The sequence below is a fragment of the Triticum aestivum genome, chromosome 4A, assembly GCF_018294505.1.
Source record: "Triticum aestivum cultivar Chinese Spring chromosome 4A, IWGSC CS RefSeq v2.1, whole genome shotgun sequence".
NCBI lineage: Eukaryota > Viridiplantae > Streptophyta > Magnoliopsida > Poales > Poaceae > Triticum > Triticum aestivum.
The window spans coordinates 182,176,641-182,248,729 of NC_057803.1; positions in this window are offsets into that span (position 1 = coordinate 182,176,641).

Genomic DNA, 72,089 nt, shown 5'->3' on the forward strand with positions numbered 1-72,089 from the left:
TGAAGATTTCTGTATAGGATGTCTCCCCATTGTTGCATGATGGCATTCTTCTCAGCATATTCCTTGGTCACAAACCTGTACTTGAACCACTATTCTGCCCAATATCGTCGATTCGTGTCTTGCGCTGATTGTAATCCTCTTCTGGATCTGTCTTGTACAGCTCTGAGAGGTCATCGGGCAGATCTCTTGATGTTTCACCTCGATGCTTTCTGCCACCCTTCCTTACTGATTTCTCTGCAGCCATGAACTTTAAACTGAATGGCTTCAACACGTTCAAGGGCTTTCGCTTGCTGGACAAACAGGAACTGGCTTCGGGAGAATTTATATGATGCTGTAAGAATTCTGCAAATGAATGCAGACTATGAGAACCAAGGGATTCTCCCACGGACATGTACCTGTGACAGCATTAAGGTGCGAGGGAAGGGGAAGATGTCATATGCATTCTCAGAAGATTTTGAAGATAAATCAGTTTAGAAGACATTGAACTCATCGTGCGAAGACATTCACTCATAGATAAGGAGTTGGTTCCAGATTTGTACGAATCCATGGATCAGTACAAGTGAGGAATCTAACTACTTTGTGAAGCATAAGTGAACATACTAGGCATATTATGAGATGCAGTATGAAATAGATCCAACATGTGTGAACAGAAACTGCTTGTGGTAGAAAGTGACGAATCTATAGGATCAAAGGGGCCGTAAAAAGGAAGTGTTATTTATCACACGAAGAACTGCTAGACGCAGTGGAAGAGGAGGTCGAGCAGTTCGATTGTCCGTGCCCTAACTTGGCAATGGAGAACACCCACGGCGACGGCGGAGAAGACGATGTTCGCGGCCGGCATGAAGACGGCGTCGGAGAGGTCGCGGCAGCTAAGCGCTTCGTCGCCGGCGTCGTCGAGGGCTAGTGGTGGCGCTAGGGTTTGTGCGAGAGTGGAAGAAAGGATAATGAATGTGGTGAGGCGTGTATTTATAGGGACAGGGACGGCACAATGTTATTACATAGGTGCCCCTGGCGATTCACATCTGAAGGACACATGGCCATCATGCAACATATCGGAGGTTGTTCCACGTTCCCACGCATGCCTGGATTGTCGGGTGGTCGTTCCCACTTCTCCGTGTTTCAGGTGAAGGAATTAGCATTGAAAGCGGACTTAATGTTTGTCTCTGTATCTTCTGCTGACAAGTACGTAGAGAAGACATTCGACAATTTCAAGAGAATGCATATGATTTGGAGAGATAGAGTTTGAGATAGAAAGCATAGAGAGGTTAGGGTCCGATCACATTCACTTAGTTCAAAAGATTCAACAAGAAGACATAGCTATAAGTGAATGCTGTAGAGGACAGAACACTAGTATATGTATATATATATATATGTGTGTGTGTGAGAAAGACAATCAAACCAACATAGTGAAGATAATCATGAAGACAAGTTGAGAATGAAGACAAACAAAATGTGAAGACATAGCAAATGTAACGCCATGGGTAAAACACTTCAAACAGAAGAATTTGGTGGTGGCGTTACCCACCGTATAGGAAGTATTAGACCCAGACACGGTGCACAATTATAGTGGCGCTCCGAAGTCAAATTCCACATTAATGTATTCAGACTTAGAATGTATGTCTTCATTGATTGAAGATATACTTTACTTCGTGTGTTGCACATCTAAGTCATCAATATGCATAAGTGTTAGGATGTGTGCCTGATCACAGGACATTTGAGGATTCCAAGATATTTAGCTCACATCGGAACTTGCAAAATCTCTTCTCATCCAAGGGCTTGGTGAAGATATCTGCCAATTGCTCTTCAGTGTTGACATGTATGATATCAATATCTTCCTTCACAAATGATCTGTGAGAAAGTGATGACGAATTTCAATGTGCTTTGTCTTCGAGTGCTGAACTGGGTTGTTGGCGATCTTGATGGCGCTTTCGTTGTCGCAGTAGAGTGGCACTTGCTTCAGATGAATGCCATAGTCTTTGAGTGTTTGCTTCATCCACAGAAGCTGAGCGCAGCAAGATCTAGCAGCAATGTATTTAGATTCAGCAGTGGAGAGAGATACACAGTTCTGCTTCTTTGAAGACCAACATACAAGTGATCATCCCAGAAAATGACATGTGCTTGATGTAGACTTGCGATCCACCTTGTCACCAGCATAATCAGCATCCGAGAATCCAACCAGATCAAACTCTGAGCCCTTTGGATACCATAATCCTAGTGTTGGGGTGTAAGCCAAATATCGAAGAATTCGCTTCACAGCTAAGTGATGCGATTCCTTTGGTGCCGCTTGGAATCGAGCACACATGCAAACACTAAGCATAATATCTGGCCTAGATGCACATAGATAAAGTAAAGAACCAATCATTGAGTGGTATACCTTTTGATCGAACTCTTTACCATTGTTGTCGGGACCCAGATGATGTTTGGCTAGCATTGGCGTCGTGAAGCCTTTGCAGTCTTGCATACCAAATTTCTTCAGGCAATCTTTGAGGTACTTCTCTTGAGATATGAAGATGCCGTTGCATTGCTGACGTATTTGAAGACCAAGGAGGAACTTCAGCTCACCCATCATGGACATCTGATATTGCTCTTGCATCTTATATCCAAACTCTTCACTATATTTTTGATTGGTGCAGCTGAAGATAATATCATCCACATATATTTGGCACACGGACAGTTCACCATCATATGTCTTCATGAAGAGAGTGGGGTCGAGGGAACCAGATTTGAAGCCTTTGGTCTTCAGGAAGTATTTGAGTGTGTCATACCAAGCCCGAGGGGCTTGTTTGAGGCCATACAGTGCCTTGTTGAGCTTGTACACAATGTCAGGATGTTTTGGATCTTCAAAGCCAGGCGGTTGTGCAACATACACTTCTTCTTCAATCTTGCCATTGTGAAAAGCGCTCTTGACATCCATTTGATATAGAATTATGTTATGATGATTTGCATAGGACAGCAATATGCGTATGGCTTCAAGTCTAGCCACAGGAGCAAATGTTTCATCGAAGTCAATCCCTTCAACTTGAGTGTATCCTTGAGCAATGAGACGAGCTTTGTTTCTGACAACTTGACCATGCTCATCTTGCTTGTTGCGATATATCCATTTGGTGCCTATTATATTGTGCTTGTGAGGATCAGGACGCTTAACCAGTTCCCATACATTATTCAGCTCAAACTGTTGAAGCTCTTCTTGCAAAGCTTGAATCCATTCAGGTTCCATGAAGGCTTCTTCAACTTTCTTGGGTTCAGATATTGAGACGAATGCGAAGAGCCCACAGAAATTTGCTAGCTGTGTTGCCCTTGAACGAGTGAGTGGACCTGGTGCATTGATGCTATCAATTATTCTCTCAATCTGTACTTCATTTGCAACACGAGGATGTACAGGACGAAGATTTTGCTCTTGCGGATCATTGTCATCGTTAGAGGGATTGTCTTCAGGCTGATCAGGTGCGGAGATGATAAGTTCCTCTTCAGGCTGAGCTTCAGACGGTATGATTTCTCCAGTTCCCATAAGTTTGATTGATTCACTGGATGGAACTTCATCTAGCACATTTGGCAGGTGCTCTCTTTGTGAGTGGTTCGTCTCATCAAACCGCACATCCACTGTTTCAACCACTTTATAGTGAAAAAGGTTAAAGACTCTGTAGGAGTGCGAATCCTTTCCATTTCCAAGCATAAAACCCTCATGAGCTTTTGGTGCAAATTTTGAAGTGTGATGTGGATCCTTGATCCAGCACCTGGCGCCAAATACTCTGAAGTAAGTGATGTTTGGCTTCTTGCCAGTAAGGAGCTCATAGGATGTCTTGTTCAGAAGCTTGTGAAGATAAACACGGTTGATGATATGGCATGCAGTATCAATGGCTTCAGGCCAAAACTTTCTTGGAGTCTTGTATTCATCAAGCCATTCTGCTGTGGTGTGTACGGAGCTGAGAATTCATGTGTGATGCCTAAGGTATCAAGATATGTATCTAGGCCAGTGTTCCTGAATTCAGTGCCATTGTCACTTCTGATGTGCTTTATCTTGGCGCCATAGTTGTTCATTGCTCGACTGGCGAAGTGTCTGAAGACATCCTGCACTTCAGTCTTGTAGAGGATTATATGCACCCAAGTATATCTTGAATAATCATCAACAATGACAAAGCCATAGAGACAAGCAGTAGTAGTAAGAGTTGAGTAATGAGTGGGACCGAAAAGATCCATGTGGAGTAGTTCGAAGGGTTGAGTCGTTGTCATGATTGTCTTCGAGGGATGCTTGGCCCTCGTCATCTTTCCTGCTTCACATGCACCGCATAAGTGATCTTTCTTGAACTTAATGCCCTCGATGCCTATGACATGCTTCTTCCTTGCAAGGGTGTGGAGGTTCCTCATGCCAGCATGCCCTAGCCTTCGATGCCAGAGCCAGCATTCAGAAGCTTTTGCTAGAAGACATATTGCAAGTTGTGGTCCTGTGGAGAAATCTACCACGTACAAATCATCTTTTCGATACCCTTCAAACACTAGAGACTTGTCAGATTCCATTAGTACAAGGCAACGACATTTTCCAAACATCACAATCATGTTTAAATCACAAAGCATTGATACAGACATTAAGTTGAAACCAAGGGATTCAACAAGCATGACTTTATCCATGTGTTGATCCTTTGAGATTGCAACTCTACCTAGACCCAATACCTTGCTTTTACCAGTTTCAGCAAATGTGATGTGACTTTTGTCAGATGGACGTAAAGTTGAGTCCATGAGAAGGCTTTGCTTGCGAGTCATGTGATTTGTACACCCACCATCAATAATCCATTCTGAAGCAGCTGGTGTCGTACCCTACAGTGCAGTTAGGGGATAGGCTTCACGAAGAGAATTGTGAAGCAAAAACATTTGACGAACCAGTGGATTATTAAAGCTTAGATCGAGATTAGGACTGATAGGGCAAGTAGCAAGCGATTCAGGAACAAAGTACATAATAAGACCATTTGGGCATTTGATCTTGCGCTCTACAAGATGTTTAAGGTCCCCAGCAATAGTGTGAGACAATTTTGGTTTTCGGCTGGAGACCTTTCCCTGCAAAAGAGAGTTAAGCTTTCTTAGCCACCCATGTCTTCAAGGGTGGCTTCGAAGCAATGAGTCTAGGTGCAGCATCTGAGAACTTTGGCTGTGGAGCCCTAGCAAAAAGTCTTGCAGGTGTACAATAGTACTCATAAGAATAAGCAGAATAGTTCTTGGTCTTATGAACATGGCGATTTGATGAAACACTCTCATATTCACAGGCCGGAGTATGGTTTCCCTGCAAAACATTTGCGTTACTGCGACTCAGGTGAGTCCTCTGTCTGTATGAAGCCTTTGGACCGTATGAAGCCTGTGGTCTGGGGTTTGTCTTCTTCACCTGTGGTGTCATGATGACATTCACAGGAAGATTCTCCAAACACCTTTTCGGCACCCAGATCTTCTTCATAGGCGGTCCATTCCTGCAGTTAGTACCAATATACCTGGCAAACACTTCACCATTCTGATTCTTAAAAAGTTTATAGTTTGCATCAAAGGATTCATCAATAACAATGGGATTAGCACAAGTGAAGCCAGATAGGGTGGATGGATCCGCTGAAGGTTCCTTTGCAGCAACCCATGTGGTTTTGGGGTACTGCTCAGGTTTCCAGTAAGAGCCATCAGCATTCATTTTCCTTTCAAACCCAACACCCTCTTTCCTAGGGTTTCGGTTCAGGATCTGCCTTTTGAGGACATCACATAGTGTCTGATGCCCTTTGAGACTTTTGTACATCCCTGTTTCAAGCAGTGTCTTCAACCTAGCATTCTCATCAGCAATAGCAGTGGTATCCTCAGTAGAGGGGTTAGTTACCACATCAACAGTTGAAGATATTGCAATAGTAGCAGCAGTAGAAAATTCAGCAACAGAAGTAGCATTATCACGCTCAATGCATTTAAGACATGGTGGTTCAAATCCTTCCTAAGCTGAACTGATCTGTTCGGCGCGAAGTGACTCATTTTCCTTTTGAAGATCTTCATGAGCCGCTCTCAATTTCTCAAGATCTTGTATCCTTTGAAGATAATCATAGGAAAGCCTTTCATGAGTTGTTGAGAGCGTTTCATGACGACTTTCAAGTTCCTCATACTTAACATGAAGATTTTTTATGTCTTCAATTAAGGACTGAGATCGAGATTTCAGCGTCTAACAGATCATCGCTTTTGTCTAACAGTTTTTGAATGTGTTCCATAGCTTTCTGTTGTTCAGTTGCAAATTTAGCAAGTGTTTTGTAGCTGGGTTTGGAACCACAATCAGAGTCATCGTCACTAGATGTTTGATAGTGAGTAGTGCGTGTGTTTACCTTGGCACCGCGTGCCATGAAGCAGTAGGAAGGAGCGGAGTAGTCCTTGTCATTTGCATCGGTGTCGGTGATGAAGTCATTGTCTTCAGTGTTGAAGATGGACTTGGCAACGTATGCTGTAGCCAGACTCGCAACACTAGAATCGGACTCCTCCTCAGACTCCACCTCCACCTCCTCAGAAGCGGACTCCTCCTCAGAATCCATTTCCTTGCCAACAAACGCACGTGCCTTGCCAGATGAGCTCTTCTTGTGTGATGAAGACTTGGAGGAAGACTTGGAAGAAGACTTTGAGTCTTTCTTCTTCTTCTTGTCGTCAGAGTCATACTCCTTGCTCTTCTTCTTCTTCTTGTTCTCATTGTCCCACTGTGGACACTCAGAGATGTAGTGGCTAGGTTTCTTGCACTTGTGACATGTTCTCTTCTTGTAGTCATGAGCAGAAGCTTCATCATTCCTTGAGCTTGATCGTGAAGACTTTCTGAAGCCTTTCTTCTTGGTGAATTTTTGGAACTTCTTCACAAGCATAGCAAGCTCCTTTCCAATGTCTTCAGAATCATCAGAACTGCTGTCAGATTCTTCTTCAGATGAGGAGACAGCCTTTGCCTTCAAGGCACGAGTTCGCCCATAGTTGGGACCGTAGATGTCTCTTTTCTCAGAAAGCTGAAACTCGTGTGTGTTGAGCCTCTCAAGTATGTCAGACGGATCAAGTGTCTTGAAATCAAGACGTTCTTGAATCATCAGGGCTAGGTGTCAAATGAAATGTCAAGTGATCTCAGGAGTGTCTTGACGACTTCATGCTTGGTGATCTCAGTAGCGCCGAGGGCTTGAAGCTCTTTTGTGACGTTAGTGAGTCGATCAAACGTGAGCTGGACATTCTCATTGTTATTTCTCTTGAAGCGGTTGAAGAGGTTGCGAAGGACACTGATTCTCTGATCTCTCTGGGTTAAGACGCCTTCGTTGACCTTGGAAAGCTAGTCCCAGACTAGCTTAGATGTTTCCAAAGCACTCATGCGACCATACTGTCCTTTGGTCAGATGACCACAGATGATATTCTTTGCAGTAGAGTCCAGTTGAACGAACTTCTTGACATCAGTGGCAGTGACACCTTCTCCAGCCTTGGGAACGCCGTTCTTGACGACATACCATAGGTCGACATCAATGGCTTCAAGATGCATGCGCATCTTACTCTTCCAGTAGGGATATTCAGTTCCATCGAAGACGGGGCACGCAGCGGAGACTTTAATTATCCCTGTAGTCGACATAGCTAAAACTCCAGGTGGTTAAACCGAATCACACAGAACAAGGGAGTACCTTGCTTTGATACCAATTGAAAGTGCTAGTGATCGACTAGAGGGGGGTGAATAGGTGATTTTTATGGAAGTCTTCAATACATGTAAGTTTCGAAGACAAACGATAGAAATAAACCTATTACCATGCAGCGGAAGGTAGACTTGACTAGGCAAACCATAGTCAAGTATTCAATGAAGTGAAAGCACAATGACTAATAGCAGCTAGGCAGTAAGGATCAGGTAGGAAGATATTGTGAAGCCAATCAGAACAAGTAATCACTCAGTGAAGTCAAATGGTGAAGCAATCGTACAATGACTTCACAAGAACCAACAGTAAGTAATGGGAAGGGAAGGATGAAACCAGTGACTCGTTGAAGACAATGATTTGTTGGACCAGTTCCAGTTGCTGTGACAACTGTACGTCTGGTTGGGGAGGCTGAGATTCAACTCAGAAGACCTCGTCTTCACCTTATTCCCCTTGAGCTAAGGACACCCAGTCCTCGCCCAATCACTCTGGTAAGTCTTCAAGGTAGACTTCCAAACCTTCACAGACTTCGTTCACCGGCGATCCACAATGACTCTTGGATGCTCAGAACGCGACGCCTAATCGGCTGGAGGATTCACAGTCCTCAAGTGTAATAAGTCTTCAGATCACACAGACAAGAAGACTTAAGTGATGCCTAACACTCTTTGGCTCTGGGTGTTTAGGGCTTTATCCTCTCAAGGAATTCTCTCTCAAAGGCTTCGAGGTGGGTTGCTCTCAAACGACAAAAGTCGTGCTTTAACTCTGAGCAGCCAACCGTTTATGGTTGTAGGGGGTGGGCTATTTATAGCCACTAGGCAACCCGACCTGATTTGTCTGAAATGACCCTGGGTCACTAAGGAACTAACACGTGTTCCAACGGTCAGATTTCAAACACACACGACAACTTTACTTGGGCTACAAGCAAAGCTGACTTCTCCAACTCTGGACAAGATTCGCTCTCATAGTCTTCACTCGAAGACATAGGATTTTGGTTAAGCATCACTTCAGTCATTCCGACTGGTTCTCTTGGACCCCACTTAACAGTACGGTGGTTCCTATGACTCAACAAAGAAAAACACAGAACGACGAAACTGCTAAGTCTTCACACTCCATAGTCTTCACGCGATGTCTTCTCATGTCATAGTCTTCAATGTGAATGTATTCACATACCACCTTTGACTTCAATGTCTTCATACATTTTTAGGGGTCATCTCTGGTAGGAAAACCGAATCAATGAGGGACTTCTACCTGTGTTATCCTGCAATTCTCACAAACACATTAGTCCCTCAACTAGGTTTGTCGTCAATACTCCAAAACCAACTAGGGGTGGCACTAGATGCACTTACACCAACCAACATTGTATTGAAAGACTTGTAATATCTTCAATCTGCTTGCTCTACTGCTCTTCTTTAAGATGATACTCTTCTCTTGCGGTCGACTGGTCAGGTCGAGTTGTTCTCCCTTAGTATATTTTGAATCTGTTAGGTCAGGTCGACTTGTTCTTCTTTACTATATGTTGAAGCTATCATCTGTGAAGTGTCATCACTTCTGGAGCTCTCATATTTTGAGTAGTAGGCCAAATTATATTAATGCACACGACAAATTACAGCATGCATGGCATCTTCTAAAAGAATTGCAGAGATAGCACAAAGGGGTTACAGGGAGGCAGTATTGGATTAGAATCACTTCTGCATTACAAAGAAAATCTCACTTGTTTTTATGTTTTCATGCATGTCAGATATTGAACATTAACAAAATGAATATGAGAATGGGCGCACGAGAGGAATATTGCGGAACGATCCACTGGCTAACAAACTTGGCATGGTGGAGGATGGCCTATCTTATTCACCCATCAAGGTGCTTGCTCTAACTTTGCAAAGTTGTATTGGTCACACATATTTTGCATCTGACCTCTTGCATTACTTCTACTTTGTTACACCATTTGCTTAGTTTAAGCATCATATATGAGTATATGCCATATCTATCCATTTTCTGTACCTATTCCATGTGTCCTCACACTATGTTTTTCCAGTCAAATGTTGTTCTTTCGTAATAGATGTACAAAACGAAGAGGGTGAGTGCAGATCCTCAAGGAGTACAAACTAGGTATTTGGAAAAGGTAGTGATACATGTTAAATCCGATAGATCAGCATCCACAGAAAACACAGGACCAACTGTACCACACTTTACCCCTACTCCAGTGGCCAAGCCCCTATTAGAACTGCTGGGAGCCCAGCGTTAGGTACTGTCTATGATATCAATTCAAAATTTGAACTCCTAAATTTCTGCTTGTGCCTTACCTTCTCTCTTGTATGAAAACTAATTTCAGATGAATCTCCTTGCTCAAAGGATCATACAATCTCAAAACAATAATGGGCTCTGCATTGCTCTTGTCAGTACCTCTGTCCCTTTTGCCTTGTAACACTGTACTTAATTAATTGCTATTTGATTATGTATCATCAGTCTGCACCTGAGCTTCATTATCCTCTGTTTCTTCCAATATTATTTGATCTATATTTACTCTTTGCAAAATGTAGAATAATGGCAACGCTTATAAAGAATTTTCTTTGGGGAATTTATTGAATTATCCTTCCATCAACATGGAGAAGGGCTTTGTCCAGCCCCTGTTAACATGTAATGTAAGTTCATCCTTCTCAAGCCTTCAAACTTTGTTCTAGTATAGATTTGGATAGGCATCATTTCCTCCAATGTTGTTTGCTTTGCTGTTTACATCTGATTGGATGTTTGCAACAACTACTAGTTTCAAATTGTAGTTGTAAAAACATGTTCCTTATGCAAAATAGATCCATTTATTTGCTTATATAATTGCGAAACCTGTTACATGTCTCCTTGTTTCTCTTTCAGACTCGTATCTCTTATGCCAGGCAGAACTTTAGGGAAGATAGTGAGCCAAACCATCTTGAGGACAGCGAGATGACCCCAAGGTCCTGTCTTGATGAAGAGAGTGAGTTGAAGGTACTCACCAGCAGGTGTGAGACAACCTCTGTGCAGTTGCTGCCTCAATCAGTTCGACTTCTTCAGTCTCAACTTAAAGCGGAAAGGCTTGCTTCAGCTCAGCTCCGACTTGAAGTCAAAGATGCAATGAAGATGTCAAAGGACTGCTGTGCGCACCATCATGCCTTAAATCTAGTGTTGATGCATCTATCATTGACACAACTGAGGTCTACTCAGCTTCTTCAGTTGTTTGGGGGGGCCCGACCTGGCCAGGCCTAGTGCCTTCTGAAGTGCTCTCATTTTTTTATATTCTTTTGTCGGCACGTTTATTTGCACTGATGGTGCTTTGATGCCCAGTGGGTGTAATATGTGTGATAGCCGTGATAGCCTAGCGTAAGTTGCTTTCTTATTTATTTCCTTGTTGTCTTGTTTATTTGTTTGCTTGTAGTCATTGCAGTTCTTTTTCCGCGGTTTGCTAGTGGCTGCAATAACCTATTTTTTAAAACTAGGCCATAATAACCATGGGCTAATATTTACTGTAGTGACACTGGGCCTCCTACGGGCCGTAGAAACAGTGGCCCTTCTACGGGCCATAGAAATAGTGGGCCTTGTACGGGCCGTAGAAACAATGGGCCTTCTACGGGCCGTATCATCAATGGGCGTTATACGGGCAGTATGATCAATTGGCTAAACATGGGCCAATAACAGGCCGCATTATGGCCGTAAATGGGCTAGAGTTGGAATCGTCCGTTCATGGGCCGGCCATAATTGGCCATCATTAATAGGCCATATTTGATGACGCTATGAAAATGGCCCAACGTATTAACAGACCACAAACGGGCCGACTATAACCACAGGCTGAATTTGGCCCACAAGCAGAAAATGACAGTAATGGGCCGTAAGTAAACGAATGCTGGAAATGAGCGCAAGAATAAATGGGCTCTGAGAAGGCCGAAAGATAACATGGGCTGGAAACTGCCCAACAGAATAACGGTCCATTAATGGGTATAACGTGATACACTGTTCATTACGGGGCAGTTTCACCACGGGCCATTAATGGGTGTAAAGTGATACACTGTTCATTACGGGCCAGTTTCACCATGGGCCGTTAATAGGCCAAGAGTTACATAGGGCCATGGGCCATATATGGGCCAGAAGGGAAAACGGGCTGGAATCATATTGGGTGGCCCAGATGATGCTACTGGGCCTAATTCGAATAGGGCATAACGGGCCTTGGGTTAGCGGGCTGTAAATGGGCTATATGCCAACATGCCGTTAACAGGCTTTACATGGGCCGGCCCGCCACCTTTTGACCAAGTCGAACGGGCCGGCCTTTTCACAGGAATGGGTCTTTGTTGGGCCGTGCCACGTGTCGACGTATCATAGGCGCCTTCTGTCCAATGAGTGGATGACATCTGTCCCAACGATGAGCTGACACGTGTTTCCTCCAGCCAATGATGATTTTACATGTGGAAAATCCCCATTGGTCGGGGCTGTTAACGGGTTATCTGATCCAAAACCCGACCCGATAGCTTAATGACGTTCCGTTACGGTGGATGCCACGTGTCGGTCACCCTTGACAAAATCACTTCTGTGACGCGGGATTTATCGTCATGGAAGTGGACACTTCCGTGATGATAATTTTGGTAATGTCATGGAACACTTCTACGACATCACAGGTATGACTATCTTGATTCTGTCGTAAAATCATCATGGATGTACATGTATGACAGAAAATGCGACCTACTGTGACAAACACGTATCATCACGGAAGTGTATTTTTTTGTAGTGGGAGAATTAGGAAATGGACACGGAAGTAGTCTTTAGAATGCATTTACTACGTGATCAAACTCATCTTACCTGCTCATCGGACAAAATCCGAGTGCCCCTCAACATCGGCATCTCAAGGGCCATCAACTTGCAACTATGGCCATGCCATGCTGGAGAGACCCCCAAGGAAACATCCTCGTGCGTTGCATAGAACATCAAGATGCATTTGTATGAGTAGTTTATCTTGTGAGAGAAAAGGATGAACGAGGGAAGGCCTTATTTGCAAATGTGGAGAGGGGTGTAGGTTTCTTTTTGCAAAATTGCCATAGTTTTCTTCCTATCCATCAGATATAAATCAGACGGCCTATAAAAAAGCAGAGTTGGTGATGATGGTGTGCCTGCCATCTTGCAATATGGGCCGTCCGATCTATATCTAACAGATAGGAAGGAAACTATAACAATTTACCCGCACTCCTCTCCACATTTGCAGATAAGGCCTTCCTTTGTTCATCCTTTTCTCCCACAAGATCTTGATGTTCCGTGCAACGCACGGGCATCTTGCTAGTATAAGAGGGGTGTGGGTATTTTTTTTGCAAAATTGCCACAGTTTCCTTCCTATCCGTCAGATATAAATCGGACGGCCTATACTGCAGGATGGTAGGGACAGCATCATCAACAACTATGTTTTTTATAAGGGTAGAGTAGAGATACAGATAGAGACTACTACTACCAATGTGTTGGCTCGTGTGTTGCAATGGATCCAAAGTAGTAGAATAATACTTGTTCATGGTCTTGAAATATAAACATTCTAGTTTTGATATACATATATCAGTAAAAGTAAATCATGCTTCACTCAAAATATATTCCTCGGGCTGTTTTGATGGTTTGAAGATAACATGTGTTAAAAAATTTGGAGCTGTTTTTTAACATTTTGTAGCGTGGCACGGCATCCGGTGCACCTAATCGTCTAAAAAATTGAGTTTGGGTCGGTGGCACACCCTGCGGCAATATGCCCTTGTGGCCTTCTTCTATAACTAGCAAGATGCCTGTGCATTGCAGGGAACATCCAGATGCATTTTTTTACAAAACACCTGTTGTGATTGACCCTTGCAGGAGTAATCCCATGTGTAAAAACTAATGATATCTCGAGAATTTTGTCGGAAAAATGGTATCTTTGGAACAAGTTTTCTCTACCACTGCTCCTTGCAGCGAGCGGTATGCAATGCATGTGTCAGCAGACATGACAACTTGTCCATGGAAGTTGAACCACGACGACCATCACGTTTCTTGTTTCTACCACTGCCACACCCACACGCGATTCCCACGACGCCGCTCCAACCCGCGACACGACGTCCCCCGATGTGCACCTCATCCCTCTTGGCCCGACCGCTCCTCTGCAGTTGTGTGCATGACATGCGGGCGAGCTGAACTGTGGCGACCATCAACTTTCTATGACAGCCACACCCGATTGGACGCGGTTTGCCTGCTCCAATCCGTATTCCCGCACCATCGAATTTTCATCCAGCGGCTGTGACACATTTCGTCCCGGGCATCAATCCTCAGCTGGAGTACTTCTGTACTACTGGTAGTACCCGCCGGTGTGGCCATCTACGCCTCGTAACGCCTCGACGCCCAGCGGTGGCACCCTCGCCACGGCCACGCCACCACCGGCCGATTCATCTCGAATGAGTGAGTCGCGAACGACGCCACCGCCATGAGAATGACATGTGGGCCAGCCGCATTTAAGGTCAGCATGTTATTGACTCACAGGACGGTGCACTAAGCTACTGAAGCTCGGTCCCATCGGCCCCGAGAGGGAAATGTAACTCCTGCGACAGACCTTGTGGTGCTCCCGCAGTACGAGCTCGTGCCAAACCCGGATGAGATTTGGTAACCAACTAGTAAGCTACACGTGCATTGCACGCATGAGATTTGGTAACCAAAATCTCTACTCTCTACTCTGTATATCTATATTGAAAGTGCGTTATATCGACTAGAGGGGGGTGAATAGGCGATTTTTATGAAAGTCTTCAAAACGTGGAAGTTTTGAAGACAAACGATAGAGATAAACCTATTACCATGCAGCGGAAGGTAGACTACACTAGGCAAACCATAGTCATGTATTCAATGAAGTGAAAGCACAATGACTAATAGCACCAATGTAGTAAGGATCAGGTAGGAAGATATTATGAAGCCAAACAGAACACGTAGTCACTTAGTGAAGACAGAAGATAGTGCAATCATACAATGACTTCACAAGGACCAACAGTAAGTAAAGGGAAGGGAAGGATGAAACCAGTGACTCGTTGAAGATAATGATTTGTTGGACCAGTTCCAGTTGCTGTGACAACTGTATGTCTGGTTAGGGCGGCTAAGTATTTAAACCTGAGGACACACAGTCCCGGACACCCAGTCCTGAACACGCAGCTCAGGACACCCAGTCTTCACCGTATTCCCCTTGAGGTAAGGTCACACAGACCTCGCCCAATCACTCTGGTAAGTCTTCAAGGTAGACTCCCAAACCTTCACAGACTTCGTTCACCGGTGATCCACAATGACTCTTGGATGCTCAGAACGCGACGCCTAACCGGCTGGAGGATTCACAGTCCTCAAGTGTAATAAGTCTTCAGATCATACGGACAAGAAGACTTAAGTGATGCCTAACACTCTTTGGATCTGGGTGGTTAGGGCTTTATCCTCGCAAGGAAATCTCTCTCAAAGGCTTCGAGGTGGGTTGCTCTCAAACGACAAAAGCCGTACTCTAACTCTGAGTAGCCAACCGTTTATGGTTGTAGGGGGTGGGCTATTTATAGCCACTAGGCAACCCGACCTGATTTGTCTGAAATGACCCTGGGTCACTAAGGAACTGACACGTGTTCCAACGGTTAGATTTCAAACTCACACGGCAACTTTACTTGGGCTACAAGCAAAGCTGACTTGTCCGACTCTGGACAAGATTCGCTCTCATAGTCTTCACTCGAAGACATAGGTTTTGGTTAAGCATCACTTCAGTCATTCTGACTGGTTCTCTTGGACCCCACTTAACAGTACGGTGGTTCCTATGACTCAACAAAGAAGAAACTGAACTACGAAAGATCTAAGTCTTCGAGCTCCATAGGCTTCATGCGATGTCTTCTCTTGTCATAGTCTTCAATGAGAATATCTTCATAAACCTCCTTTGACATCAATGTCTTCATACATTTTTAGGGGTCATCTCTGGTAGGAAAACCGAATCAATGAGGGACTTCTACCTGTGTTATCCTGCAATTCTCACAAACACATTAGTCCCTCAACTAGGTTTGTCGTCAATACTCCAAAACCAACTAGGGGTGGCACTAGATGCACTTACAATCTCCCCCTTTTTGGTGATTGATGACAAACTAGTTGAAGTTTTCAACAGGGAATATAATATGTGAAATTGTAAGAGGATAGTGAATTGTCTTCATAAGCTGTGAGGGCTCCCCCTGAAGTTGTGCATATAAGTAATTTACTTTTGGAATGCAGATGCACATGGCAGGTTGTGCTTGGGGAGATCCTCTTCAACTTATGATGACAATCCACTATGCATGTGAAGGTATGTGAAGATAATGACATGCATAATGGAAAATGGACGTCTGCAAAATGATCTATGTGCGGAATTTATCGTCGCACATGCAGAATTTATCATCGCATCACAAAGTGGCAAATAAGTAGCAGATGACCATCGAGTTTAAGTGTTACAACTCAAAGAACCAAATGTATCAAAACGAGAGTTGTAAACACGAAGCAAAATATAAAGCAACCGCCCATATGGACCCGCTTGAAGACTATCAAACTCTTATGCTTCTCCCCCTTTTGTCAGTAAGGACCAAAAAGGTTTGAAGACAGAGAGCATCTACTCGTTCCCATGAAGAGTAGGTGAAGCAGCAGGGTCGTCGGTGGTCTTCGGCGGTGCAGAAGAACTTGGAGCAGTGTCGACGCGTGCTGAAGGAGGTGATGGTGAAGTAGCATCGTCTTCATCCTCGATCACTCTGGCATTCACAGTTGCAGCAGAGGAAGAGAACTCAGAGTCTTCAAGAGATGGAGTTCGTCGCAGCACTGCCCTTCGAGGAGGTGTGGAGTCAAACATGAATCATTCAGAGAAGCCATCCTCTTGAAGATCATCTTTAGAGCACATCAGCGTCAGCCCTTTCCATGTGCGTCAAGAGGTTTCATGGGCAACAAAGGCATTCTTGGTGGCAAGATTGCGAATGCGGTTGACATCCACCAAGAGGCTTTGCATTTGGCGCTTCAGCCAGTCATGATGCCTATCCTGTTTCTGATGAAGAGCCACCAGAAGCTCTCGGTCATTGAGAACACAAGTGCGCTTCTTGGGTCGTTCGGCAATTGTGCTATCGGTGGCTTCAGTAAGGGCAGGATGTGGTGCACGTGTAGTTCCAGCCAAAGGATACACACGAGTGACTGCTTCAACTCCTTCAATGTTTTGAGAAAAACTTTGATGCTCCGCATTCTGAAGACTTAGAGGTCCCTTGGCAGGCTCAGGATAAATGGCTTCAACAGACATATCCACATCAGGCAGAAAGATCCGATGATTGTGAGAAGATGGCTGATATGAGATAGCGGAGTGGAGTTTAATCAGCCGCATTATCCATGGAGCGTAGAACTTCAAGCCAAAAAATCAGAGCCTGATGCAGCAAGTTGGCGGATGAAGAAGTCCTGTGCATTGAAACATTTGCCATGAAGAATATAGAAGAACAAAGTATTCATTGCACCTTCTAGCTTGGCATGTGGAGAATCTCCTTTGATGGGCCAGAGAGTTCGCCTTATGATGTGATAAATAGTCCTTGGCAGATACTCAAGGTCTTCAGCAAGGAACTCCTTAGGATATGCAGCATCGTGTGGCAATGGCTTCATCATACTGAGCATCTGACTCATGTTTGGTTCAGGCTTCTGAAAGATGCTCTCCATAGCTTCACTGTGAAGCTGACAGCCAGGTTCGTAGAGATCGCCAGGAGTGGGCAGACTAGTGAGCTCAATGATATCAAAGGCTTTGGCTCCGTGATGAACATTTCCTGTCATCCACTCCAGGACCCAAGTCTTTGGATCTCTGTTGTACCTATGGATGTGAAGTGTGGCATAGAATTGGAGTAGCAACTCTTCATTCCAGTGCTCTTGGTCGGTGACAAACGGCAGCAATCCAACCTCTTTGAAGCAATCCAGAGCTTCTTCCAGACAAGGCAGACCAGCTATTGCTTCAATGTCAAGACTCTTATGTGGGAAGATGCGACCTTGATTGTATAGAATGCAGGAGTAATAACTTCACTGCAGATAGCTCCAGAACCGATCAGAAGATATTCTTTCCCTTGAGTAGGGGTTCCTGGAGCTATTGAAGAAAGTGTTGTCTGTTTTGAAGCCATTGACATTGAAGGATCCAGGTGCTGATGCAGGACCTGGAAACTTGGGCAATCTTGGGATTGGTTTTTGTACCTAAGGTCTATGCTCAACATCATAGTCAAACTGAGGACCAGCAGCAGGCGCAGGAATAGAAGCAGTAGCATCAGTGGCTTCGCTGACTTCTGGTGCTTGGGTTGGTGAAGGCTCCACATTGGCTTCAGCCATGACAGCGTCAGTGGCATCGGTGGCAGCCTCAAGATTCTCAACCTCCACTTGACGAGCTGGAGGGTCGGTCACAGTCACGTTCTCCTCGAGAACAGCTTCTTGGTGGGACGGGGAAGTAGCATCTTTTGGGGTTTCTTCTTCATCAGCTGATGCAGCCGGAATGTCTTCAGCAGTATTAGCTTCAGACTCAGAGACTGGAGGCCTTGGTCCTTTGTGAAGCCTGCGTAATGCTGGCGACGCTTGTGGAGTTGGAGTTGGCTGGGCCTCAAAGTCTTCTTCTTCTTGTGCTTGTGGGTGATCAGCCCATGATGCATCCTAAGCAATTGGCGTCAGAGGACGACCAATGCTGATGAGCTCGCTGTGCGTTAGCACAGGCGATGATACCTGTTGGTGCTCGAGCTGAGGAAGAACTGCATCATCTTCAACATGGTCATGGTGACCAATGTCTTTAGCAGCGATGGGATCAGCTGTTGGAAAGTCTTCAGCTTCATGAGCCTCTGTGAAAGCAGGCTCATGGACAGTCAGTTGACGCTCCTGATGTTCAGCGTCAGGTGAACCATGGAGATGGGTTCAACAACCAAGGGCTCTGTGGGAGCAGCCCGTTCCTTCTTGGTCTTCCGCTTCTTCTTGGAGGGAGCAGTAGCAGAGGCTTCAGGATGTTTCCTCTTTTTTGGCTTCTGCCTCAGCAGTCCTCGTCTTCTTCAGCTCTGAAGCGGTTGACCGGGCCTTTGGCTTCAAGCCAGTCATGCTAGTTGGGAAGACAATGGGATCTGCTTCCTGCCTTGGTGCGTTGGGTTCGGCCATAGAGGGCTTCTTCTTCTTCTTCTTTGCAGCCATCCTGGGGTCGATGCCAGGATGCCCAAGGGCCTTGTGCTTCTCAGCCTCATTGTAGGCTTGCACACATTTGTCAGCCAGGCTCTTCATGCGCTCACGAGAACCCTAAGCTTCTGCACGTTTCTTGAAAAGGCTTCTTTGAGCTCGTGTAGCATAATCTTGAAGTTTTTCACCTCTTGCACGCTGAGCTTGGCCATATGCTTCTTAAACTAAGCCTTTACATAGTCAATCTTTTGCTTCAGTTCAACAATGCGCTGGGCGATAGCTAATTCTGAAGCAATGGTGCCATGGAAGGCGACGCTGAGGCCAATGGGAAGTTGCAGATCTTCGAAGCTGAGATTGGGCGTGTCAGACCACTCATCAATGAAGTTGTGGATGATTGCCACGTCAAAGAGAGGCAGATCATTGAAGATTTCTGCTTCTTCTTTGCTCTTGATCAGTTGCTCAAGAGCGTCATCTGCAAGATCTTCATCACTGAACATATCAATGGCATCGTTGCGCAGAATAGCAGCAGCAGTCAGTTCTTGGCCGGTGTGTGGCAGAGGCATCTTGACCTTCTGGGACTTGGAGATGCATGACAAATCTTCAGACTGCACACTGTCTTCAGGAGGTGTAGTGGCCAGTGGCTTCGCCCGTGAGATTTTTGGTGCAGAGGCAGGCTTTGAAGCTTTTGGCTGCTTCAGTTTCTTTGGCTTCGACGCTGCAGGCGCTTCATCTGATTCAGCGTCATCTGCAGGCTCATTCACGGCAGTCCCTTGAACCACGATGTGGGTGATGAGACCTTCAAGGTTGTAGAAAGGACCGGTGACATTGGGTTCTGCATCGCGTGTGCCGTCAGCCCGGGGAGCAGAAGGACTAGGGTTGAAGTCTAGTCCCAATGACTTCTTGTTTTCCTTGGCCGATGCCTTTGCGTGCTGGAAGTTCCTCTTGAAGAGATTATCATCACGACACCATAGCAATGATGATGGGTCGGCATCTTCAGGCTGAGGTCCACGGACCATACACGGATAGAAACCCTGAGCAATAGCTTCAGCTTTGTTCTTGGGTAGAAGGCCTCGGAAGAGAATATCACCCCAAGGACTTTTGATAGCACTCTTCTCAGCATATTCCTTGGTCACGAATCTGTATTTGTACCACTGTTCTACCCAATATCTTTGAATCCACTGGATTCGGGTCTTGTGCTGATTATAATCCTCTTTAGGATCTGTCTTGTAAAGTTCTGAGAGGTCATCAGGCAAATCTCTTAATGTTCCCTCACGACGCTATCTGCCTCCCTTCCTTGCAGATTTCTCTGAAGCCATGAACTTTAAACTGAAAGGCTTCAATACGTTCAAAGGCTTCAAAGGCTTTCGCTTGCTGGACAAACAGGAACTGGCTTCGGGAGAATTTATATGATGTTGTAAGAATTCTGCAAATGAATGCAGACTATGAGAACCAAGGGATTCTCCCACGGACATGTACCTGTGACAGCATTAAGGTGCAAGGGAAGGGGAAGAGGTCATATGCATTCTCAGAAGATTTTGAAGATAAATCAGTTTAGAAGACATTGACCTCATCGTAAGAAGATATTCACTCATAGATAAGGAGTTGGTTCCAGATTTGTACGAATCCATGGATCAGTACAAGTGAGGAATCTAACTACTTTGTGAAGCATAAGTGAATATACTAGGCACATTATGAGATGCAGTATGAAAGAGATCCAACTTGTGTGAATAGAAACTACTTGTGGTAGAAAGTGACGAAGCTATCGGATCAAAGGGGCCGTAAAAAGGAAGTTTTATTTACCACACGAAGAACTGCTAGACGGAGTGGAAGAGGAGGCCGAGCAGTTCGATCGTCCGTGCCCTAACTTGGCGACGGAGGACACCTACGGCGACGGCGGAGAAGACGATGTCCGCAGTCGGCGTGAAGACGGCGTCGGAGAGGTTGCGGCAGCGAAGCGCTTCGTCGTCGGTGTCGTCGAGGGCTAGCAGTGGCGCTAGGGTTCGTGCGAGAGTGGAAGAAGAGATAATGACTGCGGTAAGGCATGTATTTATAGGTACAGGGGCGGCTCAGTGTTATTACACAGGTGCCCCTGGAGATTCACATCTGAGGAATACGTGGCCATCATGCAGCATGTCGGAGGTTGTTCCACGTCCCACGCATGCCTGGATTGTCGGGTGGTCGTTCCCACTTCTCCGGGTTTCAGGTGAAGGAATGAGCATTGAAAACGGACTTAATGTTTGTCTCTGTATCTTCCGTTGACAAGGACGTAGAGAAGACATTTGACAGTTTCAATAGAATGCATATGATTTGGAGAGATAGAGTTTGTGATAGAAAGCATAGAGAGGTTAGGGTCCGATCACATTCACTTAGTTCAAAAGATTCAACAAGAAGACATAGCTATAAGTGAATGTTGTAGAGGACAGAACACTAGTATATATATATATATATAATCAACATAGCGAAGATAATCATGAAGACATGTTGAGATTGAAGCCAAACCAAATGTGAAGACATAGCAAATGTAACGCCATGAGTGAAATACTTCAAACAGAACCTTTGGTGGTGGCATTACCCACCGTATAGGAAGTATTAGACCCAGACATGGCGCACAATTATCGTGGCGCTCCGAAGTCAAATTCCACATTAATGTATTCACACTTAGAATGTATGTCTTCATTGATTGAAGATATACTTTACTTCATGTGTTGCACATCTAAGTCATCAATATGCATAAGTGTTAGGATGTGTGCCTGATCATAGGACATTTGAGGATTCCAAGATATTTAGCTCACATCGTAACTTGCAAAATCTCTTCTCATCCAAGGGCTTGGTGAAGATATCAGCCAATTGCTCTTCAATGCTGACGTGTATGATATCAATGTCTTCCTTCACAACATGATCTTTGAGAAAGTGATGACGAATCTCAATGTGCTTTGTCTTCGAGTGCTGAACTGGGTTGTTGGCAATCTTGATGGCGCTTTCATTGTCGCAATAGAGTGGCACTTGCTTTAGATGAATGCCATAGTCTTTGAGTGTTTGCTTCATCCACAGAAGCCGAGCACAGCAAGATCCAGTAGCAATGTATTCAGATTTAGCAGTGGAGAGAGATAGACAGTTCTGCTTCTTTGAAGACCAACATACAAGTGATCGTCCCAGAGAATGACATGTGCCTGATGTAGACTTGTGATCCACCTTGTCACCAGCATAATCAGCATCCGAGAATCCAACCAGATCAAACTCTGAGCCCTTTGGATACCATAGTCCTAGAGTTGGGGTGTGAGCCAAATATCGAAGAATTCGCTTCATAGCTAAGTGATGCGACTCCTTTGGTGCCGCTTGGAATCAAGCACACATGCAAACACTAAGCATAATATCTGGCCTAGATGCACATAGATAAAGTAAAGAACCAATCATGGAGTGGTATACCTTTTGATCGAACTCTTTACCATTGTCGTCGGGACCCAGATGCTGTTTGGCTGGCATTGGCGTCGTGAAGCCTTTGCAGTCTTGCATACCGAACTTCTTCAGGCAATCTTTGAGATACTTCTCTTGAGATATGAAGATGCCATTGCATTGTTGTCGTATTTGAAGACCGAGGAAGAATTTCAGCTCTCCCATCATGGACATCTGATATTGCTCTTGCATCATATATCCAAACTCTTCACTGTACTTCTGATTGGTGCAGCCGAAGATAATGTCATCCACATATATTTGGCACACAAACAGTTCACCATCATATGTCTTTGTGAAGAGAGTGGGGTCGAGGGAGCCAGGTATGAAGCCTTTGCTCTTCAGGAAGTATTTGAGTGTGTCATACCAAGCCCGAGGGGCTTGTTTGAGGCCATACAGTGCCTTGTTGAGCTTGTATACCATGTCAGGATGTTTTGGATCTTCAAAGCCAGGCGGTTGTGCAACATACACTTCTTCTTCAATCTTGCCATTGAGAAAAGCGCTCTTCACATCCATTTGATATAGAAGTATGTTATGATGATTTGCATAGGCCAGGAGTATGCGTATGGCTTCAAGTCGAGCCATAGGAGCAAATGTTTCATCGAAGTCAATTCCTTCCACTTGAGTATATCCTTGAGCAACGAGACGAGCTTTGTTTCTGACAACTTGACCATGCTCATCTTGCTTGTTGCGGTATATCCATTTGGTGCCTATTATATTGTGCTTCTGAGGATCAAGACACTTAACCAGTTCCCATACATTATTCAGCTCAAACTGTTGAAGCTCTTCTTGCATGGCTTGAATCCATTCGGGTTCCATGAAGGCTTCTTCAACTTTCTTGGGTTCTGTTATTGAGACGAATGCGAAGTGCCCACAGAAAGTTGCTAGCTGTGTTGCCCTTGAATGAGTGAGCGGACAGGGTGCATTGATGCTATCAATTATTCTCTCAATCTGCACTTCATTGGCAACACGAGGATGTACAGGGCGAAGGTTTTGCTCTTGTTGATCATTGTCATTGTTAGAAGGATTGTCTTCAGGCTGAGCATTGTCTTCAGGTTGATCAGGTGCGGATATGATAAGTTCCTCTTTAGGTTGAGCTTCAGAGGGTATGATTTCTTCAGTTCCCATTAGTTTGATTGATTCGCTGGATGGAACTTCATCTAGCACATTTGGTAGGTGCTCTCTTTGTGAACCGTTAGTCTCATCGAACCGCACATCCACTGTTTCAACCACTTTATAATGAAAGAGATTGAAGACTCTGTAGGAGTGCGAATCCTTTCCATATCCAAGCATAAAACCCTCATGTGCTTTTGGTGCAAATTTTGAAGTGTGATGTGGATCCTTGATCCAGCACCTGGCGCCAAATACTCTGAAGTAACTGACATTTGGCTCCTTGCCAGTAAGGAGCTCATAAGATGTCTTGTTCAGAAGCTTGTGAAGATAAACATGATTGATTGTATGGCATGCAGTATCAATAGCTTCAGGCCAGAATTTTCTTGGAGTCTTGTATTCATCTAGCATCGTTCGGGCCATCTCAATGAGTGCTCTGTTCTTGCATTCGACGATGCCATTCTGCTGTGGAGTGTACGGAGCTGAGAATTCATGTGTGATGCCCAAAGTATCAAGATATGTATCAAGGCCAGTGTTCTTGAATTCAGTGCCATTGTCACTTCTGATGTGCTTTATCTTGGCGCCATAGTTGTTCATTGCTCGATTGGCGAAGCGTCTGAAGACATCCTGCACTTCAGTCTTGTAGAGGATTATGTGCACCCAAGTATATCTAGAATAATCATCAACAATGACAAAGCCATAGAGACAAGCAGTAGTAGTAAGAGTTGAGTAATGAGTGGGACCGAAAAGATCCATGTGGAGCAGTTCGAAGGGTCGAGTAGTTGTCATGATTGTCTTCGAGGGATGTTTGGCCCTCGTCATCTTTCCTGCTTCACAGGCACCGCATAAGTGATCTTTCTTGAACTTGACGCCTTCGATGCCTATGACATGCTTCTTATTTGCAAGGGTGTGGAGGTTCCTCATGCCAGCATGCCCTAGCCTCTGATGCGAGAGCCAGCATTCTGAAGCTTTTGCTAGAAGACATACCGCAAGCTATGGTCCTGCTGAGAAATCTACCACATACAAATCATCTTTCCGATACCCTTCAAACACTAAAGACTTGTCAGATTCCATTAGAACAAGGCAGCGATATTTTCCAAACATTACGATCATGTTCAAATCACAAAGCATTGAGACAGACATTAAGTTGAAGCCAAGGGATTCAACAAGCATAACTTTATCCATGTGTTGATCCTTTGAGATTGCAACTCTACCTAGACCCAATACCTCACTTTTACCAGTGTCAGCAAATGTGATGTGACTCTTGTCGAATGGACGTAAGGTTGAGTCCATAAGAAGGCTTCTTTTGCCAGTCATGTGATTGGTACACCCACTATCAATAATCCATTTTGAAGACGCTGGTGTCGTACCCTACATTGCAGTTAGGGGGATAGGCTTCACGAAGAGAATTGTGAAGCAAAAACATTTGACGAACCAGTGGGTTATGAAAGCTTAGATCCAGATTAGGACCGATAGGGAGAGTAGCAAGCGATTCAGGAACGAAGTACATAATAAGACCATTTGGGCATTTGATCTTGCGCCCTACAAGATGTTTAAGGTCCCCAGCAATAGCGTCAGACGATTTTGGTTTTCTGCTGGAGACCCTTCCCTGGAAAAGAAAGTTAAGCTTTGTTAGCCACCCACATCTTCAAGGGTGGCTTAGAAGCAATAAGTCTAAGTGCAGCATCTGAGAACTTTGGCTTTGGAGCCCTAGCAAACAGTCTTGTAGGCAGACAATAGTACTCATAAGATTAAGCAGAATAGTTCTTGGTCTTATGAACATGGCGGTTTGATGAACCACGCTCATATTCATAGGCCTGAGTATGGTTTCCCTGCAAAACATTTGCGTTAGTGCGACTCAGGTGATTCCTCTGTCTATATGAAGCCTTTGGACCGTATGAAGCCTGTGTTCTAGGGTTTGTCTTCTTCACCTGTGGTGTCATGATGACATTCACAGGAAGATTCTCCAGACACTTTTTCGGCACCCAGATCTTCTTCATAGGCGGTCCATTCCTACAGTTAGTACCAATGTACCTGGCAAACACTTCACCATTCTGATTCTTAAATAGTTTATAGTTTGCATCAAAGGATTCATCAATGACAACGGGGTTAGCACAAGTGAAGCTAGATAGAGTGGATGGATCTGCTGAAGATTCCTTTGCAGCAACCCATGTGGTTTTGGGGTACTGCTCAGGTTTCCAGTAAGAGCCATCAGTACTCATTTTCCTTACGAACCCAACACCCTATTTCCTCGGGTTTCGGTTCAGGATCTGCCTTTTGAGGACATCACATAGTGTCTGATGCCCTTTAAGACTTTTGTACATCCCTGTTTCAAGCAATGTCTTCAACCTAGCATTCTCATCAGCAATAGTAGTGGTATCTGTCGGATTTCGGGTTCCGGCAGACCCTTGAGGTTCAAACACTGGGGTGCGCGCGGAGATTTCGCCTTCTACCTACCTTCACCCCTCCGCCTCGCTAAGATCTAAGCTATGGAAAGAACAGCACAAGAGACACAAGGTTTATACTGGTTCAGGCCACCGTTGTGGTGTAATACCCTACTCCAGTGTGTGGTGTGGTGGATTGCCTCTTGGGCTGATGATGATGAGCAATACAAGGAAGAACAGCCTCACGAGGGTCTGTTCTTGGCTGGGGCGACGAACTGCTAGGAGGAGTTCAGTCACCCTTCTCTCTCTCTCTTCTCGATTCTCTCTCCGATTTTTCCTACCCTGTGGGTGGCTAGTCCTATTTATAGGCAAAGGCCCTGGGCCTCTTCCCAAATATTGAGCGGGAAGGGCGCCAACAATTGGCCACTTTGAAGGGCAACATCTGGTACACTTATCCTGACTAAAGTTGGTCCTCGCCTGCCAAAGGCTCTGGTGGTGACGCTGGCTGGGCTCCACAATGACTTCCTCCCTGCCGTTGGGCTGGTCTTGGTCTCGTTGCACCGAAATGGGTGCCTGTGCTTGATGCTCTCGCCTGCGCTTGCTCACTTTTAACCAAAGAGGAAATGAGGACACTGTGCGGCTGGCGCCCACCTGGCGCCTTTGGTCGTCATGGCTTGCATCATGGGCACCTCGTGAGGTACCCCGCCTTGATCTCTCCGCCTCCTCGCGAGCCAGCCTGATGAGGCCGTTCCTGAGGAAGCTCCTTGTCATCCGCCCCGCGAGGCTTGGCCCCTCGCGAGGGTCTTGGGTCTGTGTTAATGAAGATGGGCCGTGCTGGGCCCCCCTTTGAGCCACGCCGCAGGCCGCAGGCAGGCAAGTCTGGGGACCCCCGTTCCCAGAATGCCGACAGTAGCCCCCGAGCCCAAGGCGCGCCCAGACTTGGCCGTGTAGGGAGGCGAAAGGGCAAGAGTGAAGCACCACGGGCCCTAACAGCCTGCGGCCTTGGGCGCCGCGTGGCGGTTGATTGGACGTGAGCGCCTCAGCAACCGCGCGAGTTGATAAAGGAGCGGCATCTGCCTAGGCTTTGCTTTTTGCTTTCTCCGGTTGCTGCTCAGATCCCCTTTCTTGCACCTCTCCTTCCTTCCTCCAAAATTTCCAGATCTACTCCGACCGCGTGACCTAGTTAGCCATGGCACCTCGTCAGTCCCCGGTCGGAGCTTGGTACTCGTCTGCCCTGGACTCGCCGAACGTGTCGGAGGCGAGCCTCGCCCGGTTGCGCCGGATGGCGACGGTGCAGGGCATCGATGGGGGGAAGGTGTTCAAGGCCGGCTCCGCCACCCCTGAGGGCCAAGGGAGCACCTTCTATCCGTTCTTTGTAAGCGCCATTGCTGCTGGCCTGGTGCCTCCCTTCTCCGAGTTCTTCTTCTCTGTCATCCGCCATTATAAGCTACAGGCTCTGCATCTCCACCCCAACTCCGTCCTTCTTCTGGCAATCTTCGCCTATTACTGCGAGGCTCATGTAGGGTGCAGCCCTCAGTGGCCTTGCTGCGCCACTACTTCTACCTCCGGACCTCTCGCGGTCCTGCTTCCGCGTGCGTGAGCTTCATCGCATACGGTGGCGCCATTGCCATTTCGAACCCCGGGAAAAGGATTGAGGGCTTCAGGAGCAAGTGGGTCTTGGCAGATGCTAGGCGCATCCACCCTCGGTTGATCTTGCCCACGGAGCAACCCACGAGCTCCAGCGATTGGGGTCGAGCGGAGCTCGCGGACCCCCGCTCGAAGCTGGTGTTGGAGAAGATGGACGCGGATCTGAGGCCGGCCAACATGGCGGCGGCGAAGCTGACCGGCGCGTCGCTGCTGAGGGAATTCCTGGAGCACCAGCTGGCTCCGCTTCGGCAGTACTCACTTCCGATGTGGAGGCCCCATCTGAGCCCCGTGGCCTTGGCCGACGAAGATCTGGTTGCGGGTCCTCCAATCTCTGGTCGGGGGCGATGTGGAGAGGTTGGAGGGCGCTCCTACGCCCTTGTTCCTCCGCGACGACTGGGAGCAGGTAGTGGAGTCCATGCCCGTCTTCAACGGGGACGGGCCCGTGCCCGTGGAAACTCCCAGGGAATCGGTGGACGTGTCCTCCGACCACTCCAGCAAAGAGGAGGAAGGAGGGGAGCGGGGAAAAGGGCCTGACTCTGAGGCGATTGACGGAGAGTCGAGGGCTCCCCTCCCCCGGCGCAAGTCCCGTGTTCTCCGCCTCTCTCCGAGCAATGACGACGAGGATGAGGACGAGCAGGACGGCAGGAGCTTGCCCCTCATCCGGAAGAAGGACAGGACCGGGATGATCTCCCGCGGGTCTGTCCCGGCCCCGAGGCGGACCGCAGACGCGCCTTCCGCTTCCAAGCTTCCCGAGATTGACCCTTCCAGCCGGCTTTCGGGGTTCAAATTTGGCCGGAGGCCGCTTGAGCTCACTGGCGACGACCCATAAGCTCTTGATTCTTGTCTTTATTTCTTGTTCTGCTTCTGAGGCTTGATGTCCGCATCTCTTGGTTAGGCTGGCGCCCGCAGCAAAGAAGCCGAAGGGAGCTCCTGAGGTTCCATCCATGGCAGCGCCTCTGCCCGCGAAGGAAGGTGACTATGACACACGGGCTTCTCCTGCTCGTTCGTCCTCGCGAGGCCTGGCTGAGCCGGTTGGGGCGAGCTCAGCTCCCATGGCCCAAGTGACTCCCGAGGTGCCTTTGCCTGCTGCCGCCACTTCAGCCGTTGGGGCGCAGCAAGTTCCGCCTCAGGATGCTGTGGTCGCGCTGCCGCCTTCTCCTCCTACTCCACCGACTTCTGTCTCTCTGGCTCCTCCTGCCGTCCTGAATCGTGCTGCTGCTGAGCTGGACCAGCTGCGGCAGGATCTTCTTGGCGCCGACCCTCGCTTGGTGGTCGGGCGCTTGGAGCCGGCTTCAGGATGGATTCGCTCCGACGCTTTGATTCGGGCAGCGCTGGTCCAGGCCTCGACGGCTTGCGATGAGGAGAGGCAGGCCGTCCTTGAGGCGAAGGCTGCTCGTGACGCAGCCCTGGGGGAGGTGGTCGACGTCCGTTGTCGCTGCAAGGTGCTGGAGGACGAGCTGCAAGGCCTGCGGGACCAGCTCGCGAAAGAGGCCCGCGTTCGCCAAGAGCAGGAAGAAGGCATGAAGGCTCGCGAGGCAGCCGTCAAGGAGAGGGAGGTCAAGCTCAGGAGGCGCCGTGACCGCCTAGGCGCGCTGGAGCAGGAGTTGGGGGCGAGGAAGGTCGAGCTGGACGACAAGGCCCAGGTTCTTGCCGAGGACCGCGTGGCCTTCACGGAGATGGAGGCGAAGGCTCGCTCCTCGCTGAGGACGCTTTACGACAACGGCCTGGAGAGCCCGTTGGCTGGCGCCAAGGATGGCCCCGCCAAGCTGCTTCCCTTCCTAGTTCGCGCTCTCGAAGATGTCGCCCTTGGCCTTGGCCCCACGGCCGAGGCCGAGGCGCGTGTCCTGTCTTCTACAGCGCTGACGCGGGTCCTCACACACATCTACCTTCGCGATCCCGGCGTCGACCTCGACAGCCTGTTGGAGCCAGTAAGCGGCGAGCGTGCCGCTGCCGCTGCCAAGGCTGTGAAGGGTCACGCGGAGGCTCTGCTGGGGAAGTTCCGGGCCTTCAGCACCAAGCCGAAGCAAGGTGCTGCCGACCCCGCTGCTCCATGAGGCGAACCCACTCCGCGTTGCTCCACCGCCGACAAGTGACTCCGTTGTGGCTCCTGTCCTGCCTTTAATTCCTGCACATGTATCATGCCTCGGGGAGGTGTTTAAACTTGCGTTTGGCATTGAGATAACAATGTGGACTGTAATATTTGCTTTTGAATTCCTTGAAATTTACGCTTTTCCTTCCTACTTGCTTATGTTCTACGCCGGCAGAGCCCGGCCCCGCGCATACCTCAGCCACCGTTAGCCCCGACCGGAAACCAGGACGGGACCAAGGAGTGGGGGGCTACGTGACAAGTTAGGCTCCTGAGTCGCGATGCTCAGGAGGCCCCCTTGGCACACGAACAGCAAGTAGGGAGGTGTGATGTGGGTGGATCTACCGTTCTACGTCTGCAGAGCCCGGCCGCGCGCATATCTCAACCGCCGTTAGCCTTTCAGAACTAAGGAGTGAGGGGCTACGTGACAAGTTAGGCTCCTGAGTCACGATGCTCAGGAGTCCCCCTTGACACTCAAATGGCCTTCGTACCTTCGCTCCGCTCGGGGAGAGACGACGACGAACCAGGCCCGGGGGGGCCTGGCTGGGTGGCGTGCGTCTGGGCGTGACCCAGGCGCAGCCCCCTTGCCCAGCCCCCTCGCGCGGCACTCCCGAGGGGAGGCGTTACGATGAGGCTAGACACTGAGCTCTGGGCTCCCTGAGGTTGATGCGGCCCGGGGGCCTCCCTCAGTTGTTTATCACCAGCACGGAGCATAGCGCTTCCGTATGTGTACGAGCATAGCCGCTCCTCGGCAGTGTCGTCAGCCAGCGCGGAGCATGGTGCTTCCACTGGTACGTGGGAGGGGGCTCCCCTCCGAGAGGAGCCCCCGGGGCATGTACAGCCCCGCCCTGACACGTGGCTGGCATGGTAGGGCCTGGCGAGGTGTATCTGGGCACCCGTGAGCCAGCGCGGGACTCGCAGGGCCCTACCTCTAGGCGGGTTGCGCCTGGCACTGGGCCTTATCTTGTGATGTGTCCCTGCAAATTTGGTTACATGCCGGCACTCTACGTCCTCGAGTCCCGGCCCTCAAGCTGGTCTCAGCCGTCGCTGGTATGCCAGGTCGCGATGTCGTGGACAAGGCCAGAGGGTGAGGGCTGGAGAGCTAGTAAGAGCCCTGAGTCGTGATGCTTAGGTACCCCCCCCCCTTTAACGTGCAAGTGGTTGGCTTGGAGAAGAAGAGGTGCCGTGGACAGGCATCAAATAATCAAGCATGGTGGGTCGAACGCATAGCCGGAAATAAACGCAAAAGGGATACATGCCGCTGGGTCTGGCCCGAGCGACTTGGGGGATGATACAGCCCGAGGGGCGCCCCCAACAAGGTAAGCTAACAACATGAAATAAAAGGGATACATGCCACATGGATGGACCCACGCGGCCTGGGAATAATGCAGCCCTGGGGGGGGGGGCGCTCCCAGCTGGAAATGAGACTTGAAAGATGTCACCTGATGATGTTGAGGATGAAGGAGTGTTGGTGTAGCAAACTCGGTGGGCCGCGGAAGCCGATCCTCACGAGCCCCTAGGCCCAGGGGCCTCGGGAGGCTCCGGAGGCGCTGGTGGCTCCTCGTGGACCATCTCCATCTCCGCCAGGGCTGCGGAACGCCTGGCCTCTTGAGCCTCCATGATACCCCTCATGTGGCGCTGGTATGTGGCAGCCGCGTTCGGCAAGCCGTAAGGCATGCGAACGTAGCTATGGGGTGGACCTTCGCAGCGCCCCACTCGCGAGGGCCAGAGGCGCTCCAGAGAGGCGACTCGATTGAGCCCTGGTATGTCGATGGAGACACGCAGCCCACCATCCTCGCCTGGATGGGGAGCCACAGCTGGTAGGCGGCGGCTGCCTTTCATGACTCTTGACTCCTGTAGCTCCTGAATGGCCTTGCCGACGAACTCCTGAGGGTCTGGCTCTCCTTGCCTTACTCCTTCTTGAGGGAAACGTGCTTCGGAACACGCCTCCATGTGGTGCCCAAGCGCCTCCCTCGTGACCTTAGCTAGGTCGGTGGCCCTCCAGGGGAGAGCCCCCGAGCCCTGCCTGAGGAGGGCGCCGGGCGTGCTTTCCTATGCGATGGAAGGAGGTTCCCCCTGGGCAGGCACGGGCCCTGAGGGGCCTGCCTCCTGAGGGGCCGGGTCGGACGATGTCTTCTTCTTCTTGGGGGCGGTCTTGGGAAGCCTCCTGCTTCCGTGATCCGGGTCTTCCAGTGATGCGGCCTGAAAGGCTCGTTCCAGGGAATACACCGCGTCCTTCTCTTCACAGGGCACCGTGATGACTCCGCCACTTCCTGGCATCTTGAGGACGTTGTAGCCGTGGTGAGTTACGGCCATGAACTTGGCCAGCGCTGGGTACCCAAGGATGGCGTTGTACGGCAGGTGAATGTGGGTGACGTCGAAGTCGATGAGCTCGGTGCGGTAGTTGTCGCGTGCCTCGAAGGTGACAGGGAGGCGGACCTGCCCAATCGGGACCGTGGAGCCGTCGGTGACTCCGGAGAAAGGCTTGGTTGGCTGAAGCTAATTGTAGGGCACTTGGAGATTGTTGAATGTTTCCACGGACAGGACGTTGAGCCCTGCCCCACCATCAATGAGGGTCCTGGTGACCACCGCGTTGCTGATGATTGGGGAACAAAGCATCGGGAGGACTCCGGCTGTGGCCGCACACTTGAGCTGATCTGCTGAGCTGAACATGATGGCGCACGCCGACCACCTGAGAGGGCGCGTGGCTTCGAGCTTGGGGAGGACTGCATTCACTTCGCGGGCGAACTGCTTGAAGATGTGTTGAGAGGCTGGGGCTTGAGCCCCGCCCAGGATGCAGGCGATCGCGCGCGGCTCCTGGAAGCCCCCAGCCCCCTCGTCCTGATGGCGGTCCTCGTTTCTCCTTGGCTACGGCGGCAGCGGAGGGAGGCCTGCGTTGCCTTGCGGGCGATCCTCGCGAGGCTGATCCCTCAAGTCTCCCTCGCGAGGCGGGTCTTGCCAGTGATCCTCGCGAGGTCGATCGCACCACCCTTGGCGTGGGCAGCGGTCTTGCCAGCGTCCTGCGTTCCTTCCTCCTCCTCGACCGTAGCCCCGGTCACCGCGGTCGGGGCGATGGCCGATCCTTCCTTCTCGCACGGCTCGGAGCTCTTGACATTCATTGGTGTTGTGGGTGTGGAGGTCGTGGTACACAGTACCGACTGCCCTTGGAAGATTCGGGCTGATCTCTGCCCCGCTTGGTGTCTGGTTCTGCCGCGAGCACGGCAGCCCCCTTGCGCTTCACATCCTTGGCCTTGGGCTTCTTCTCTTCTGGGTCTGCGGCAGGCAGCTCGAGGAGGGAGAGACGCCCTTCTTCAGCCCTGGCGCACTTGGTTGCCAAGTTGAACAACTTCAAGGAAGTGCACAAGTCTTCATGCATCACCAGCTCCTCCTTCATCTTGACATCACGCACGCCGTCGGAGAAGGCTGAGATGATGGCCTCCTCGGTCACCTTGGGAATCTTGAGGCGTGCGTTGTTGGAGCGCTGGATGTACTTCTGCAGGGTCTCTCCGGGTTGTTGCTTGATGCAGTGCATGTCGCTCACGGCGGGTGGCCGGTCGCGAGTACCTTGGAAGTTGGCGATGAAGCGGGTGCGCATCTCGTCCCAGGAGGAGATCGTGCCTAGAGCCAGGTTCAGGAGCCAGGTGCGGGCCCCGTCCTTGAGCGCCATGGGAAACCAGTTCGCCATGACCTTCTCGTCTCCGTTGGCAGCTTCGATGCCCAGCTCATAAAGCTGGAGGAACTCTGCAGGGTCGGCCGTGCCGTCGTAACGAGGAGGCGGGTCTGGCTTGAACTTGCCGGGCCATGCGACGCTGCGTAGCTCGGTGGTGAAGGCACGGCAGCCTGCTGTGGCCACGGGAGGCCTTGGGTGACGGAGAGCTTGGTCTTGCATGTCCACATGCGCTGCAGTTGGGAGCAGCGCGGGGTCTTGACGTGCGGGAGCAGGAGCATGGTCGCGGCATGCTGGAGCAGGGAGCGCCCGGGCAGCTTCTTGCGGGCGAGGGACTTCTTGGCAGCTCTGCTCTTGCCGCGCTGGCACCTGACGGAGCGGATTCTGCCCAGGGGCCACACGCCTTGGAGCCATGGCGCCTTCTTGAGGAGGAGGTGGCTGGGGCGCCCCCGGAGTTTCGTCACCCGCGCGGGGTGGGGTGCGGTGTAGCGGAACGGACGGCGCAGGAGAGCCCCCTGTGGCGCGGACGAGCTCGACGACGCGGTCGAGCCATTCTTCGTAGACGTCGTCGACGGGATGGTAACACAAGAGCTCATTTGCCGCGATGAGCGCAGCTCGAGCCTCCATGGGTGCGCGGAGCGCGCGGGACGAAGAACCAGCTGGGGTGAGCGAGGGAGTAGCAGTGCGGCCGTCTTGCCGCACGGACGGATGCTGAGACGACGCTTGCTGCTCGTCCCCCGCCAGGCCGGTGGCGGCGTTGATGGCAGGTGACGGGGAACAGCGAGGACGCCCGCCGACAGGAGCCGTCTGGGCGACACGGGAGGCGAGAGTGGCCCGGCGCTCGACGCGGGCCTGACGAGCGTCAGACATGGACGCGATGGTCAGAGGAGAACAGGGTGGTGGAAGACGAATTCCGGCGCACTCCTACCTGGCGCGCCAAATGTCGGATTTCGGGTTCCGGCAGACCCTTGAGGTTCGAACACTGGGGTGTGCGCGGAGATTTCGCCTTCTACCTACCTGCACCCCTCCGCCTCGCTAAGATCTAAGCTATGGAAAGAACAGCACAAGAGACACAGGGTTTATACTGGTTCGGGCCACCGTTGTGGTGTAATATCCTACTCCAGTGTGTGGTGTGGTGGATTGCCTCTTGGGTTGATGATGTTGAGCAATACAAGGAAGAACAGCCTCGCGAGGGTCTGTTCTTGGCTGGGGCGACGAACTGCTAGGAGGAGTTCAGTCACCCTTCTCTCTCTCTCTCTTCTCGATTCTCTCTCCGATTTTTCCTACCCTGTGGGTGGCTAGTCCTATTTATAGGCAAAGGCCCTGGGCCTCTTCCCAAATATTGAGCGGGAAGGGCGCCAACAATTGGACACTTTGAAGGGGATCATCTGGTACACTTATCCTGACTAAAGTTGGTCCTCGTCTGCCAAAGGCTCTGGTGGTGACGCTGGCTGGGCTCCACAATGACTTCCTCCCTGCCGTTGGGCTGGTCTTGGTCTCGTTGCACCGAAACGGGTGCCTTTGCTTGATTCTCTCGCCTGCGCTTGCTCCCTTTTCACCAAAGAGGAAAGGAGGACACTGCGCGGCTGGCGCCCGCCTGGCGCCTTTGGTCGTCATGGCTTGCGTCACGGGCACCTCGTAAGGTACCCCGCCTTGATCTCTCCGCCTCCTCGCGAGCCAGCCTGATGAGGCCGTGCCTGAGGAAGCTCTGTGTCGTCCGCCCCACGAGGCTTGGCCCCTCGCGAGGGTCTTGGGTCTGTGTTGATGAAGATGGGCCGTGCTGGGCCCCCCTTTGAGCCACGCCGCAAGCCGCAGGCAGGCAAGTCTGGGGACCCCCGTTCCCAGAACGCCGACAGTATCCTCAGCAGGGGGGTTAGTTCCCACACCAACAATTGAAGATATTGCAACAGTAGCAGCAGTAGAACATTCAGTAACAGAAGTAGCATTATCATGCTCAATGCATTTAAGACATGGTGGTTCAAATCCTTCCTGAGCGGAACTGATCTGTTCGGCGCGAAGTGACTCGTTTTCCTTTTGAAGATCTTCATATGCCGCTCTCAATTTCTCAAGGTCTTGCTTCCTTTGAAGATAATCATAGGAAAGCTTTTCATGAGTTGTTGAGAGCGTTTCATGACGACTTTCAAGTTCCTCATACTTAACGTGAAGATTTTTTATGTCTTCAATTAAGGACTCAGATCGAGTCATTTCAGCGCCTAACAGATCATCGCTTTTGTCTAACAGTTTTTGAATATGTTCCATAGCTTTCTGTTGTTCAGTTGCAATTTTAGCAAGTGTTTTGTAGCTGGGTCTTGAACCACAATCAGAGTCATCTTCACTAGACATTTGATAGTGAGTAGTGCGTGTGTTTACCTTGGCACCGCGTGCCATGAAGCAGTAGGTAGGAGCGGAGTAGTCCTAGTCATTCGAATCGGTATCGGTGATGAAGTCATTGTCTTCAGTGTTGAAGATGGACTTGGCAACGTATGATGTAGCCATACTTGCAATGCCAGAATCGGACTCCTCCTCAGACTCCACCTCTGCCTCCTCAGAAGCGGACTCCTCCTCTGAATCCATTTCCTTGCCAACAAACGCACGTGCCTTGCCAGATGAGCTCTTCTTGTGTGATGAAGACTTTGAGGAAGACTTGGAAGAAGACTTTGAGTATTTCTTCTTCTTCTTGTCGTCAGAGTCATATTCCTTGCTCTTCTTCTTCTTTTTGTTCTCATTGTCCCACTGCGGACACTCAGAGATGAAGTGGCCAGGTTTCTTGCACTTGTGACATGTTTTCTTCTTGTAGTCATGAGCAGAAGCTTCATCATTCCTTGAGCTTGATCGTGAAGACTTTCTGAAACCTTTCTTCTTGGTGAATTTTTGGAACTTCTTCACAAGCATAGCAAGTTCCTTTCCAATGTCTTCAGGATCATCAGAACTGCTATCAGATTCTTCTTCAGATGAGGAGACAGCTTTTGCCTTCAAGGCACGAGTTTGCCCATAGTTCGGACCATATATATCTCTTTTCTCAGAAAGCTGAAACTCATGTGTGTTGAGCCTCTCAAGTATGTCAGACGGATCGAGTGTCTTGAAATCAGGACGTTCTTGAATCATCAGGGCTAGGGTGTCAAACGAACTGTCAAGTGATCTCAGTAGTGTCTTGACGACTTCATGCTTGGTGATCTCAGTAGCGCCGAGGGCTTGAAGCTCATTTGTGATGTCAGTGAGTCGATCAAACGTGAGCTGGACATTCTCATTGTCATTTCGCTTGAAGCAGTTGAAGAGGTTGCGAAGGACACTGATTCTCTGACCTCTCTAGGTTGAGACGCCTTCGTTGACCTTGGAGAGACAGTCCCAGACTAGCTTAGATGTTTCCAAAGCACTCATGCAGCCATACTGTCCTTTGTCCAGATGACCACAGATGATATTCTTGGCAGTAGAGTCCAGTTGAATGAACTTCTTGACATCAGCAGCAGTGACACCTTCTCCAGCCTTGGGAACGCCGTTCTTGACGACATACCATAGGTCGACGTCAATGGCTTCAAGATGCATGCGCATCTTATTCTTCCAGTAGGGATATTCAGTTCCATCGAAGACAGGGCACACAGCGGAGACTTTAATTATCCCTGCAGTCGACATAGCTAACTCTAGGTGGTTAAACCGAATCACACAGAACAAGGGAGTACCTCGCTCTGATACCAATTTAAAGTGCGTTATATTGACTAGAGGGGGGATGAATAGGCGATTTTTATGAAAGTCTTCAAAACGTGGAAGTTTCAAAGACAAACGATAGAGATAAACCTATTACCATGCAGCGGAAGGTAGACTACACTAGGCAAACCATAGTCATGTATTCAATGAAGTGAAAGCACAATGACTAATAGCAGCAATGTAGTAAGGATCAGGTAGGAAGATATTATGAAGCCAAACAGAACACGCAGTCACTCAGTGAAGACAGAAGATAGTGCAATCATACAATGACTTCACAAGGACCAACAGTAAGTAAAGGGAAGGGAAGGATGAAACCAGTGACTCATTGAAGACAATGATTTGTTGGACCAGTTCCAGTTGCTGTGACAACTATACGTCTGGTTAGGGCGGCAAGGTATTTAAACCTAAGGACACACAGTCCCGAACACCCAGTCCTGAACACGCAGCTCAGGACACCCAGTCCTCACCGTATTCCTCTTGAGCTAAGGTCACACATACCTCACCCAATCACTCTGGTAAGTCTTCAAGGTAGACTCCCAAACCTTCACAGACTTTGTTCACCGGCGATCCACAATGACTCTTGGATGCTCAGAACGCGACGCCTAACCGGCTGGAGGATTCACAGTCCTCAAGTGTAATAAGTCTTCAGATCACACAGACAAGAAGACTTAAGTGATGCCTAACACTCTTTGGATCTGGGTGGTTAGGGCTTTATCCTTTCAAGGAATTCTCTCTCAAAGGCTTCGAGGTGGGTTGCTCTCAAACGACAAAAGCCGTACTCTAACTCTGAGCAGCCAACCGTTTATGGTTGTAGGGGGTGGGCTATTTATAGCCACTAGGCAACCCGACCTGATTTGTCCGAAATGACCCTGGGTCACTAAGGAACTGACACGTGTTCCAACGGTCATATTTCAAACTCACACGGCAACTTTACTTGGGCTACAAGCAAAGCTGACTTGTCCGACTCTGGACAAGATTCGCTCTCATAGTCTTCACTCGAAGACATAGGTTTTGGTTAAGCATCACTTCAGTCATTCTGACTGGTTCTCTTGGACCCCACTTAACAGTATGATGGTTCCTATGTCTCAACAAAGAAGAAACAGAACTACAAAAGATCTAAGTCTTCGAGCTCCATAGGCTTCATGCGACGTCTTCTCTTGTCATAGTCTTCAATGAGAATATCTTCATAAACCACCTTTGACATCAATGTCTTCATACATTTTTACGGGTCATCTCTGGTAGGAAAACCGAATCAATGAGGGACTTCTACCTGTGTTATCCTGCAATTCTCACAAACACATTAGTCCCTAAACTAGGTTTGTCGTCAATACTCCAAAACCAACTAGGGGTGGCACTAGATGCACTTACATATATCTATATCTATACTCTTGTAAAAAATAGAGTTGGTGATGATGCTGTGCCTGCCATCCTGCAATATAGGTCGTCTGATTTATATCTGACGGATAGGAAGGAAACTATGGCAATTTTGCAAAAAGATGCCCACACCCCTCTCCACATTTGCAAATAAGGCCTTCCCTTGTTCATCCTTTTCTCCCACAACATAAACTACTCATACAAATGCATCTTTATTTTCCGTGCAACGCATGGGCATCTTGCTAGTTATGAATAAATAACACTCTATCAACAAGCCCCATCAGACTCCAAATTTCTTGGCTTCCGTGCTACAGCTAGATCTTTCCCTTGTTTCTGTTTTCCAACCTGGCGGCGGGCGGGGTGCGGTTTGCCAATGGTCGGTTTTCTCAATGGCGGTCCCACATGAACGTGAAAATGCTAGGCAACACGCCTTCTCTAGCTATGTGGCATGCTGGACGGGCCGTGGAGTACTCCCGATTCCCGGGCATGTGGGGGTGTGACGCGAACGCGGCAGGCCTTTTCCTTTTATTGGCAACGTGCCCATGCATTGCGATAGATCCAAAGTAGTAGAATAGTAGTACTTGTTCACAAACTTGAAAGAAATCACTCTTGTTTTGATATACTCCTAATATATTAATTTTCATTCGAAATATACTTCGCAGGCTGTTTTGATGGGGTGAGGGAGGGATGTGGTTGCTTTCAAGATAATAAGGGGTTTTCTGCAAATTGGAGCAGAGAAGTGGGATATTGTTGCAAAAATGCCACAACTTACCTCACAGCTGTTAGATGCAGATCTAATGGTCAGAAACGACGGATGGCAGACACACTGCCATCACCAATTGAGTCTTTATAGGAGTAGGAGTAGAGAAAAATGTATAAATTGTGACATTTGATTCTGCTCCTTGGCACGATCGATAGATAGAAATAACGGTTGGAAACGCTAGGGCGAGGGGCGGGGCTATTTCTGCCAGATAAGAAGGGTACGCAGTAGCTAGGTTGGTGCATCATCGGTTTGGTCACATGCGGTCCGACATGTTCTAGTGTTTCTAGCAAGATGCCCGTGCGTTGCACGAAGTTGATGGAAAAGGTAAGCACAACTTATAAATTGACGGATGGAGTACTAGTTACAGTGATGCATACAATTAAGCAAAGGGATCGCACATGTCGGTATTGACTGGAACGAGAATGCAATAGCACAATAAGAATTAAGGCCATGATGATGCGATCGCAGTGGTGGTTACAGGAGGCAAGAAGAAAGATGCATCCATGAACGTACGACCTCCTCCTCCTTAACTTAGTGCACCGGGCCACCGACTAGCGGCTAAGGAGCGGCGGCTTTTGTGGCGAGGTCAAGGTGCTTCTCAGCAAAGACATCCAAGCCTTCCAGCCGGTTGAGGAAGGCCCACGTCGCAGCATCCTCAATGTCCTTGTAGATACCTATGTACACGATTTGCTCGTACATATGGATGTGTAGGTCGACGAATTCTTGCAGGGCGAGGCGCCTCGTGGTGAGCGCGACCTCCAGGTGGACATTCTTCATGGCGTCGGCGGGCAGTCGCAGGGCCACCAGTGCTTGAAAGAGGTTCCGGCCATGGAGGCTAATTAGGGTGGCAGACAATGAGGAGCCCGGGCGCGCGGCTGGAGGAGTACGGCGATGTCGTCCCCGAGCTTCTTGAAGACGGTGAACTTGTTGGTGGTGGCAACGATCATCTCGTCCAGCTGAGAGTCGTAGTTGGCGTCGGCGACGGCCATCCACCAGCCGGTCGCGAACACCGTCTAGAGACGATCCTCGGCGCCATGCCGCAGGCCGGCGTCGTGGACCATCTGGCAGAGCCGCTTGCCGCTCGCGCGCATCGCCGCCATGGGTCTGGAGTGAGCACTTTTGTGCTTAGTGTAGGTGCTTAGGCAAATTCTTAGGTGCGTACGATGTGGTAGACGCATTGGAATGGAGGGGCACCTTTATATGAGTGCAAACTCGTTGCATTCACATAGTGCAGCCTCTTTTCCCGGTCCTCCTCCCATTACTTCCCTCATGCATGCACGATGCTAATTGAAGGGGGGGTGCATCATTGGTCATTCAATATTTCGGGAACCGCTACCCCTCCCTTGTCTGCATTAAAGCCGTATCAGGAACTGCGCCGCCTGCTGTCAAATCGAATAGTATTGCGCCGCCCACTGCACGGCCGGCTGAACATGCCTCCTCGCCTCCATCAAACCCCTCCGTTAAACCTGCATGCAAACCGAGAAACCTACTCTGGCCACACGTCCATTCATGAGAGGGCTAGAATTAAATGCAACACCGGCCGAGCTCCTCCTGTCCGCCCTCAGTTTAAACTAGGCCAGACGCCGGCCAAGCTCCTACCATCCACCCTCTATTTAAACGAGGCCAGACAGACAGCGGGCAAGAATCGCACACCTCCGCCGCTACGCCATCTCCTCCTTCATCATTTTCTCCACTCTTCTGATGGCTTCCCAGGAGCCATTCTCCAGCATACTGCCTGGCTGGGTGTCCCGCCGAGCCCTCCGGATACGGGTGAGGCCGCTTGGTGCTTCATCAACCTTGCTTGGCCCGACGGAGCCTATTGCCGCCCCAATTCGGTGCGTGGTTCAGTAACTCGCCGCTCCAGTTCAGCTCGATGAGGAGTAGCGAGTTGCTCCACACCGGCACGGTGGCGAGCACGCTGGTATGGGCATCATCGCTACCACGTCGTACCGCGCCACTAGTGTCTGCGGTGGTCGCACCTCCCGTGTTTGTGGGTGCGCCTCCCGTGCCTGCGACAACGCCATGCAGGCAGAGACAGAAGCCGGGTGTGTGGAGAGCGACGAGTCGGTGGCCAGCTTCTTTGTGTCCGCCACCATCATCGAGGAGAAGTAGAACACGGGAGGCCGCCGCCACTTGGGTCCCATGAAGGCCACCGCCGAGGCGACGAATGCACATTCAGATGGTTTTTTTGCCGCTTCGTCTCTTCCGAGGACCTTCGTCGACCCCGCAAGTGTCTGCCGAACATGAGGAAGACAATGGGATCCGCGAACGGCCATTTAGATTAGGTACTCCCTCTCTAGCTGGCGGGAAATATTTGTTCTAAGAATGGATAAATTGGATGTGTCTATAACTAAAATAAGTCTAGATACATCCATTTCTAGGACAAGTATTTCCGGATGGAGGGAGTATTAATTATACCAAGAGAGCCGGATTAGCACCGCTTAGTTCATGTAAATATAATTAAATCCATCATGTTTATATGAAGATCCGGCTTTTTTATACGAAATGGTGATAGTGTGGGTTAGCCATGTAGTATGATGTAACTACACTGGGCTGCCGTGTTTCGTACTCTTCCAGTCCACTATGGAGATGATTGGTTGATTTTATATCGTTGAATAATATAAAATATTATGAGTGCAGACATTCCACCACGAGGTTCCTTGTTCCTTCTCAGTCATCGGGAATCTATGCTCTTCCACTCTTTTTTATTGACGTGAGCTTTGTTCATCCTTTTGCCAACACGCGGCAACTCACAGAACGACGAGAAGCTACGCCTTCTCCCTCACCAACGCGTGCGCGGTGGCTTGGGGCATGATACGTCTCCAATGTATCTATAATTTATGAAATATTCATGCCATATTTACAATAGTTTTATATGATTTTGGTATGATTTGATTAGAACTAACCCGGACTGACGCTGTTTTCAGTAGAACTACCGTGGTGCTGTTTTTGTGCAGAAATAAAAGTTCTCGAAATGCGACGAAAATCAACGGAGAATTTTTGTGGAAAATATAAAAAATACTAGAACAAAATTCTACCGGAGGGGAGTCCCATGGGCCCCACGAGGGTGGCGGGCACGCCCACCCCCCTGGGCGCGCCCCTGTGCCTCGTGGACTACCCGTGGGACCCCCTGACTTGTTCTCGACGCCAACCTCTCCTATAAATACCCAAACCTCCAGAAATTAACCTAGATCGGAAGTTCCGCCGCCGCAAGCCTCTATAGCCACGAGAAATCAATCTAGGCCCTCTCTGGCACCCTGCCGGAGGGGGCCATCATAACCGGAGGGCATGGAGGAGGATCCCGGAGGGGACATAATCACCATGAAGGTCAAGGATCAGAGGGAGAACCTCTCCCCATCCAGGGGGAGGCCATGCAGGAGGAAGCACAAGGGGGAGAACCTCTCCTCCTCTCTCTCAATGGCGCCGGAGTGCCATTGGGAGGGGAATCATCGCCCTGGTGATCACCATCATCATCACCATCCTCATCTCTTTTATGCGGTCCACTCTCCCGCACCTCGCTGTAATCCCTACTTAAACATGGTGCTTTATGCCACATATTATGATCCAATGAGGTGTTGCCATCCTATGATGTTTTGATTAGATATCCTTTGTCTTTGGGTTGATTGATGATCTAGATTGGTATGAGTTGTATGTTTTATTTTGGTGCTTTTCTATTGTGCCCTCCGTGTCACGGAAGCGTGAGGGATTCCCGCTGTAGGTTGTTGCAATACGTTCATGATTTGCTTATAGTGGGTTGCTTGAGTGACAGAAGCATAAACCCGAGTAAGGGGGTTGTTGCGTATGGGATAAAGGGGACTTGATGCTTTAATGCTATGGTTGGGTTTTACCTTAATGATCTTTAGTAGTTGCGGATGCTTGCTAGAGTTCCAATCATAAGTGCATATGATCCAATAAGATAAAGTATGTTAGGTTATGCCTCTCCCTCATATGAAATTGCAATGACGACTATCGGTCTTGTTAACAATTGCCTAAGACAATTCTGCACACTGACCCATCATTATTCCACACTCGCTATTTATAATATTTAGTAATATATTCTAAATTTATGACAACAGCACCTACTTTTATGTTTTAGCTCTCCGATATCATGCAAAGTTATCCTCTTCATACCCACAACGTAGTTTTATTTCTCGTTTCTAGTTGGAAGCAAACGTTCGGTGTATGTAGAGTCGTATCAGTGGCAGATAGCGCTTGAGAGAATATTGATATTACCTTTAGCTCCTTGTGTGTTCGACACTCCATACTTATCACTTCCACCATTGGGAATTGCTACGATGATTCCCTGCACTTGGGGATTATCAAGCTCTTTTCTAATAGCGTGGGGTTGATATTCTTGTGTATGCTTGTTTGCTTTCTTCACTAAGTAGATTTTGTTTTTCCTTTTTTGTTTATGTTTAGTTGTGGGTGAAACAATGATTACTTGCCTCTCATACCTAAAAAGTTTTTCAATAAGAAAAGTGATTGGAAGGTTATGCATTGGAGAAATGAGGGTCGACCTTGAACACTTGTGTTCATGCTCATGGAAACAATGTAAAAAATTTCATGGAAGCTTCTCTGAAAATAATTATCCCCTTGTATTTATCCATTGTATTATAAAAATAATGTGCCAAGCCTTGGTTTTAAGATGATTAGATTGCTTGTTTACTTTGTGCAGTAACAAACAGAAACTTTGGCTGTAGCACGTGATTTTACATTTTTTACTGGAAAGTCAAATGGGTCTGAAACTTTCTGCACATTACTTATGTACAATTTTTTTAAATTTTCATATTTGTTTAGAAGTTTTTGGATTTACATAAGTTTACTAAACTTCCAGATTACTTCAGACTGTCCTGTTTTTGACAGATTCTGTTTTCTATGAGTTGTTCGCTTATTTTGATGAATCTATGGGTAGTATCGGGGGGTATGAACCATGGTGAAGTTGGAATACAGTATATATAGTTCTAATATGAAATTGAAATAAGTTTGCAACAGTACGTAAAGGTAGTGATTTGCTTTATTTACACTAATGGATCTCACAAAGTTTTTGTTAAAGTTTTGTGTGGATGAAGTGTTCGAAGATTGAGGAGCTATCGATATGAGATGAATAAAGAGAGGCAAGAGCTCAATGTTGGGGATGCCCAAGTCACCCCAAGTAAATATTTCAAGGATACTCAAGCATCTAAGCTTGGGGATGCCTCGGTTGGCATCCCATCTTTCTTCTTCAACAATTATCGGTATACCTTGGTTTTTGTTTTGTTCACATAATTTGTGCCCCTTGTGATTTTGTTTTTCCTTTAAGAACTATGCTAGTATGACATAGCCCTTTATTGATTTATAGAATACTTCATGTGCTTCACTTATATCTTTTAAGTATGATCTTATAGAATTGCTCTTTGTGCTTCACTTAAATCTTTTGAGTATGGTTTTATAGAATGCTTCATGTGCTTCACTTATATATTTTGAGCTTGGATATTGGTTAGTCTATATTAATTGTAGGATGCTCCATGCACTTCACTTATATATTTTGGAGTACGAATAATACTATCATCTAAAGTGGATTTAGAAGATGGTTGCTCCCACTATTCCGAATGAGAAGAATTTTGCTTATGTGAAGACTAGTAAAATTTGTATGCTTGTATACCATGAACAGAATGCTTTATGTGATGGTTATATTGTTGAAATCATTCATGATGCTACTGAAAATTATTATGAGGGAGGAATACATGCTTGTAGGAGTTGCAATAATATCAAGTTTCCTCTCTATGTGCTTAAAGTTTTGAAGTTATACTTGTTTTGCCTTCCTATGCTAGTTGATTCTTGTTCCCATAAATTGTGTGCTCACAAAATCCCTAGGCATAGGAAGTGGGTTAGGTTTAAATGTGCTAGTCATATTCTTCATGATGCCCTTGTTATGTTTCAGTTCTTATCTTTTATGTGAGCATCATTGAAATCATCATGCCTAGCTAAAAGGCATTAAACAAAAGCGCTTGTTGGGAGACAACCCAATATTTACCTTTAATGTTTTTGTGTGTTCTCATGATTAAGATACTATAGTATTCATGTATTATAGCCTTTGTTTCGATAAAGTGCCAGGTAAGACCTTTGGGAAGACTTGGGTGAAAGTTAATGTGATCTTGCTGTAAAAAACAGAAACTTTTCACTCACGAGATTAGCTGTCATTTTTTTTACAGGAGAGTGCCATTGAGTTGATTATTCTTCAGAAGATTAATAGACAAATTCCTCATGTCCACCAATTTATTTCATAATTTTTGGAGTACCAGAAGTATGGTTGCTGTTCAGATCATTACAGACTGTTCTGTTTCTGACAGATTCTGTTTTCAATGCATAGTTTGCTTGTTTGCTAGTTTCTATGGCTTATATTTCTCAATATAAATTGTAGAAGTGATATGGTACAGTAGGCATTGTGTGAGAACAATTATGAACCTTGTCTTTGACAGTACCAAAGTGAATGGTTTACTCTTTATCATACTAACCTATCTCACGAAGTTCCATTAAGTTTTGTGTGATTGAAGTTTTCAAGCTTTGGGTGAGATATCGATATGAGGAGAATAAGGAGTGGAAAGACCCTAAGCTTGGGGATTCCCAAGGCACCCCAAGGTAATATTCAAGGAAGACTCAAGCACCTAAGCTTGGGGATGCCCCAGAAGGCATCCCCTCTTTCGTCTTCAAAACTATCGGTATACCTTACACGGAGCTATATTTTTATTCATCACATGATATGTGTTTTGCTTGTAGCATATTTTCAATTTTACTTGCTGTTGGAATAAAATCATTGGATCTGAAATCTTGAGTGAAAAAGAATCCTCCCATGGCTAGCTAATTATTTGACTACTCAATGTTCTTCACTTATATCTTTTTGGAGTAGTTTGTCATTTACTCACGTGCTTCACATATGTCCTATGAGTAAATGGTTGAATGAATTGAATATCATAAATCTGAATTTATATATGTTTCATATGCTTACAACATGGGGAGTAATGACTTCACACATAATAAGTATAGGTAGTAAACTTATTGAAAGTTAGCAAACATAGAATTGGTCACTTGAACAATTCATGAAAGAATATTGAAGGAAGAGAGATTTCACATATAAATATACTATCTTGGACATCTTTTGCAATTGTGAGCACTCATTAAAATATGACATGCTAAAAGGTTGATGTTGGACAAGGAAGACAACTTAATGGGTTATGTTTTCCTATATCTGAAACGTTATATTGTCTTGGATCATCCAACATGTTGAGCTTGCCTTTCCCTCTCATGCTAGCCAAATTCTTTGCAGATACTACTTGTGCTTCCAAACATTCCTTAAACCAGTTTTTCCATGAGAGTCCACCATACCTACCTATGGATTGAGTAAGATCCTTCAAGTAAGTTATCATTGTTGCAAGCAATAAAATTTGGTCTCTAAATATGTATGATTTATTAGTGTGGAGAAAATAAGCTTTATACGATCTTGTGATGTGGAAGAAATAAAAGCGACGGACTGTATAATAAAGGTCCATATCACAAGTGGCAATATAAAGTGACGTTCTTTTGCATTAAGATTTTGTGCATCCAACAATAAAAGCGCATGACAACCTCTGCTTCCCTCTGCGAAGGGCCTATCTTTTACTTTTATATTCTACCCATATACAAGAGTCATGGTGTTCATCACCTTTCCCTTTTTACACTTTTTCCTTTGGCAAGCACTTTGTGTTGGAGCGATCTGGATATATATATATATATATCACTTGGATGTAGGTTTTCATAAATTATTATTGTTGAAATTACCCTTGAGGTAAAAGGTTGGGAGGTGAAACTATAAGCCCCTATCCATCTCTATGTCCGATTAAAACTTTGAACCCATAAATATCACATGGGTGTTAGAAATTGTTAAAGATTAAATGATAGTCGAGTATGTGGAGTTTGCTGAATCAAAGTTCTTACGTAGACCCTTCCCGAAAATAAGATGAATTGCAGTTGTTTGATGACTAAGAGCACGGTTTGTTAGTTTTCAAGAAAGTTTATGATTTATACTTCAACATGTGAATAGCTTGTTACTTGATCATGAGAAGTTTTATGAGTTGAGATACTGTTATGCTATATAATAATGCTATAAAATGTGATTGAATCTATCATTGATCAAACTTAAGCACTTGCTAGCATTCACACTTCATAAATTATTTCTTTTATCATTTACCTACTCGAGGACAAGCAGGAATTAAGCTTGGGGATGCTGATACGTCTCCAACGCATCTATAATTTATGAAGTATTCATGCCATGTTTACAATGGTTTTATATGATTTTGGTATGATTTGATTAGAACTAACCCGGACTGACATTGTTTTCAGCAAAACTACCGTGGCGTTGTTTTTGTGCAGAAATAAAAGTTCTCGGAATGCGATGAAAATCAACGGAGAATTTTTGTGGAAAATATAAAAAATACTGGAACAAAAATATACCGGAGGGGAGTCCCGTGGTGACGGAAATATGCCCTAGAGGCTATAATAAAGTTATTATTTATTTCCTTATATCATGATAAATGTTTATTATTCATGCTAGAATTGTATTAACCGGAAACATGATACATGTGCGAATACATAGACAAACAGAGTGTCACTAGTATGCCTCTACTAGACTAGCTCGTTGATCAAAGATGGTTATGTTTCCTAGCCATAGACATGAGTTGTCATTTGATCAACTGGATCACATAATTAGGAGAATGATGTGATTGACTTGACACATTCCGTTAGCTTAGCACTTGATCATTTAGTATGTTGCTATTGCTTTCTTCATGACTTATACATGTTCCTGTGACTATGAGATTACGCAACTCCCGTTTACCAGAGGAACACTTTGTGTGCCACCAAACGTCACAATGTAACTGGGTGATTATAAAGGTGCTCTACAGGTGTCTCCAAAGGTACTTGTTGGGTTGGCGTATTTCGAGATTAAGATTTGTCACTCCGATTATCGGAGAGGTATCTCTGGGCCCACTCGGTAATGCACATCACTATAAACCTTGTAAGCATTGTAACTAATGAGTTAGTTGCGGGATGATGTATTACGAAACGAGTAAAGAGACTTGCCGGTAACGAGATTGAACTAGGTATTGAGATACCGACGATCGAATCTCGGGCAAGTAACATACCGATGACAAACGGAACAACGTATGTTGTTATGCGGTTTGACCGATAAAGATCTTCTTAGAATATGTGGGAGCCAAGATGAGCATCCAGGTTCCGCTATTGGTTATTGACCAAAGACATGTCTCGGTCACGTCTACATAGTTCTCGAACCCATAGGGTCCGCACGCTTAAAGTTCGGTGACGATCGTATTATGAGTTTTTGTTTTTTTGATGTACCGAAGGTAGTTCGGAGTCCTGGATATGATCATGGACATGACGAGGAGTCTCGAAATGGTCGAGACATAAAGATCGATGTATTGGATGACTATATTTGGATACCGGAATGGTTCCGGGTGAGATCAGGAATTTACCGGAGCACCGGGAGGTTATCGGAACCCCCTGGGAGGTATATGGGCCTTATTGGGCTTTAGTGGAAAGGAGGGGAAAGGAGCAAGGGAGGTGGCGCCCCCCCCAAGCCCAATCCGAATTGGGAGGGGGGCGGCCCCCCATTTCCTTCCTCCCTCCTTCCTCTTCCTTCCCTCTCCTACTCCAAGTTAGAAAGGGGGGAATCCTACTCCCGGTGGGAGTAGGACTCCCCATGGCACGCCCTAGAGAGGGCCGGCCCTCCCCTCCTCTAGTCCTTTATATACAGTGGTAGGGGCACCTCTAGACACACAAGTTGATCATTGATCCCATAGCCGTGTGCGATGCCCCCCTCCACCATAATCCACCTCTATTATATCGTAGCGGTGCTTAGGCGAAGCCCTGCGTCAGTAGCATCATCATCATCGTCACCATGCCGTCGTGCTGACAAAACTCTCCTATGAAGCTTTGCTGCATCGGAGCTCGCGGGGCGTCATCGAGTTGAACGTGTGCAGAACTCGTAGGTGTCGTGTGTTCGGTACTTGGATCGGTCGGATCATGAAGACGTACGACTACATCAACCGCGTTGTGCTAACGCTTTCGCTTACGGTCAACGAGGGTACATGGACGATACTCTTCCCTCTCATTGCTATGCATCACCATGATCTTGCGTGTGCATAGGAATTTTTTTGAAATTACTACGTTCCCCAACAGTGGCATCCGAGCCAAGTTTATGCGTGGATGTTATATGCACGAGTAGAACACAAATGAGTTGTGGGCGATACAAGTCATACTTCTTACCAGCATGTCATACTTTGGTTCGGCGGTATTGTTGGATGAAGCAGCCTGGACCGACATTACGCATACGCTTACGCGAGACTAGTTCTACCGACGTGCTTTGCACACAGGTGGCTGGTGGGTGTCAGTTTCTCCAACTTTAGTTGAACCAAGTGTGGCTACGCCCGATCCTTGAGAAGGTTAAAACAACACTAACTTGACAAACTATCATTGTGGTTTTGATGCGTAGGTAAGAACGGTTCTTGCTCAGCCCATGGCAGCCACATAAAACTTGCAACAACAAAGTAGATGACGTCTAACTTGTTTTTGCAGGCCATGTTGTGATGTGATATGGTCAAGACATGATGCTATAATTTGTTGTATGAGATGATCATGTTTTGTAATCGAGTTATCGGCAACTGGCAGGAGCCATATGGTTGTCACTTTATTGTATGCAATGTAATCACCCTATAAATGCTTTACTTTATCACTAAGCGGTAGAGATATTCGTAGAAGCAATAGTTGGCAAGACGACAACGATGCTATGATGGAGACCAAGGTGTTGCGCCGGTGACAATGGTGATCATGACGGTGCTTCAGAGATGGAGATCACAAGCACAAGATGATGATGGCCATATCATATCACTTATATTGATTGCATGTGATGTTGATCTTTTATGCATCTTATTTTGCTTAGATCGACGGTAGCATTATAAGATGATCTCTCACTAAATTTCAAGGTATAAGTGTTCTCCCTGAGTATGCACTGTTGCGAAAGTTCTTCGTGCTGAGACACCACGTGATGATCGGGTGTGATAAGCTCTATGTTCAAATACAACGGGTGCAAGACAGTTTTGCACACGCAGAATACTCAGGTTAAACTTGATGAGCCTAGTATATGCAGATATGGCCTCGGAACATTAAGACCAAAAGGTCGAGCGTGAATCATATAGTAGATATGATCAACATAGTGATGTTCACCATTGAAATCTACTCCATCTCACGTGATGATCGGACATGGTTTAGTTGATATGGATCACGTGATCACTTAGATGATTAGAGGGATGTCTATCTAAGTGGGAGTTCTTAAATAATTTGATTAGCTGAACCTCAATTTATGATGAACTTAGAACCTGATAGTATTTTTGCATGTCTATGTTATTGTAGATGGATGGCCAGTGCTGTTGTTTCATTGAATTTTAATGCATTCCTTGAGAAAGCAAAGTTGAGAGATGATGGTAACAATTACACGGACTGGGTCCGTAACTTGAGGATTATCCTCATTGTTGCACAGAAGAATTATGTCATGGAAGCACCGCTGAGTGCCAAACCTGCTGCAGGAGCAACACCAGATGTTATGAACGTCTGGCAGAGCAAAGCTGATGACTACTCGATAGTTCAGTGTGCCAAGCTTTACGGCTTAGAACCGGGACTTCAACGATGTTTTGAACGTCATGGAGCAAATGAGATGTTCCAAGAGTTGAAGTTAATATTTCAAGCAAATGCCCGGATTGAGAGATATGAAGTCTCCAATAAGTTCTACAGCCGCAAGATGGAGGAGAATAGTTCTGTCAGTGAACATATACTCAAAATGTCTGGGTATCATAATCACTTGACTCAACTGGGAGTTAAATCTTCCTGTTGATAGTGTCATTGACGGAGTTCTTCAATCACTGCCACCAAGCTACAAAAGCTTCCTGATGAACTATAATATGCAAGGGATGAATAAGACAATTCCCGAGCTCTTCGCAATGCTAAAGGCAGCGGAGGTAGAAATCAAGAAGGAGCATCAAGTGCTGATGGTTAACAAGACCACTAGTTTCAAGAAAAAGGGTGAAGGGAAGAAAAGGGGGAACTTCAAGAAGAACAACAAACAAGTTGCTGCTCAAGAGAAGAAACCCAAGTCTGGACCTAAGCCTGAGACTGAGTGCTTCTACTGCAAACAAACTGGTCACTGAAAGCGGAACTACCCCAAGTATTTGGCGGATAAGAAGGATGTCAAGGTGAACAAAAGTATATGTGATATACATGTTATTGATTTGTACCTTACTAATTCTCACAGTAGTACCTGGGTATTTGATACTGGTTCTGTTGCTAATATTTGCAACTCAAAACAGGGACTACGGATTAAGTGAAGATTGGCTAAGGACGAGGTGACGATGCACGTGGGAAATGGTTCCAAAGTCGATGTGATCGCAGTAGGCATGCTACCTCTACATCTACCTTCGGGATTAGTATTAGACCTGAATAATTGTTATTTGGTGCCAGCGTTAAGCATGAACATTATATCTGGATCTTGTTTGATGCGAGATGGTTATTCATTTTAAATCAGAGAATAATGGTTGTTCTATTTATATGAGTAATATCTTTTATGGTCATGCACCCTTAAAGAGTGGTCTATTCTTTTTGAATCTCGATAGTGGAGATACACATATTCATAGTATTGAAGCTAAAAGATGCAGAGTTGGTAATGATAGTGCAACTTATTTGTGGCACTGCCGTTTAAGTCATATTGGTATAAAACGCATGAAGAAACTCCATTCTGATGGACTTTTGGAATCACTTGGTACTTGCGAACCGTGCCTCATGGGCAAGATGACTAAAATGCTGTTCTCCGGAACTATGGAGTGAGCAATAGATTTATTGGAAATCATACATACTGATGTATGTGGTCCGATGAATATTGAGGCTTGCGGCGGGTATCGTTATTTTCTCACCTTCACAGATGATTTGAGCAGATATGGGTATATCTACTTGATGAAACATAAGTCTGAAACATTTGAAAAGTTCAAAGAATTTCAGAGTGAAGTGGAAAATCATCGTAACAAGAAAATAAAATTTCTACGATCTGATCGTGGAGGAGATTATTTGAGTTACGAGTTTGGTCTTCATTTGAAACAATGCGGAATAGTTTCGCAACTCACGCCACCTGGAACACCACAGCGTAATGGTGTGTCCGAACGTCTTAATCGTACTTTACTAGATATGGTGCGATCAATGACGTCTCTTACTGATTTACCACTATCGTTTGGGGGTTATGCTTTAGAGACAACTGCATTCACGTTAAATAGGGCACCATCTAAATCCGTTGAGACGACTCCTTATGAACTGTGGTTTGGCAAGAAACCAAAGTTGTCATTTCTTAAAGCTTGGGGCTGCGATGCTTATGTGAAAAAGCTTCAACCTGATAAGCTCGAACCCAAATCGGAGAAATGTGTCTTCATAGGATACCCAAAGGAGACTGTTGGGTACACCTTCTATCACAGATCTGAAGGCAAGACTTTTGTTGCTAAATTTGGATCCTTTCTAGAGAAGGAGTTTCTCTTGAAAGAAGTGAGTGGGAGGAAAGTAGAACTTGATGAGGTAACTGTACCTGCTCCCTTATTGGAAAGTAGTTCATCACAAAAACCGGTTTCTGTGACACCTACAGTAATTAGTGAGGAAGCTAATGATGATGATCATGAAACTTCAGATCAAGTTATTACCGAACCTCGTAGGTCAACCAGAGTAAGATCCGCACCAGAGTGGTACGGTAATCCTATTCTGGAGGTCATGTTACTAGACCATGACGAACCTACGAACTATGAGGAAGCGATGATGAGCCCAGATTCCGCAAAATCGCTTGAGGCCATGAAATCTGAGATGGGATCCCTGTATGAGAACAAAGTGTGGACTTTGGTTGACTTGTCCGATGATCGGCAAGCCATCGAGAATAAATGGATCTTCAAGAAGAAGACATATGCTGATGGTAATGTTACTGTCTACAAAGCTCGACTTGTTGCGAAAGGTTTTCGACAAGTTCAAGGAGTTGACTACGATGAGACCTTCGCACCCGTAGCGATGCTTAAGTCCATCCAAATCGTGATAGCTATTGCCGCATTTTATGATTATGAAATTTGGCAAATGGATGCAAAGACAGCATTCCTGAATGGATTTCTGGAAGAAGAGTTGTATATGATGCAACCTGAAGGTTTTATCGATCCAAAGGGTGCTAACAAAGTGTGCAAGCTCTAGCGATCCATTTATGGACTGGTGCAAGCCTCTTGGAGTTGGAATAAACGTTTTGATAGTGTGATCAAAGCATATGGTTTTATACAGACTTTTGGAGAAGCCTGTATTTACAAGAAAGTGAGTGGGAGCTCTATAGCATTTCTAATATTATATGTGGATGACATATTGTTGATTGGAAATGATATAGAATTTCTGGATGTCATAAAAGGATACTTGAATAAGAGTTTTTCAATGAAAGACATCGGTGAAGCTGCTTACATATTGGGCATCATGATCTATAGAGATAAGTCAAGATGCTTAATTGGACTTTCACAAAGCACATACCTTGACAAAGTTTTGAAGAAGTTCAAAATGGATCAAGCAAAGAAAGGATTCTTACCTGTGTTACAAGGTGTGAATTTGAGTAAGACTCAATGCCCGACCACTGCAGAAGATAGAGAGAAAATGAAAGATGTTCCCTATGCTTCAGCCATAGGCTCTATTATGTATGCAATGCTATGTACCAGACCTGATGTGTGCCTTGCTATTAGTTTAGTAGGGAGGTACCAAAGTAATCCAGGAGTGGATCACTGGACAGCGGTCAATAACATCCTGAAATACCTGAAAAGGACTAAGGATATGTTTCTCGTTTATGGAGGTGACAAAGAGCTCATCGTAAATGGTTATGTTGATGCAAGCTTTGACACTGATCCGGACGATTCTAAATCGCAAACCGGATACGTGTTTATATTGAATGGTGGAGCTGTTAGTTGGAGCAGTTCTAAACAAAGCGTCGTGGCGGGACCTACGTGTGAAGCAGAGTACATTGCTGCTTCGGAAGCAGCAAATGAAGGAGTCTGGATGAAAGAGTTCATATCCGATCTAGGTGTCATACCTAGTGCATCGGGTCCAATGAAAATCTTTTGTGACAATACTGGTGCAATTGCCTTGGCAAAGGAATCCAGATTTCACAAGAGAACCAAGCACATCAAGAGACGCTTCAATTCCATCCGCAATCAAGTCCAGGTGGGAGACATAGAGATTTGCAAGATACATATGGATCTGAATGTTGCAGACCCGTTGACCAAGCCTCTCCCACGAGAAAAACATGATCAGCACCAAGACTCCATGGGTGTTAGAATCATTACTGTGTAATCTAGATTATTGACTCTAGTGCAAGTGGGAGACTGAAGGAAATATGCCCAAGAGGCAATAATAAAGTTATTATTTATTTCCTTATATCATGATAAATGTTTATTATTCATGCTAGAATTGTATTAACCGGAAACATGATACATGTGTGAATACATAGACAAACAGAGTGTCACTAGTATGCCTCTACTAGACTAGCTCGTTGATCAAAGATGGTTATGTTTCCTAGCCATAGACATGAGTTGTCATTTGATCAACTGGATCACATAATTAGTAGAATGATGTGATTGACTTGACCCATTCCGTTAGCTTAGCACTTGATCATTTAGTATGTTGCTATTGCTTTCTTCATGACTTATACATGTTCCTGTGACTACGAGATTATGCAACTCCCGTTTACCGGAGTAACACTTTGTGTGCTACCAAACGTCACAACGTAACTGGGTGATTATAAAGGTGCTCTACAGGTATCTCCAAAGGTACTTGTTGGGTTGGCGTATTTCGAGATTACGATTTGTCACTCCGATTGTCGGAGAGGTATCTCTGGGCCCACTCGGTAATGCACATCACTCTAAGACTTGCAAGCATTGTAACTAATGAGTTAGTTGCAGAATGATGTATTACGTAACGAGTAAAGAGACTTGCCGGTAACGATATTGAACTAGGTATTGAGATACCGACGATCGAATCTCGGGCAAGTAACATACCGATGACAAAGGGAACAACGTATGTTGTCATGCGGTTTGACCGATCAAGATCTTCGTAGAATATGTGGGAGCCAATATGAGCATCCAGGTTCTGCTATTGGTTATTGACCAGAGACATGTCTCGGTCATGTCTACATAGTTCTCAAACCCGTAGGGTCCGCATGCTTAAAGTTCAGTGACGATCGTATTATGAGTTTTTGTGTTTTTGATGTACCGAAGGTAGTTCAGAGTCCCAGATATGATCACAGACATGACGAGGAGTCTCAAAATAGTCGAGACATAAAGATCGATGTATTGGACAACTATATTTGGATACCGGAATGGTTTCGGGGGAGATCGGGAATATACCGGAGCACCGGGAGGTTATCGAAACCCCTCGGGAGGTATATGGGCCTTATTGGACTCTAGTGGAAAGGAGGGGAAAGGAGCAAGGGAGGTGGAGCGCCCCCCCAAGCCCGAGCCGAATTGGGAGGGGGGCCGGCCCCCCTTTCCTTCCTCCCTCCTTCCTCTTCCTTCCCTCTCCTACTCCAAGTTGGGAAGGGGGGAATCCTACTCCTGGTGGGAGTAGGACTCCCCATGGCGCGCCCTAGAGAGGGCCGGCCCTCCCCTCCTCCACTCCTTTATATACGGGGCAGGGGGGCACCTCTAGACACACAAGTTGATCATTGATCCCTTAGCCGTGTGCGGTGCCCCCTCCACCATAATCCACCTCGATTATATTGTAGCGGTGCTTAGGCGAAGCCCTGTGTTGGTGGCATCATCATCACCGCCACCACGCCGTCGTGCTGACAAAACTCTCCTGTGAAGCTTTGCTGGATTGGAGCTCGCGGGACGTCATTGAGTTGAATGTGTGCAGAACTCGGAGGTGCCGTGTGTTCGATACTTGGATCGGTCGGATCATGAAGACGTACGACTACATCAACCGCATTATGCTAACGCTTCCGCTTACGGTCTACGAGGGTATGTGGACGATACTCTTCCCTCTCGTTGCTATGCATCACGATGATCTTGCGTGTGCGTAGGATTTTTTAAAAAATTACTACGTTCCCCAACACGTGGACCACACGAGGGTGGGGGCGCGCCCACCCCCGCTGGGCGTGCCCCTGTGCCTGATGGACTACCCGTGGGGCCCCCGTACTTATTCTCGACGCCAACCTCTCCTATAAATACCCAAACCTCCAGAAATTAACCTAGATCAGAAGTTCCGCCGCCGAAAGCCTCTGTAGCCACAAGAAATCAATCTAGGCCCTCTCTGGCACCCTGCCGGAGGGGGCCATCATCACCGGAGGGCATGGAGGAGGATCCCGGAGGGGCCATCATCACCATGAAGGTCAAGGATCAGAGGGAGAACCTCTCCCCATCCAGGGGGAGGCCATGGAGGAGGAAGCACAGGGGGAGAACCTCTCCTCCTCTCTCTCGGTGGCGCCGGAGTGCCATTAGGAGAGGAATCATCGCTGCGGTGATCGTCTTCATGAACATCACCATCATCGTCTCTTTTACGCGGTCCACTCTCCCACACCCCGCTGTAATCCCTACTTGAACATGGTGCTTTATGCCACATATTATGATCCAATGAGGTGTTGCCATCCTATGATGTTTTGAGTAGATATCCTTTGTCTTTGGGTTGATTGATGATCTAGATTGTTATGTGTTGTATGTTTTATGTTGGTGCTATCCTATTGTGCCCTCCGTGTCGCGCAAGCATGAGGGATTCCCGCTGTAGGGTGTTGCAATACGTTCATGATTCGCTTATAGTGGGTTGCTTGAGTGACAGAAGCATAAACCCGAGTAAGGGGGTTGTTGCGTATGGGATAAAGGGGACTTTATGCTTTAACACTATGGTTGGGTTTTACCTTAATGATCTTTAGTAGTTGCAGATGCTTGCTAGAGTTCCAATCATAAGTGCATATGATCCAAGAAGAGAAAGTATGTTAGCTTATGCATCTCCCTGATATGAAATTGCAATGACGACTATCAGTCTTGTTAACAATTGCAGAAGACAATTCCACACACCGACCCATCATTGTTCCACACTCGCTATTTATAATATCTAGTAATATATTCTAACTTTATGATAACAGCACCTACTTTTATGCTTTTGCTCTCCGATATCATGCAAAGTTATCCTCTTCATACCCACAACGTAGTTTTATTTCTCATTTCTAGTTGGAAGCAAACGTTCGGTGTACGTAGAGTCGTAACAGTGATAGATAGGGCTTGAGAGAATATTGATCTTACCTTTCGCTCCTTGTGGGTTCGACACTCCATACTTATCACTTCCATCATTGGGAATTTCTACGATGATTCCCTGCGCCTGGGGATTATTACAGCACGAGGAGAAACTTTTGCTGCGGTGGACGTGTAGCAGTTCATAGTGGGAGTAACATACTCCTAGGTAGGAGTAGTAACATAGCGCAGTCCAAGACAAGTTTGCTTATGTGGCATGTATTTAATGAGGAGAGATGTGTTTAGAGTAACATAATATGTAGTGTGGGGCACAAGCGAGTAGTCCATTGTACTCCCTCCGTCCCATAATATAAGATCGTTTTTTTACAGTAGTGTAGTGTCAAAAACGCTCTTACATTATGGGACAGAGGGAGTAGAAACTAGGGTGGTGCCGGATTAATTCTGCATGTAAATAAGCTTGTAACTATGGATTTGGGGCTCTTTCCCCTCTCTTCTTTAATGAATGATACGCACACTCGTGCGTATTCGAGAAAAAAAATGTTACTGTAACACAGCGATTTGCAAGAGAGGATGAGTCTACAAGGTAATAAATGAAGCCAACTAGTATGACACTACTACTATGTTACTTTGCATTATGGATGTAGTAACTTAGACTAGTGTCATATGCATGACACTAGTCTAAGTTACTCTGCACTATGACCAGCCTAAGAGCATGGTTAATAGTATAGCCAGCTGATGGCTATAAGAAACTGCCATGTCATGTATAAGCATCATTTATCTCTACTCCTATAATTAATCCTATAAAAGACTCAGTTGGTGATGATGGTGTGTCTGCCATCCATCATTTCTGACCATCAGATCTGCATCTAACGACTATGATGTAAGTCGTGGCATTTTTGCAACAAGACCCCACTTCTCTGCTCCAATTTGCAGAAACCCCTTAGTATCTTGAAACCAACCACATCCGCCCCACCTCATCAAAACAGCCACACGGAATATATTTTGAGTGAAACCTAATACGAGTATATTTTTAGTGATATATACACCAAACTGGAGTGTTTTTATTTCTAGTTTGTGAACATGTATTATTCTATTTTGGATCCGTTGGAACGCACATGCACGTTGCTAGTAGTCACTCATATAGTAGTGTGGGCTACAAGGTTGGCTATAACATCACTTAGTACCTTTTTCAACCTTCTCTCTTTCTCTTTCTCCACATTTATTCTATTTGTCTAGGAATCCACATATAACTAGGCTCTTGCATGAGAGCCCACTCCCCATAATTTTCTTCGTCATCATCTGAGTCCTAGAAGATCTCACCCACATCATCATTAGGCTTGCAGCCACCTTGATAGACAACATGCGCAGAAGGAGTAGAGGCGACTGGGGACGCACCACGTCGTGGGCACTCCGTACGTGCTCGTGTGCATGCAACATGCGTGCTTTTCCATCGGTGCTAGCTCTAAGGCCGAGGCTACGGTCGTATTCGTCTCCGACTAGTCATTGAGCAACGACGACAAAGAGGTGCTGCAAGAGATGTGTAGGCGTCGTTGTGTGCGAGCTTCGCCGTAGCACGACGAACCATACGTCACCGCAGATGGCACGCCTCCATGCAGCCGAGTGTGTGCGCATGCATGTGTTATTCATGTGCATTCTGCAGCCGAGTGTGTGTGCATGCATGTGTTGTGTACGTGCGTTGTGTGCTCCATGTTGTGCGTGTATGTGCATGAGTTGGATTGGCATGAGTTAGTGCGTTGGCGTGTGTACACGCATGGCTGCATGCGTCCTGTACATGTGTGGCTTCTTGCGTGGTTATCAATATAAACTATAAAACATCTTCAACTTAGCATCTTGTTGTATCGTCTCTAGTGTTTAGCGAAGAGTTCGTGTTCTTTTATTTGTTTATAGGTGGGCAGGCAGCAAAAAATAGGGAAAACACGCAAGGTTCCTTGCTCCTTCTCGGTCGTCGGGAATCTATGTTCTTCAACTCATCTTTTACAAGAGCTTTGTTCATCCTTTTGCCAACACGCGAGACATCTAGCATCAAGGTGCACGTGTCATGCAAGAAAATGGAGATAATCAGATAAGAAGTGCACCTACTATGCAATATTTTTTCTCCTCGATGGCACGTGAATAGTGCACGTACTCAACGTCGGAGCACGGGATGGGGGGTAGCCATGACATGGCCAGCCCTTTTTTGGAGAGAGTACGTGCTAAATAACTTTGATGTGTCCCGTCAACTTGCAGAATGACGAGAAGCTTGCTTACTACGCCTTCTCCCTCACCAACGCGTGCGTGGTGGCTCGTAGCACGAGGAGAAACTTTTGCTTACAAGCGGTGGGCGTGCAACTGTTCATTTGGTGTCAAATTGCCAGAAGTACTACTGTAGTACCATCATTATTGTTTGACTTCCGAAAGAGGCGAAGAGCCAAGCACAAGGTCACCTACTAACCTTAGGCTAGGCATGGTGGGAGTAACATAAGTTGGGGTACCTCATTTTTTTATTCTAGAAACAACCACACACGAATATTGGACGGTAGCAGCACAACAACTAAATCAAAAAATAGAAACCAACCAATGAACTACTACTAATGGTGAGCGTTTGCTAGTATTGTGTACTTCGTCTGTCCATGTATATAGGGCTTAATGCATTTTCCGAGACGAACTTTGGCCCTGTTTGGATCCATGGGTTAGAGTTAGTTTGAGCTAGTTGGGGCTCAAATAGCCCTAAAGTATCCAAACATGAGGGTAAAATTGGAGCAAGTTTCCCCAAACCCACCAAAAAAACTATCCCACCCAAGAGTCAGTTACATGCGATGAGTTAACCGACCTCAATAGACGGCGAAAACGCTAGCCCGCCGCACTTTGTTCATCCTTTTGCCAACACGCGGGACATCTAGCATCAAGGTGCACGTGTCATGCAAGAAAATGGAGATAAGCAATGTAAGTGAGTCATGCACTAAGATGGCACCTAGTGCTACACAATATTTTTCCTCCTCGATGGCACATGAATAGTGCTCGTACTCAATGACTGAGCACGGGATGATAGCCATGGACATGGTCGGCCCTTTTTGGAGAGAGTACTAAATACTACTACGTATTAACTTTGATGTGTCCCGTCAACTCGCAAAACGATGAGAAGCACACACTGAGACTACCCACAGTGGGAGTAACATCTACACTCTTATAAAAAACATAGTTGGTGATGATGGTGTGTGATGTAGGGTGGAACCCTAATATGCCGATCTTTCACGAAAGGAGCGGATCCCACGAAGAACACGAAGAATGCGAGGAAGGAAACAAGGTAAAACACAGGGGAAACACGAGAGAAACTCTAAACCAACAAGAAATAGTCACACATGTGCTAGATCCTTGAGTACATAAGAAATCACACGATCCACAGACAACTAAGGACGATACAAAGGTAGCCGGTCTTCTCTGAGAGGAGGTCTTGAGGTTCTTCCCGTAAAGGGGTCTTGAATCCACTTGGGGATCTTCTCCGAGGAGGCGCTATCTCCGAGGAGAAGGTAACTGAGGGAGTCCTGGATTAGGGGGTATCCGGACAGCCGGATTATATCCTTTGGCCGGACTGTTGGACTATGAAGATACAAGATTGAAGACTTCGTCCCGTGTCTGGATGGGACTCTCCTTGGCGTGGAAGGCAAGCTTGGCAATACAGATATGTATATCTCCTTCCTTGTAACCGACTCTGTGTAACCCTAGCCCCCTCCGGTGTCTATATAAACCGGAGGGTTTTAGTCCATAGGACAACATACAATCATACCATAGGCTAGCTTCTAGGGTTTAGCCTCTCTGATCTCGTGGTAGATCTACTCTTGTACTACTCATATTATCAGGAATAATCAAACAGGACGTAGGGTTTTACCTCCATCAAGAGGGCCCGAACCTGGGTAAAACACCGTGTCCCCTGCCTCCTCTTACCATCCTCCTTAGACGCACAGTTCGGGACCCCCTACCCGAGATCCGCCGGTTTTGACACCGACATAGGTGCTTTCATTGAGAGTTCCTCTATGTCATCACCGTTAAGCTTGATGGCTCCTTCGATCATCAATAGCGATGCAGTCCAGGGTGAGACTTTTCTCCCCGGACAGATATTTGTATTCGGCGGCTTCGCACTGCTGGCCAACTCTCTTGGCCATCTGGAGCAGATCGAGAGTTACGCCCCTAGCCATCAGGTCAGGTTTGAAAGCTTAAACAACACGACCGACATCCACGGAGACTTGATCTTTGATGGATTCGAGCCCCTGTCGAGTGCGCCACACGGTCACGATAAGTATGATTTAGCTCTACCATTGGACAGTGTTCAGGAGACCGCACCGGCAACCGTTCCGACCCTCAATTCGGAGCCAATTGCGCCATGCATGGACGGGTGGATTGACCCCGCCACGGAGGCCGTATTCTCAGCGGCGATCGAGCCGAGTATCAACCTTACCCTTCACGGGAGCCGTGACGCCGAACTGCCGGATTCTTCCCCGGCCACGGACTCCGAACCGCCTGCACCCGTGCCTATCGAATCCGACTGGGCGCCGATCATGGAGTTCACCTCCGTGGATATCTTTCAACACTCGCCCTTCGGCGACATACTGAACTCATTAAGGTCTCTCTCCCTGTCAGGAGAGTCCTGGCCGAACTATGTTCGGCAGGATTGGGATGCGGATGACGAAGAAATTCGCCGCCCACCCACCACCCACTTAGTAGCCACTGTCAACAATTTGACCGACATGCTCGACTTCGACTCTGAAGACATCGACGGTATGGACGACGATGCGGGAGACGAAGAGGAACCACTGCCCACAGGGCACTGGACAGCCATCTCATCATATGATATATATATATATATGGTGGACACACCCAAAGAAGACAATGGCGATGAGACAGTGGAGGATGACCCCTCCAAGAAGCAACCCAAGCGAGTCTTGCCAAAGCAAAAGCGGTGACACCGGCACAGGAGATAATAGCACTCCGGATAGTGCCGAAGATGACAACAATCCCCTCCAGCAAGATTTAGAGCAGGAGGATGGAGAAGCCAGCCCTCCCGAGAGAGCGGTAGGTGGAGAGGCGGAGGATGATAATTACATGCCTCCCTCCGAAGACGAGGCAAGCCTCGACGATGATGAATTTGTCATACCGAAGGATCCCGCCGAGCAAGAGCGCTTCAAGCGCCGGCTTATAGCCATGACAAATAGCCTTAAGAAAAAGCAGCAGTGGCTTCAAGCTAATCAAGATTTGCTAGCTGACAGATGGACTGAAGTCCTTGTGGCCGAGGAATATGAACTCGAACGCCCCTCCAAGAGTTACCCAAAGCGCAGGTTGCTACCCCGACTGGAGGAGGAAGCATTAAAACCTACATCTCCAGCATATGACGCGGCTGATCGGCCACCTCGTGGTCGCGACAGAGTGGCATTTCAGCCAAAAACACAGCCCGCACCCCGACGCCACTCAAATAAAAATGACAAGGCACGGGGGAAACATGCTAGACCTGCGAGATGTATTGGAGGACAAAGCAAAACACGCAGGATCGATCTACGGATCACGAGGGCGCGCCACTACGTGAGATGATAACCTTCACGCCGGATACAGTAAAAGTAAATCCGGACGGGCTGAACACAGCGGACAAGACTCATTCAAGCTACGTCGCGACATAGCCCAGTACAGAGGCCCCGCACACCCCATATGCTTCACAGACGAAGTAATGGATCACCAAATCCCAGAGGGTTTCAAACCTGTAAATATCGAATCATACGACGGCATAACAGATCCTGTGGTATGGATCGAGGACTTCCTCCTGCACATCCACATGGCCCGTGGTGACGGTCTACACGCCATCAAATACCTCCCACTCAAGCTCAAAGGACCAGCTCGGCATTGGCTCAACAGCCTGCCAGCAGAATCCATTGGCTATTGGGAAGATCTGGAAGCCGCATTCCTCGACAACTTCCAGGGCACTTATGTGCGACCACCAGATGCCAATGACTTGAGCCACATAATTCAGCAGCCAGAGGAATTGGCCAGGCAATTCTGGACACGGTTCCTAACAAAGAAAAATCAAATCGTCGAATGTCCGGATGCAGAGGCCTTAGCAGTTTTAAGCACAACATCCGTGACGAGTGGCTCGCCCGGCACCTTGGCCAGGAAAAGCCGAAATCCATGGCAGCCCTCACGACACTCATGACCCGCTTTTGTGCGGGAGAAGATAGCTAGCTGGCTCGCAGCAATAACATATCAAAGAACTGCGGTACTTCAGATACCAAGGATAGCAATGGTAGGCCACGTCGCAACAAACATAAGCGCCACGTCAATAGCGACAATACTGAGGATACAACAGTCAATGCCGGATTCAGAGGCTCTAAACCCGGTCAGCGGAAAAAGCCATTCAAAAGAAGCACTCCAGGCCCTTCCAGTTTGGACCATATACTCGATCACTCGTGCCAAATACATAGCACCCCGACAAGCCAGCCAACCACACCAACGGGGAATGTTGTGTGTTCAAGCAGGCCGGCAAGTTAAACGCCGAAAACAAAGATAAGGCGCTACATAGCGATGACGAGGAGGAGCCCTAGTAGCCGAACACTGGAGGGAAGAAGAGGTTCCCCCCACAAGTGCGGACGGTGAACATGATATACACAACCCACATCCCCAAGAGGGAGCGGAAGCGTGCGTTAAGGGATGTATATGCGTTTGAGCCAGTCGCCCCAAAGTTCAACGCATGGTCCTCCTGTCTGATCACCTTCGATCACAGAGACCATCCCACTAGTATCCGTCATGGCGGGTTCGCCGCACTGGTCCTAGACCCAATCATCGACGGATTTCACCTCACTCGAGTCCTTATGGACGGCGGCAGCAGCCTGAACCTGCTTTATCAGGACACAGTGTGCAAAATGGGTATAGACCCCTCAAGGATCAAACCCACAAAAACGACCTTCAAAGGCGTCATACCAGGTGTAGAGGCCCATTGCACAGGCTCAGTCACACTGGAAGTGGTCATCGGATCCCCGGATAACTTCCAAAGCGAGGACTTAATCTTCGATATAGTCCCGTTCCGCAGCGGCTATCATGCACTGCTCAGGCGAACCGCATTTGCGAGATTCAATGCGGTACCGCACTATGCATATCTCAAGCTCAAGATGCCAGGACCTCGGGGGGTCATCATAGTCAATGGAAACACAAAGCGCTCTCTCCACACGGAGGAGCACACTGCAGCCCTCGCAGCAGAAGCGCAAAGTAGTCTCTTAAGGCAATCCACTAGTTCGGCGATTAAAGACCCGGACACCTTCAAGCGCGCCCGGAGTAATCGGCAACAAGACCGCCTGGCACGTTCCGATCTCGCATAGCAATGCGCCCCCCACCCCAGTACCAGCCAAATGGCGAAATCCATGCCATGCGTACATAATTACGCATTGAAAATACCATGGGCACAGGTGGGGAGGGGGGCACGACTACGGCACGCCCCAAGACGTGGCTCAACCGCACTAGGGATTCCCACTTTGTTATTTTTCTCTCTTTCAGGACTTTAATATCTGGAAACCCCGTCTAGCAGTACGATTGCCGGACAGACGATGCAACAACCAAGGAGGCAGAAAGCTACATCACACCATGGAACTCCCAGGTGGTCTCCGATAACGAGTGAAATACTTGCTTTGAATACCATTCCTCAGCTTTCCCTTGGAGGGGACATGTCAAATAGTCCTACTTTTTGCTTATCGCACTACTTGTATAATTCTGCTTCGACGCACCTTTTTGAATAAACGATGCATAGCACTAGACTATTACCGCATTCTTTATATATGTTCATTCATGACATTCAACACCCGTACACTCTGGTACGGCCCATATGCCAGGGGCTTAAGTGTACCCCATAATACGGCGTGAGAAGTCCGAACACTTTCAACTGTGCGGCACCCCGAACTAATAGCATTATATGCATCAACTCCAAATCATGTCCTGGGTCAATAGTTGGGTTTCCCCGGCTCCCATGTTTTGGTACCTTACGTTCCGCTATATCGGCTAAGATAGCACTGGGAGAACTAATGTGATTGTGCCCCGGTTCATCTGGGCTAAGCACCTCAGTAGAGAAAGCTAAAACTGACTGTCATGATAAGGCGAGAGCTGGTCGCTGTTCGAGAGGTCTCGAGTCCCTAAAGACTTATGCCGCTTAGAGCGAGGAGTCGGCTTTGTCCGGCTTAAGACGTGTATAGCGCCCCGAATTTGGCCTTCCGAATACTAGGGGCTTCGCCAAAATTTAAAATTGTAGACTTCTATGGCTAAGTGAGAGTGATAAAGCATTATAGTCTGATTGCCTTGTTCGTTGTGCTGAGCACCTCCCTCGAAGGACCCAACAATGGGAAAAAGAGTGCTCAGATTTATCCTGAACACCCCAGCAATCGTGGCATGGGGGCAGAAGCCGACGATTGGCCATCTCTCAGATTTAACAAATAGCCGCATAGAAGGTAATATTTTAAATTCAAACAAGCGTTGCATAGCTCATATGAACAAGTTTTCATAATACAGGATCACACGAGCAAGTTCATTCAAAAATTACATCCTTCGCACACTCGTCCGCCACAAGACGGGCACCCTTCAGGATGCCCTCATAATACATCTCAGGGTGGTGATGCTCCTTGCCCTGTGGCGGCCCCTCCTTCACCAGCTTCTCGGCGTCCATCTTGGCCCAGTGCACGTTCGCACGGGCAAAGGCCTGGCGTGCACCTTCAATGCAGACGGACCGCTTTATGACCTCTAGCCGTGGGCAGGCATCTACAAGCCGCCTCACCAGGCCGAAGTAGCTGTTGGGAAGGGAGTTGCCAGGCCACATCCGGACTATAAGGCCCCTCATGGCCTGTTCGGCCGCCTTGTGCAGCTCGGCCAGTTGCTTCAGCTGGTCGCTCATAGGCATCGGGTGTTCGGTCCCAGTATACCGAGACCAGAACAACTTCTCCGTCGAGATTCCCTCCTCGGCCTGGTAATATTTCGCGGCATCCGACACGCTGTGGGGCAAATCTGCGAATGCTCCTGGAGAGCTCCGGACTCGGGTAAGTAACAAGTAATTTACATTCACATGCTTGCTTTGCATATTGAAGGCCTTACCCACCGCTATCTTCCTCATCGCCTCAATTTCCTGGAGGGCCTTTTGGGCTTCAGCCTTGGCATGCTTTATGGTCTCGAGGGCCGTGGCAAGCTCGGACTCTCGCGTCTTCGAGTCAAGCAACAAAGCCTCGTGCTTCTTCACGAGAGCCTAGAGCTCTTGCTGCACCTTGCCCACCCGTGCCTCTTGTTTTTCCCGCTCGGTGCGCTCCTTGGCCGCTTTGTTTTTGGCCTCGGACAACGCTTGCTTCAGGGTCGCCACTTTGGTCGTGGCCCCTGGCACATCCATGATGATCCTATCATTTCGCAACCGCATCTTATATATATATATATATATATATATATATATGGACAAGGCATTACTTACCTTTGTTCTCCTCGAGCTGCCTCTTGGCAAGGACGAGCTCTTTCTCGGACCACTCGAGGTTCTGCTTCAGTGCGGCGACCTCCGCAGTCAGTGCGGTAGAGGTCAGCAGCGAAGCCTGCATATGCATACAGACATACTTATATTAGACTCCTGCATATATTATTTGATCCTCTATTCGGCTTTTCTTTGTGAACACCAAACAGAGCATGAGGGGATACTGTCTATGCGGTAATATTTTCCTATATTTCAAATACTTACCTCAAAGCATGTTAGAAGGCTCGCACATGCTTCAGTCAGTCTGCTCTTGGCGGACTGAACCTTCTTGATCACCGCACTCATAATAGTGCGGTGCTCTTCATCGATGGAAGTGCCGCGAAGCGCTCCTAGCAAGTTGTCTGGTGCCTCTGGATGGACAGAGGTCACCGACACGGGCGGCTTGCCCCTCTTGGAAGGGGGCCGCCTGCCGGAGTCCGGAACCACTGGAGGTTTCGGCGCGGTGTTCGGCTGGGGGCCGAACTTGGAGCCCTTGGGAGTCTTGCTCCCTTCGCGCCTGGAGTCCGGAAGGTCGCCTTGAGGCGCCTCCAGGACTGTCTCCCCTGGCTCGGTGCCCCTTGAGACAATACCTCGACATTATCCGTAGGGCGAGGAGAGGAGGCGGATGGAAGTGGATCACTATCCATATCCGACGAGTCCAAGGAACCGTCTGACGAGGATACGTCGATACGGGCTCGGGGCGGACTGCATGATCATATTCGACGTTAGGAGAGGCAGTGTGACAAAAGTATGTTATGAGTTACTCTGGTATCCGAATACTTACGACTTCGCCAGGGGCTTGACCCTGAATAACCACTCGTCTTCGCCATCGACAGCGGTGGTGGAACAGTCCGGAAGGAGGGTCCTTCCCTTCTTGGACCCTTTGGCCTCCCCGGTTGGGGCGGCCTTCGTTTTCTTGTCTCCCCGGCTGGAGGGGGAGAGTCTTCATCTTCCTCCTCCTTGTTTTCACGGGAGGGGTGCATCTCGGAGTTATCGGACGATGAGTCCGATACCACCTGGCGCCGAGAACTCTTTCGGGTTCCCTTGGCCTTCTTCTTGGTCTTCTCCGACACCTCATAAGGAGCCGGAGTCCGCAGGGTCTTCGGGCACAGGGGCCGGACAGTTAATCTGCTCCGATGTCTCCACCCAGTCCTGTCACAGGCATGGGAGCTCAGACCCCGCACATGGTTATGGTATGGGAAATAAATACCCTACCAGATGTATAGAACTTACCGGATTCGCAGGGCGCTTCGCGCTTAGCCCGCGGTCCTCGGTAAGAGAAGGAGGGACCTCGGCGCCCTTGAACAACACCTTCCAGATGTCCTTATGCGTCATGTCGAAGGGATCGCGTAGAGTCTGGTGCTGGGCCGGGTCGAACTCCCATAAGTTGAAAGCCCGTCGTTGACACAGGACGATCCAGTGGAAGAGCATGACCTGGACTATGTTGACAAGCTTAAGTTTCTTGCTTATCATGTTCCAGATACACTTCTGGAGTCCGTCCAGCTCCACCGATGAACCCCAGGACAGGCCCTTCTCCTTCCAGGAAGTGAGCCGCATGGGGATTCCGGATCGAAACTCGGGGGCCGGACCCAGTTGGTGTCACGTGGCTCGGTGATGTAGAACCACCCCAATTGCCACCCCTTTATGGTCTCCACGAAGGAGCCCTCGAGCCACGTAACGTTGGGCATTTTGCCCACCATGGCTCCGCCGCATTCCGCTTGTTGGCCACCTACTAGCTTCAGCTTGATATTGAAGGTCTTTAGCCATAGGCCGAAGTGGGGCCGACTGCAGAGAAAGGCCTCGCACACGACGATGAACGCCAATATGTCGAGGATGAAATTCGGGGCTAGATCATGAAAGTCCAGCCCATAATAGAACATAAGGCCGCGGACGAATGGATGGAGGGGAAACCCCAGTCCACGGATGAAGTGGGGGAGGAAAACCACCCTTTCGTGAGGTTCCGAGGTAGGGACGATCTGCCCCGCGCCTGGCAGCCGGTGCACGATATCCGCATCTAAGTATCCGGCCCCATGTAGTTTTTTGATGTGTCCCTCCGTGACGGAGGAGACCATCCACTTGCCTCCTGCTCCGGACATGTTTGGAGAGAGTTGAGGAGAAGGATGTGGACTTGGGCACTGGAGCTCGAGTGCGCGAGAATGGATGAGCAAGGAGGAAGAAGGCGTGGGTAGAAAAAGGTAAAACCTTATCCCTTTATAAGGGCGGACGAAACTATGTGCCCCCACTAGCCTGGTAAAACTTGCTTATCCCCCAAGCACCGTAATTGATGGCGCGGTTGGGTTACCCACGTCCGTATTGATGGGAATCCCGTAATAAGGGGACACGATCTCTGCTTCGACAAGACGTGCCAAGGAAACCGCCTCGCGAAACACGCTGAGATAGGTTATGAAAAATGATTCGAATAAAGACCTAGCTGTGGTGTGATGTCACACTATGGGGTACGTCAGCAGATTAGATTTGTGTAAATATTATTCCCTCTACGGTGGTATGTGGAACTTATTTTGCAGAGTCGGACACGATCCCCGTGTTCAAAGATCTTCTATGAAGTATTCGGAGGAGGAACCCGCCTTGCAATGCCGAAGACAATCTGGGCGCCAGACTTATCGTCATTGAAGCCTGGTTCAGGGGCTACTGAAGGAGTCCTGGATTAGAGGGTATCCGGACAGCCAAATTATATCCTTCGGCCGGATTGTTGGACCATGAAGATACAAGATTGAAGACTTCGTCCCGTGTCCGGATGGGACTCTCCTTGGCGTGGAAGGCAAGCTTTGCAATATGGATATGTAGATCTCCTTCCTTGTAACCGACTCTGTGTAACCCTGGCCCCCTCCGGTGTCTATATAAACCGGAGGGTTTTAGTCCATAGGAGAACATACAATCATACCATAGGCTAACTTCTAGAGTTTAGCCTCTCTGATCTCGTGGTAGATCTACTCTTGTACTACTCATATTATCAAGAATAATCAAGTAGGACGTAGGGTTTTACCTCCATCAAGAGGGCTCGAACCTGGGTAAAACATCATGTCCCCTGCCTCCTGTTACCATCCGCCTTAGACGCACAGTTCGGGACCCCCTACCCGAGATCCGCCGGTTTTGACACCGACAGTAACCAAGTGGATGAGCAAAGCTCTCACACGATATATGAGCTAATCCTTTGCTAACCCTAGAAAGAAGGACAAGGAGGAGTATATATAGTCTAGGGGGTTGAAGGGGTACACGGGCCTCGGCCCTTCACTGTGCACACACAGGGGAGGCCGGACGTCCGGGTGTCGGGACGGATGTCCGGGCGTTCACGGAGGGCCGGATGTCCAGGCTCGTGAAGCTGGCCATGTCGCTCTCGGGTTCGGGGGTGTCCGGATTTCCGGGCTGGAGGCCGGATATTCGGGGGCTCGGGAAGGGCCGGATGTCCGGGGCCTGTAGTCTCTGGCGGTTGAGCGGCTGTGGTGGGTGAAGCTCCAGGGGCCGGACGTCCGGGGTCGTGGTCGGATGTCCAGGGCCTGGGAGGCGTTCTTGACTCCTTCCATTGGTTCTCTTCATCCGTGAACTTGGGGACTTGTACATCTTCCTGTGCATCTTCGGGAGGGTCCTCTTGGTACCTAATCATTCACAACAACTCGGACTTAGGTAGTAGCCATGTCTCATGCATAGAAAGTGGAAGTTCGGAGAGGAGAGAGTTCACCTTATCTCCGATAGCCTTGGCTAGGGCTCTTATCATTGGTCCAAGTGGTGTCGTTGGAGGTGTAGGTACGTCCATGGGGATGATCATGGGATGCTCCGCATCATCTCCCCTCCCTTGGGGAAGATCCGACCTCGGATCAAAATCCTCATCACCATGGTAGGGCGAGAGATCTTTGATGTTGAAGATGTCGCTCACGGAGTACTTGTCGCGTAGGATGTCGATATTGTAGGCATTGTTGTTGTAGCGTTCGAGCACCTTGAAAGATCCATCCGCTCGTGGTCGAAGTTTGGACTTGCGTTCATTGGGGAAGCGGTCCTTGCGAAGCTGTAGCCATACAGGATCTCCGATGTTGAACACCATGGGGTGCTTGTTGATGTTGAGCTTGGTCGCAAGTCATTGTACTTGGCGCTCGATGTTGTGCCTTGTATCCTCATGCACCTTCTTGAGATGGTTCACACGTGCACTTGCGTCCATATTGATGCGCTCTTGTAGTGGTAGAGGGAGAATGTCCAATGGGGACAAAGGGTTGAATCCGTAGACGACCTCGAAGGGCAACTTGCCGGTTGTTGAGTGTCTTGCACGGTTGTAGGCGAACTTGGCGATAGGTAGACACTCCTCCCACTCCTTGATGTTCTTATTGATGAGTACACAAAGTAGAGCGGAGAGTGTGCGGTTGGTCACCTCCGTTTTGTCGTCGGTTTGAGGATGGTAAGCCGTGGAGAAGAGTAGCTTGATTCCGAGCTTGGCATGTAGGGTCTTCCAAAAGTAGCTTAGGAACTTGACGTCGCGGTCCGAGACAATCATCTTTGGCACTCCACGAAGACGCAATATTTCCCTACAAAAGAGATTGGCAACATGTGAAGCATAGTCTATCTTGTTGCAAGGAATGAAATGTGGCATCTTGGAGAAACGGTCCACAATGACAAATACCGAATCCTTTCCATTTCGAGTCCTAGGCAATCCAAGTACAAAATCCATGCTAATGTCTTCCCATGGTTGATATCGAATTGGTAGAGGCATGTAAAGGCCATGGGATTGAGCTTTAGACTTAGCTTTGCGACATGTAGAGCATCGGTTGGTGAAGCGGTTGACATCACGAAACATCTTGGGCCAATAGTAGTTCTTTGGGAGCATAGCGAACGTCTTGTCACGTCCAAAATGTCCCATTAAGCCTCCTCCATGAGATTCCTGCAAAATCAATAAATGAAGAGAAGACTCGGGGATGCAAAGCTTGTTATCTCTCATAAGATATCCATCTTTGATGTAATAGCGTTCCCAAGAGGTGTGCGTCAAACACTTGGCATAAGGAGTAGCAAAAGTAGGATCATGCTCATACAAGTCTTTAATATTCTCAAAGCCAATGACATCCAATTCAAGTTGAGTAACAAGCATGGATATGCGGGAAAGAGAGTACGCCACAATGTTTTCTTTACCTTTGATGTACTTGATGACATAAGGAAAAGGCTCAATAAATTCACTCCATTTAGCATGATGCTTGTTCAACTTGGTTTGGCCCTTAAGGTATTTGAGCATTTCATGATCGGTATGAATGATGAATTCATGAGGGCGAAGATAGTGTTCCCATTCATGCAAAACATGTACTAAAGCATATAGCTC